Below are 72,089 nucleotides of genomic sequence, written 5' to 3' on the forward strand. Positions count from 1 at the left end.
GAGACTCCTGGGGGAGGAAGAGATGGGATGGAGGGCCTCAGACCAAAAAACCAACAAAAACAAAAAACAACCTTCCAAGTAATTCAGATTTTATCCACCAGGGGGAGGACTTTGACTTTAAGTTGCATGAGTTCAGTTCAGTTCAGTTCAGTCGCTCAGTCGTGTCCGACTCTTTGCGACCCCATGAATCGCAGCACGCCAGGCCTCCCTGTTCATCACCAACTCCCGGAGTTCACACAGACTCATGTCCATCGAGTCAGTGATGCCATCCAGCCATACTCATTCTCTGTCGTCCCCTTCTCCTCCTGCCCCCAATCCCTCCCAGCATCAGAGTCTTTTCCAATGAGTCATCTCTTTGCATGAGGTGGCCAAAGTACTGGAGTTTCAGCTTTAGCATCATTCCTTCCAAAGAAATCCCAGGGCTGATCTCCTTCAGAATGGACTGGTTGGATCTCCTTGCAGTCCAAGGGACTCTCAAGAGTCTTCTCCAACACCACAGTTCAAAAGCATCAATTCTTCGGTGCTCTGCCTTCTTCAGAGTCCAACTCTCACATCCTTACATGACCACTGGAAAAACGATAGCCTTGACTAGACGGACCCTAGTTGGCAAAGTAATGTCTCTACTTTTTAATATGCTGTCTAGGTTGGTCATAACTTTTCCTCCAAGGAGTAAGCATCTTTTAATTTCATGGCTGCAGTCACCATCTGCAGTGATTTTGGAGCCCCCCCAAATAAAGTCTGATACTGTTTCCACTGTTTCCCCATCTATTTCCCATGAAATGATGGGACCAGATGTCATGATCTTCGTTTTCTGAATGTTGAGCTTTAAGCCAACTTTTTCACTCTCCTCTTTCACTTTCATCACGAGGCTTTTTAGTTCCTCTTCACTTTCTGCCATAAGGGTGGTGTCATCTGCATATCTGGGGTTATTGATATTTCTCCCAGCAATCTTGATTCCAGCTTGTGTTTCTTCCAGTCCAGCGTTTCTCATGATATACTCTGCATATAAGTTAAATAAGCAGGGTGACAATATACAGCCTTGACGTACTCCTTTTCCTATTTGGAACCAGTCTGTTGTTCCATGTCCAGTTCTAACTGTTGCTTCCTGACCTGCATACAGATTTCTCAAGAGGCAGGTCAGGTGGTCTGGTATTCCCATCTCTTGAAGAATTTTCCACAGTTTATTGTGATCCACACAGTCAAAGGCTTTGGCATAGTCAATAAAACAGAAATAGATGTTTTTCTGGAACTCTTTTTCCATGATCCAGTGGATGTTGGCAATTTGATCTCTGGTTCCTCTGCCTTTTCTAAAACCAGCTTGAACATCAGGAAGTTCACGGTTCACGTATTGCTAAAGCCTGGCTTGGAGAATTTTGAGCATTACTTTACTAGCATGTGAGATGAGTGCAATTGTGCAATCTCTAGTTTGAGCATTCTTTGGCATTGCCTTTCTTTGGGGTTGGAATGAAAACTGAGCTTTTCCAGTGTTGTGGCCACTGCTCAGTTTTCCAAATTTGCTGGCATATTGAGTGCATCACTTTCACAGCAGCATCTTTCAGGATTTGAAATAGCTCAACTGGAATAGTGATGCTTTCTAAGGCCCACTTGACTTCACATTCCAGAATGTCTGGCTGTAGATGAGTGATCACACCATTGTGATTATCTGGGTCATGAAGATCTTTTTTGTACAGTTCTTCTATGTATTCTTGCCACCTCTTCTTAACATCTTCTGCTTCTGTTAGGTCCATACCATTTCTGTCCTTTATCGAGCCCATCTTTGCATGAAATGTTCCCTTGGTATCTCTAATTTTCTTGAAGAGATCTCTAGTCTTTCCCAGTCTGCTATTTTCCTCTATTTCTTTGCATTGATCGCTGAGGAAGGCTTTCTTATCTCTTCTTGCTATTCTCCGGAACTCTGCATTCAAATGCTTATATCTTTCCTTTTCTCCTTTGCTTTTCTCCTCTCTTCTTTTCACAGCTATTTGTAAAGCTTCCTCAGACAGCCATTTTGCTTTTTTGCATTTCTTTTCCACGGGGATGGTCTTGATCCCTGTCTCCTGTACATTGTCATGAACCTGCATCCATAGTTCATCAGGCACTCTATCTATCAGATCTAGGCCCTTAAATCTATTTCTCACGTCCACTGTATAATCATAAGGGATTTGATTTAGGTCATACCTGAATGGTCTAGCAGTTTTCCCTACTTTCTTCAATTTAAGTCTGAATTTGGTAATAAGGAGTTCATGATCTGAGCCACAGACAGCTCCTGGTCTTGTTTTTGTTGACTGTATAGAGCTTCTCCATCTTTGGCTGCAAAGAATATAATCAATCTGATTTCAGTGTTGACCATCTGGTGATGTCCATGTGTAGAGTCTTCTCTTGTGTTGTTGAGAACTGCAAATTCAAACCACAGTTAAGTGTCACCATTTACCCTCCAGAATGGTTAAAATTAACAATAAAAGACTGTCAGTGCCAAGTTGGCAAAAACGTGGGGTTATGGGTATTCAAATACACTGCTGCAGGGAGTTGTTCTGCATTATCTGAAAAAAAATTGAACAAATGGCTTAATCTGTAGCATAGCAACCTGACTCCTTAGTATATACACAACAAAAATATATGCCCATGTACCCTAAGATGCATACTCATTGTTAACAGCATGAATGAAGCAAAGCTGGAATCAAGATTGCAGGGAGAAATATCAATAACCTCAGATACACAGATGACACAGAAAGCAAAGAAGAGCTAAAGAGCCTCTTGATGAAAGTGAAAGAGGAGAGTGAAAAAGTTGGCTTAAAGCTCAACATGCAAAAACTAAGATCATGGCATCTGGTCCCATCACTTCATGGAAAATAGATGGGGAAACAATGGAAACAGAGACTTTATTTTGGGGCTCCAAAATCACTGCAGATGGTGACTGCAGCCATGAAATTAAAAGACGCTTGCTTCTTGGAAGAAAAGCTATAACCAACGTAGACAGCATATTAAAAAGCAGAGACATTACTTTGCCAACAAAGGTCTGTCTAGTCAAAGCTATGGTTTTTCCGGTAGTCATGTATAGATGTGAGAGTTGTACTATAAAGAAAGCTGAGCGCCGAAGAATTGATGCTTTTATTTTGATTTTTTAAAATATTTTTTTATATTTTTATTTTGAATTGATGCTTTTGAACTGTGGTGTTGGAGAAGAGTCTTGAGAGTCCATTGGACTGCAAGGAGATCTAGTCAGTCCATCCTAAAGGAAATCAGTCCTGAATATTCATTGGAAGGACTGATGCTGAAGCTGAAACTCCAATACTTTGGCCACCTGATGCGAAGAACTGACTCATTTGAAAAGTCCCTGATGCTGGGAAAGATTGAAAGCGGGAGAAGGGGACGACAGAGGATGAGATGGTTGGATGGTATCACCCCCTTGATGGACATGAGTTTGAGCAAGCTCTGGGAGTTGGTGATGGACAGGGAAACCTGGTGTGCTGCCGTCCATGGAGTTGCAAAGAGTCAGACATGACTGAGCGACTGAACTGAACTGAACAGCATAACTGGTAATAGCCAAGAAGTGGAAACAGTTCAAATGTCCGTAAACAAACAACAGGCTAGATAAAAAGAAAAAAACTGTAGTATATTAATGCAATGGAATATCTAACAGCAAAACAAACAAAAGCAAAGCACAGCCCCTTAGCAACAGCTAAGTGAATTTTAGAAATGTAATACTGAAAGAAATTGGACATAAAACAATGCCTACTATGTCATAATGATTGTATAAGTCAAAGAGGCAAGTCATTTTATGGTGTTGGATGTCAGGATGATGGTGTGGAGGATGAAGGCAGAGATCAGGACTGGGCTGGGGCTGATGATGTTTTATTTCTTGACCTGGTGGTTATATGGGTGTGTTCACATTGTGATCATTTATTTTTGATTTGAGCACTTTAAAAATAACACTTTTTAACTGTGTTAATAATTTAACCCTTCATTTATAAAATTAAAAAATAAAAATAGTTAAAGGTGGAAAGGTAGAGTGGGAGTCCTAACCAGGGTAATACAGGCAAAAGTGTGGAAGGAAGGTATCAGAAACTCAGGCTTTTGGCTGCAAAAAAGGTTCCAGGTAATTCAGATTCTTCCCACTAGGAGGTCTGCTTCTCTTTCTTCTCTCAGATTCTTGCCCTAGGTGAACATTTTGTTTGGGTGGGTTTTTTTTTTTTTTTTTTTTTTTAACGCTTGAAGTATTTCCATAGGGGAAATTTTCATGAGTAGAATAATTTGGTTGAAGGGTAATGGCTATTTTAATGTCTTGTTTTATAAACTGTCAGACTGTCCTCCAGAAAGACTGTATTAACCTATAGCAACTCAAGAATGCTCCAAAGTGTGTGTTTCTAAAACAGGGTTTTAAGAGTTTGTGGATTTAACATTGGCAAAATAGTATGGAAGTGGACTAATTTACATTTCCTTAGTTATTTGTGAAACTAAACATTTTCCTTTAAAATGCTTAATAATAATTCCCTCTTATACATACTGGCTGGTCTATGTTTTCTCTGCCTATTTAGGAGTTTGTTTTTTCTATGGATCTATCTTTGATCTTTATATATTTTATTAGCAAATTTGTATCTGTCACAATTATCACAATTCCTCCAGTTCTCATGGTTACTTTTTTCCATCTTAATTTTTATTATTTTCTTTTGTAATACACTGTGGTTATACCTTTCCATTTTTTCATCTATTTTTTAAAAAAGTACTTTAATGGTAATAATATATATGTCACCAGAGGAATGGTGGTTTTCTTGATTATTGTTTTCTCAAGGGAAAGGATTCAGTTCAGGGACATAGAGTTTTAAGTAACAAAATGTTTGTTTATGTACTTGTTTGACTTAAACACCAAATTTATTTTCTCAGAATTTTGGAGGCCAGTAGTTCAAGATCAAGGTGCTAGCAAGATGGTTTTTTTAATTACTTATTTTATTATGGTTAGAACACTTAACATTTAACGTAAGAACTTAAGAACACTTAATAAAATTTTAAGTGTGTAAAATACAATATCATAATCCATAGGCACAATATTGTTCAGCAGATCTCTACATATTATCCATCTTGCATAACTGAAATTTTTCAACTGTGATTATCAACACTCCATTTATCCCTTTCCTCAACCTCTGAAAGCTGCAATTCTGTCGTTTATTTCTATGGGTTTGGCTCTTTTCCATATTTCATATAAGTAACATCACGTGTTTGTCTCCTTGTGGCTGGCTTATTTCACTTAGCATGATAGCCTTCAGGTTCATCCATGTTGTCATGTATGGCAGAGTTTCCTTCTTTTTAAAGGCTGGATGGCAGTCTATTGTATGTATATGCCACACTTGCTTTATTCTTTCATCTGTTTATGGACAGTTATGTTGCTTCCACATTTTGAGTAGCAAGAGTTTTAAAGAAAAGGGAAAGTACCCTCTCAAGAAAGGATGAGATCCGGCTGTCTGGAAACCAGAAGCAGCCCCGCGTGGGGTAGGGCTGGGTGTGTTAAGAGTGGTGGTGCCTCCCCATGTCATTTGACTGGCAAGTTAGCTAGCTTTAGGTTATATAACGTTTCTCCTCATGTGCAGGTGCTTTCACGGGGAAACCCATGGTGGTGATCGTGGGGGTCAAAAACTGCAGTGCTGACTTACTACAAATACAGCACAATGAAGCCCAGGTTACTTTGAGTCACCTTTTAGGTCTTGGTACTTGTGTGCCAATGTGTGCTGGTGGTTTTTTTCTTGCCTGGTCATGATATGCCTAGATACCTAGCAGGGGTCCTTGGCCACAAGAAAGAAGGTCTTTGGCATGTTCTCATCACCAGAGTCCAGGTGGAGGAGAGAAAGATGACCCAGTTCAGGAGAGTGCATGGACCTGCTCATGTCTGACTACCTAACATACGTATGCTGCTGCTGCTGCTAAGTCGCTTCAGTCGTGTCCGACTCTGTGCGACCCCACAGATGGCAGCCCACCAGGCTCCCCCGTCCCTGGGATTCTCCAGGCAAGAACACTGGAGTGGGTAAACATACATATATTTCTTCCTAAATTAAGGTAAAATGTGTATTTCTTCTAAGTAGTGTTTCCCAAATCAGTTTCCTCTTATCTGTTTTAATGTTAATGCATTTTCTGAAGGGGTTCCATGGTCAAAGAATATTGGAGAACAACGAATTAGACAAAAACTAAACAGCTTCCTTTATTACATTACTTATCAGATCATAAATATGGTAGTTTATTCATTGAACAAAATATTTATTGAGCACCAACTATGAGGCACTAGTGAACAAAGAGACAAATGTATATTGTGTATTTCTAGGTGAATGACATGATAGATAAATTTTCTCTAATGTGTTTGAGCAAAAAGTTTTTATATCAGTTGTTAATCTTTTATATGATTCCACAGAATATCCTGATCTGGAATTTTTGCAGCATGATGTGAAAGACATGAATCAGCTTTCATTTTTTCCTAACAGACTCATCCATATTCCTTAGCAGAATTTGTTAAATGTGATTCTTCTTTGTGGGTTTCATTGTCTCCTACTCATTGAATATACATTTTCCATAATTTGGGGATTTGTGGCAGAGTTGTTTGTTTCATTGGTTCATATTTCTGAACTGTGTGTTGATCATGAAGGAATTGTTATTCAGTCACCAAGTCGTGTCCAACTCTTTGTGACCTCATGAATTGCAGCATGCCAGGCTTCCCTGTCCCTCACTATCTCCCGGAGTTTGCCCCAAGTTCATGTCCATTGAATCGGTGATGCCATCCAACCATGTCATCCTCTGTTGCCCTCTTCTTCTTCTGCCTTCAGTCTTAGCCAGCATCAGGTCTTTTCCAATGAAAATAAGGAAATAGTTGTATCCTAAAAGGGACAAGAATTTTCACATTTCCCACCTTTAATTGTTGCTAAGATGAAGTGGTGCCCTTGAGCTGCAGTTTCCCTAGGCATCTGCCAGCAAGAGCTGGGCATCTCTCAGAAGAAGCATGAGAGCAGAGGGTATAATGTCTCTGGAGTCTCCTCAGCCTATTCAGCCACTGGGAGGGCTGGCCCTGGCTGGAGCACGAGTATTTGGAGTCAGAGCAGGAAATTGATAGTTACTGAGTGCTTACCATGTGCAAGCCACATTGCATGTAAGGAATATTTAAGGAGAAAGTAAGGAAGCCAGAAGCAGCAGCAGAGAAATGAAAGGAGAACCAGGAGGGAATACACACAGACTGAAGGAGGTGAGTTCCCAGGATGGGTTGGTCGACAGAGTAAAAACTTACAATCTATTCTTGGTAAAACAACAACAACAACAAAATCAGCCTATAATGCAGGAGACTGGGTTTGATCCCTGGATTGGGAAGATCCCCTGGAGAAGGGAATGGCTACCCATTCCAGTATTCTTGCCTGGAGAATTCTATGGACAGGGTAGCCTTGTGGGCTACAGTCCATGGGGTCCCAAAGAGTTGAACACAACTGAGCAACTAATACTTTTCACTCTTACCATATAATCCAGCAAATCACAATCCTTAGAATCTAACCAAAGGAGCTGAAAACTATGTTCAAACAAAAAACCTGCTCTTGGATGTTTATAGCATTTTTATTCATAATTGTCAAAACGTGGAAGCAATCGAGATGTCCTTGAGTAGGTGAATGGATAAATAAACCGTGGTACATCCAGACAATGGCACATTATTCAGCACTAAAAAGAAAGGAGCTATCAAGTCATGAGAAGACATGGAGGAAAGTTAAATGCATATCACCAAGTGACAGAAGCCAACTTGAAAAGGTTACGTACTATGTGATTCCAACCATATGACATTCTGGAAACATCAAAACAATGGAAACAGTAAAAAAAAAAAAATCAGTGTTTGTCTAGAGTTGGGTCAGAGGAAGGATGAACAGGTAGAGCACAGATTAATGGTGAATACATGCCACTATAAATTTGTCAAAACCCACAGAATGTACGTCAAGAGTGAACCCTAAAGTATGGACTTTGGGTGATAATGATGTGTCAATATAGGTGTTTTTGTCGCTGTTGGATTTCTGTTTTGTTACGTTCTTTTTTTTTTTTTTTTTTGCTACACTGCGTCTTCCTTTTTGGTGTGCGGGCTCTTTGATGTAGTGAGTAGCCTTCTCTAGTTGTGGCACGTACAGGCCTGGTTGCCCTGCAGCATGTGGGATCTTAGTTACTGGACCAGGGATGGAACCCACATCCCCTGCATTGGAAGGCAGATTCTTAGCCACTGGACCACCATAGGAATATAGGTTAATCAGTGACTCAATGGACATGAGTTTGACCAAACTCCAGGAGACAGTGAAGGACAGAGAAGCCTGGCATGCTGCAGTCCATGGGGTTGCAGAGAGTCAGACACGACTTAGTGACTGAACAACAACAAGTAACAAAAAGAACAAAGCATCACTCACAATCTGGTCATGTGGGTTAAGTCATCACTCACTGACAGAATGTCCTGAGGGAGATTCAGGATGGAAAAACAGGGTGACACATTCTGTACTCTGGATACACCAGTCCCTGGTAGTTAAGATGCATATCCAAGGAAGAATTTCAATAATTCCAGATTCTTGCACCTTCTCATATGCAGAAAATCACGAAAATCATTAACCGGGGATGTCTGTTCTTTGTGATTAGCAGTCGTCTTTTACCAAAATGTATGCTGGATGCAGGTATTTCCCAGCCAAAAAATTTACACATATACTGGCTCTTCCCCTAACTCTTTGAAGTAGTCCCTTCAAAGCTAGTAAGAGGCTATTTTCTGGGGTGAGGGGATGTTGACAGTGAGAGAGACTCTGCATGCAGAAAGTAAATGGGAAATCTCTTACCTTCCTCTCAATTTTGCCATAAACCTAAAACTTCTCTAAAAAAATAAAATCTTAAACCTCAACCTTGCAGATCCAGTGAGAACTCAGCAAGACAAAAGAGTTCCAGTTACTGCCATGAAAGATGACTAAGATGATATTCCTAGATGATATGAAACTGAGTCCCCCTAAAACTGAGTACCCTGGCCAAGTTTATGATTAACCTCTCCATCCAAAACTTTATTCTTTTTGTCCCACACTTGTCCCCTCAGGATTGAGGAGTATCAAAGAAAAGGGGAGACCGAAAGCTAGCAGGACCCTGTGAAGCCCTCCCAGATACAGTCCCCTCCATGTGACCCACCCCCTTCCTGTTTGTAGAAAAAGGCTTCAGCCTCCTAGACCTTCTTTAGTTTCAAAGGGCAGATTCAAAGACTTCCTAATTAGGGAAGAGAGGGAATGTAGAAACAGAGGAAAAGCTGTCAAAAAACAATATGTGTGCTTATTCAGTCGTGCCAGATTCTTTGCGACTCCATGGACTGTAGCCCACCAGGCTCCTCTGTCCATGGAATTTTCCAGGCAAGAATACTGGAGCGGCTTGCCGTTTCCCTACTCCAGGGGATCTTTCCGACCCAGGGATCAACCCATGTCTCCTGCATTGGCAGGTGGATTCTTTACCACTTGCCACCTGAGAAGCCCCTCAAGAAGCAATGTGCAGCAATTCAAGAGTCCTGGTTCCTCCTCAAGGGCTGCATGTACCAATCTGATACATAGGCTTGAGTTGTTCTGTAGGAACTAAGGCCCCGACCTTGGGCCTAGTTCACAGAGCTGAATTTGGACTGACTGCAGGCAGGATCAAAGCCCTCTCTTTTCCACTGCACCACGCTGTCTCGCCTTAGTGTCTCACCCACAAAGTGTACGAGAGAAGAGGCACGAAGAGCATAGCCCCTTGGGGTTTTTATTTGCAAAACCTTCTAGAGAGCCTCAGGCAGTCCTGGGAGACGTGGGGCCAGAGATACGGTAACCTGTCCATCCAGTTGGACAATCACTGATGAAGCAGGCACAGTCCTGCTAGGTCCCTCTTCTCCCATGTCCATCCCACCCATGCAGGTGGGTTCTTGCAATGGCCCAGGACAGTGAGCCCAAGCCCTCCTGACCCTCTGAGAGCACCGCACAACATTGCACTTGATAACCCATGTGGCCAGTCACAGCTCTAATCACATCATAAAGGGTAAGAGAGTGGACACTGGAGCCTGATTGCCTGGATTTGAGTCCCAGCTCAAGGTTACTGGCTAACCTTAGGCAAGTTTCTTAACCTCTCCCTGCCTTAGCTTCCTCATCCATAAAAAATGGGATTATAATAACTCATAGATTTGTTTGGTAGGATTCTCAAAAACCTGAAAAGCTTTTAGAACAGTTAACTACCCCAAATGAAAATGAGCATGTCTCTACATGAAATGGATTAAGAAAAAAATAAATACTTGAACCTTTTAGAACAAGGCCTGGTATATACAGTCCTAAGCACTCAATCAGTGTTTTAAAAATAATAATAACATTTATTATCATTATTTTTGGCCATACCATGTAGTGTCTTAGTTCTCAGACCAGGGACCAAACCTGCACCCCTGGTGGTGGAAGCACAGAGTCCCGAACACTGAACTGCCAGGGAAGTCCCTATTATTATTATTCAGATAGCCAGACTGAGGCATAGAAATACAAGAGTAACTTGTCAAATGAAACATGTATAGAAAAGCTGGAACCAGAGCTGGTTCTTGTGCCTTTTAATCCAGTGTACTTTGTATACTTGGTTACATGCTTTAACACTAAGATTACTGATTTAAAATTCATCGATTATCTGAAAGTAGCCTGAGCTGTTCCCCTATGCAGAAAATAATCACCTTATTAATTCATCTTTTTTAAAGTCTTTTATAAAAACAAACTGTCATCAAGAAGACTAGAATTGACAGGAACCAGCTCAGTTCTACCACTGCACTGGACTCCAAGAGGATTATCAGGCTATACAAGTGATAAAAACTGCTGGTTGTTAGCACCAGTTTCAGTTCAGTTCAGTCACTCAGTTGTGTCTGACTCTTTGCGACCCTATGAATTGCAGCACGCCAGGCCTCCCTGTCCATCACCAACTCCTGGAGTTCACTCAAACTCATGTCCATCAAGTCAGTGATGCCATCCAGCCATCTCATCCTTTGTCGTCCCCTTCTCCTCCTGCCCCCAATCCCTCCCAGCATCAGAGTCTTTTCAAATGAGTCAACTCTTCGCATGCAAAGAGCACCAGTTTAGTTGCAATTAATTGCATAACTGTCTTGGGTGTTTCAGAAAAGTGTCTAATTTCTGTTGCAGTCTTAAAAAGATAAAACCATAAATACTTGCATAGCAGTAGTAGAATTACACATACCCTAAGTATCAAAAACCAATCTGGAATATTTTTATAGAAGAGTGGATTTCAGTGGCATTACAGAGAAGAGGTTAAAACATTGACGGTGGGGATTTTCAGGGCGCCTTAAAAAAGTTTCTGGGTATAAATTGATATTTGATGATGGTATAGTTTCCAACCGGGGGAACATTTATGCAGCCCTCTGGTGTCTCTAAACGTTGGAGATTGGAAGAGCAGACCTAGGTCTCACCCAGGGGGCTTGTGGGTAATCAGACAGTGGTGGCTTTGCAGGGTGATGGTGACAGAATGAGGGAGGTGAGCACAGAGGTGTGTGTGTGTGTGTGTGTGTGTGTGTGTGTGTGAGTCGCTCAGTCATGTCTGACTTTGTGTGACCTAATGGACTGTAACCCGCCAGGCTCCTCTGTCCATGGAATTCTCCAGGCAAGAATACTGGAGTGGGTTGCCATTTCCTTGTCAGGGGATCTTCCTGACCCAGAGATCAAACCCAGGTCTCTTGTACTGCAAGCGAATTCTTTATTGTCTGAGCCACCAAAGAAGCCCGGAGAAGGGGCTCCTAATAGGGAAGGCAAGGAAAGCTTCTTGAAAGAGATAATGCCTGAGGAGTCTTTAAGGATGAGTTGATTTTTGTGAGGTAAACAACTTGAGGAAGAGGTCTTCCAGATAAAGAAGGAGACGAAGGAGCAGAGGATAAGAAAGTCTGTCTTGCTCTGGGTTTGCAAGATGCAATGCTCAGCTTTTTTTTTTTTAAGTCTGCATTTGTGAAGAAATTAACCTGCAGTAATTAGGATAGCTGATATTCGAGTTTTGTGTGTTCTTAAGACTTTGATTATATTGGTCATTTAATTCTTGTAAAAGTCACATTAAGTAGAGACACTTATTGTCCCCATTCTGCAGATGGAGAAACTGAGGCACAGAGAAGTTCAGTGATTTTCCCCCATTCTTCTGGAGAACCAGGATGGTAACCTAAACTGTCTGTCAGAGACTTTGCCTTTGTGCGAGCTCACAATGAGAGCATCTGTTTGGTTTGGAGCTACCTAGTAACTAACCCAGATAACAACCAGATTATACCCACTCCCAAGCAAGAGGAGATCAACTTCAGCTGATAATTCCATGACTTGAGGGAAGTTCATTCTCTTCTTGAAAATTTCTATGAATTACCAGAGGCTTGTGTTTTGTTTCCTGTGGGTTCACATTCTCTATGCAGCATTTCTGAGCTGTTTCTTCATCTCTATCCCGTCTTGGTGATGGCCAGTTGGTGGGTATAGCCCCTTCTTAATTTAACCCCTTCCTCCCCCAGCCAAACCATGCATGAATTAAGATTTGGGGGGCTGTTGAGACCAATAGATGCCATGGTATGTTGACTGTAACATGGAGTTCCCTCCCCTTCCCGCTTCACAAGCAAGACCAGCTGTGGGCTGGGAAATGCAGTGTCCTGACTTTAAAGGAGTGGCTGGCTGCAGGCCAGGAGGCGTCCAAGGCCTGTGGCCTGGATCCCAGCCCTTGCCAGTCATGGCCTTGAGGGCTGAGGAATAAGGAAAGGAAGGGCCAGGGAAGGGGATATGCTGGGACCCGATTCAGTGCCATCCTGGTACCTCAATTAACAAATGGTAAACTTTTGGCTGCTTTCTTGCTAATCATGCAAGTAATTATATAAGGTTGAACGTTCCCTAAACTATTATACTTCTCTTACTTTTATACACCTATTATTTAAAACCTGGTTGTGATTGCAACTGCATTAGTTTATATTGCATCCCTTTAGTATTACATGTTTACATGTTTTTGTATTACATGTGTGTAACTATATTTAGGAGTCATCTGTGATTTCTATTCCTGAATTACTGCTCGACCTATGGGACTTTGGGCGAGTCACTGAATTTTTTCTGATCTCGGTTTCTTCACTTGCAAAATGAAGATTATAATTATCTTCAGAGGACCATCATGAGGATTAAATAATACATAAAAAAGTGCATGGTACAGTGTCTGAAGGGCAGTAATGGATCAGTACATGTTAGCAATCATTATTTCTCCCATCAACCAAGAGCTGACTGTAGTTTGGCTGATGTAGGGGAGGTAGGATGGCAGTAAGCAGTCGTTAATTAGAAGGATTTTGTGTTTTTACCCAAAGGATGGATTTCATCCTACAGTTTTTCAAGCCATCTCTAGTGGGAGTGGGATCTATCTGTAGGGGTGACAGTATAACCCAACATACTCTCCAAAAACATAAGAGTTTAATTTCCTGTTTAATTTTAAAAATACATAGGAGTTTCATGCTCTATTCCGTAATGTGTTCAGTGGTACGAAGGTGGCCTTCAAAGAGCAATATTTAGTTGAATGATTATAAAATCAGCATCTGGAAGGAGTCTCAACCTATTCTAGAAAAAGAGAAAATTTCCAACCAACAGAGCCAACTTTTTGAGATGTCCTGATTTCAGTACCATGTCATCTTAAATTCAAGACTGCTTCTAAGATCAAATATATATATCAATGATTAAAACACTCTACATTCTGTAATACTTTGTCTTAGGGATTAAAAAAAAGTATCCTGGGCTTTGGAAAATGTTCTTACACAAGAAAGCAAAGAGAGGATGGAATATGCTTGTGTTCTGAAAATACTGAAACTTTGGTCAAGCTGTAACTGATTAAAAAACCTGTTGGAACTAGGATTTGCCTTAGCCTTCACAGTTGAATATGATAGATTAGTGAATGGAAGTCCAGGAAACTCTTACCTTCACCCCAGTTTTGAAGTTCGAGGCCAAACATTCAATGTAATCACTGTTCAGAGGTAAATATATCTCTGTTACCTTTATGCTGTTAGCAAGTTTCTTTTGGAAAGGACATAGGGGAATGGTGATAGGAGAAGGTGCGGACAGGCTGACTTTCCTCAGTCCTAGGAAAGTCAAGGGAACAGTCTTGCTCTAAGGCTAGCCTTGCTTCATGAAGTCTGTAAAAGTTTCCTATTTAAAAAAATCCCAGCAATTCCAGCAGCGCAGTTTTTGAGGAACGAGCCTACTGTGTTCCTCTTTTGCTTGGCAAAGTAATAAAGCCACTTTCTTTCTCTTTCAAAAACAAGAAAACAACAACAAAAAAATCCTACACTCTTAACAAGAAATACCTCAGTATATTTTGGAGAAAAATCTACCCATACACATCTTCTCCATACTGTCAGCATTTTGTTAAAATGAAAAAAAGTATTAAAAAAAAAAAAACCACCACCACCACAACCCACAAACCAATGTGCAGAAACTGGGAAGTGAGTCACAGACAATAGGAATTTAAAAGTCAAACCAGAACAAGTCTTTGAAAAGTCCAGGCCAGGATACATGGAAGCTATTTGGTAACTTACAAAATATCATCTTCATGTTTGGTAATACCCACAGGCCAAGTTTACAATTTATGTCCTGTGAAAGTCACATGAGAGCCATAAACCAGAATGCTGCTTGAAAATGATGAGCTCATTGGTGATACTTCACTGAACCTTACAATTTTAGGAGGTTTAAACATCTTATCTCCATGATTCACGAAGAGATATTTAGTCATAGGCTTCATACTTTCTATATATGCTTCATTTATTTCACAGCTTATAGCAATTATAGAAGATCATAGTTGGAACTGAAATATAACCCCCAAATATTATTCTAATATATTAAGCAAGGCTGAAAGTTTAGCATAAACAAGTTTATAAGATTGGTACCCCAAATTAAGATTATTTTAATATATGACATAAACCCCAAAAATAAAACATCAAAAAAATAGAAATAGACCAGGGTATGTCACAAAGAGTATGTAACATATAAGTGCTTACTAATATAACATATCTAAAACTGTATTATTATTTTCAAAAATAGTTGTCTTTTATTAGCTGGGTACCTGAAAAACTTTAAAGGACATACTCTTTTAAAAGCCTTATAAGCAATTTTCAATTTACTTAGCAGATAAAATGTTATCTTTTTGTTTGTGAACTCCCAGGTAGCACCAACTACATAAGGTATTCAACATGTATATATTTTTATTTCATTCATTTTGGGGGTCATAACTTATGTGCGAAATTTAAAAATTCAGGTGAATAAGCTTTATGTTGAAAAGTATTCTTAAATGGTGCTGGTGATCATGGTGCTGTAGAAAATGGCTTTGCTGCTGAATATTATGTAGAACACATGGTAATTGAAATCTTGCTACCCTTTTTCTATATTTTGGCCCCAGACTCCAAGGGAGATAAAGAAAAGAAAAATGATAAAGGGAGGAGAAGATCTTTTGGTGACTCAGTTAGGTGTCAGATCAACTAATCACAGGAACTTCTAAGCAGGCTGTTGAGAGCTTGCTGCATCCATTTATGCTGTTATGGTCCTAAAATGGCACAACAGGGCACACCAGAAGCCAGCAAACTTTTTCTATGAAGGGACAAGCAGTAAATATATTTGTCACAACTACTCAATTCTGCCACTGTAGCATGAGTGCAGTTGTGGTGGAATGAGTATGGCTGTGTTCAAGTAACTTTATTTACAGACGCTGAAATACCTTATGTAATTTTCACATCATGAAATATTATTATGATTTTTTAACGTTAAAAAATGAGAAAACCACCCTCAGCAACTTGGGCCATACAAACAGATTGTGGCAGATGGGCCAGTGAGGTGTGGTGTCTGAGCCCTGGTCTGAAACAGTTGGAGGTCCTTGGGGCACTAAGCTCACACTTTCCGATGGGCCTCACCAAACTCACTCCCACAGCAGCTTCTTTCTTTCTTTTCTGCCGTTGTTGCTGGGCTGCAGGGACATCAAAAGGGGCTCATATGGGAATTCCCTGGAGGTCCAGTGGTTAGGGCACCCCACTCCCACTGCAGGGGTCCAGGCTCATCCCTGGTTGGGGAACTAATATCCTGTGTGTAGCATGGCCCCCCAAATTTGTTTAAGAAGTGATGGATATAAAAAGATAAAAGTTATTTCAATCTCTCTTTTATCCTCTCTGAAAGATTTTCTTCAGGTTTATTTCTTAAACATCTAAGAGGCCATTAAATTGGAGATTCTAAAACTAGATAGCTTAAAATCTATTTTCCAATGCTTTTCTTTCTATGATTACATTTTGAGGCCTATTATGATTATTTATTCAATTTTAAATACATAGAAATTTAAGGCACTGTACACTTTCATTTTTTTAATAAACCACATGGCAAAACAATACTTTAATAAATGTATAGGAAATTACAATTTGAAGATTGCAGATTCAGTACATATACATATACTATAGTTTGATTTTAAATTACATGGACAGACTCCAGCTTCAAAATCTTTCTAAAATCAATCTTTATGCAAAATACCTGGTTTCTGAAAGTGTATATGGGAAAGTATATACAATTTCTTCAAGTGTGATATGGCTTACTTATTAACATGTATTTATTTAGAGAAGCATAAGCTTTCCAAATATACATTATCTTTCAGGTGCAAAGCTGACATACTGGCACATTTTAATTTTGTTGCAGTTATTTCAGAATATACTTAATTATAATATTTAAACTGACACTGTCATAGGTTTAACTGGGAAAGTCTTCTTAAGTGTTTTCCAATCTTACCAAAAATTAGAAAATGTTTGTTGGTCATCACAATTTGACTAGAAGAACGGGTTAAATCTTTTCAAAGTGAGAATTCAATGACTGGCTGGCTGGAATGTGTAATGGAGGGGCACACACACAATTTAACACTGAGGACTTCCCACGATGGTTCTTCTCTACAGTTTGTGTGCTCCTACTGGCATCACAAGCAATATCCCTGGCTAGCGATCTATAACATAAATGTGAAGCCCTGTCTGGTGGGATTCACAGGACAGATCTGTAGCTAGGGTTTGCAAATGGTATCATGGTTAGAGAGACATTAGGCATAATCAAAAATTTTGGGGATCAAGCTGGCCTCCCCTCAACAGAGCATACTGCAAAGTGTCACTTTGCATTTGTGACTAATAATACCCAGCTGGCTCCTAAGTGAAGCTTGATTCAAAGACAAACTGAACCTGATGAACTAGTCTTGTGAACACATTCTGTAACTTTAAATTTACTCTATGTAAGGCAGAGGCAACAGCAAAAGTGTCTAAAACCTTATTCCTAAGGGGCTCAAATTCTATATAAGAACACCTTATTTCACTGAACCAACTGAAGAAAACACATTTAGCCAATTGTGCTTGTTTCAGAAGTGAGCGCTTCTCTGTGGTGAGAGTGGTTATTTGAGTCTTAGCAGTGACCCTGTCTTGCGATTGTGCAGCGCATCTACCACACTTACCATAAAGCTCGGTGTGCAGAGAAATTTGGATCAGGAACAATCAGCAGCTTAAACAAAGGTTCTACCCTACCCAGAAACACATTTATAAGTGGTGCTTTGTCTCTGAAGGATGGTTTTTCCTCATATTAAAATGAAAGGGAAGCTCATATATCTGATCCTGCCTGTGTCTATTCTGGGAAAATTCTACTGAAGACAAACATTCAGTGAGGACACCTGAGCTCAAGAGGTAGAACCAGAACACGGAGACTCCTAAGAGCAGGAAACTAGTTTTAGAAAATGGGAACGAAGCACCCAAAGTGGAAAACAGTAAAATAAGAAATCTAGTGATTTGGCAAGCAGTACTGATGGGAGCTCCAAGTTGTAAAAATCCAGGCTCACATTACACAGGGGATAGCTAATGGAAAGTGTATGGAGGAATTCTGTCGCTTCTGGTTCTGCATTTCAAAGCCCTCTGAAGTATGCCTTATGCAACTATAGTCCCCATGTTATATTTTAAAGCAGTATGGTCATTAATGAAACAATAGGCCATGAAAGTCAAAATGCTGCATCTGGCCAGAGCTATGGAACACAGAGTTATACACATAAGTAACTCTGATTATTTGCAAATAATAACCAAAATACACCTCACTGAAGAACTGCCCAGTTTTTATGTTGTGATCTGTTTTCCTTATGCAAAATTAATAATGCTAGGTGTTTATACAAACAGCCACTGCCTTTGCTGGACAATGGAGAGCCCTTTTTGAGAGCTGGCTGAGGAGTATAACTAGGGGCTGTAACTAGGCGGGGGAAGGACAGACCAATTGTGCAATTCCTGGTCATATCTGCTAAGTTCACATCTTTCTCTGTGGGTCTTACGAAGTTACAAGTTAAATCTATCAATTCTCAAATCTTATACTCCCAGTGAAGTACCAGTACAAAGTCTATAGTCCTTGCTACAAAAAGCAAAGCATAGGAAAACTTCATGTGTTTCTCATTTTTAGGAGAACACTGTAAGATTTACAAAAGTTTTTGGTCTTTCTGCGTTTTACAAAAGGATCCTTTCAATCCTCAAATGTATTTCAGACTGTTTCATCGAGTAACTTTCCAAGGAATGGGTTATTTATGAAAAGTCAGACATAGCTATTTAAGATAAAGGAAAATTTATAAGAAACAAACTGGGTAGCTATGAGGAACAATTTGCAAATACGGGGAAATCTATTAGCATAATTAATGCATATTCTTTTTCCTTCTCTTGCTAAGTGCTCAAAGTCTACAAGTGCCCAAATGTCCACTGAAATGCCTCTCATTTATTCTTACTTGCTCTCTGTATTTTAATTTTATATTTATTTTGATTTCAACAGCTTATGTGCTACTGAAATTTTTGAAAAATTCAAATCTTTTTTTAAAATAGATTCACAGTAAGAATCTCATAAAGTTAATATTCAACAAACACGAGGTTTTATTAGGAACCATTAATCCTCATCTACCCTTTTACTGGATACCGTCAACAATAAATTTTGGGGTAAATCCAGGTTTTATCTTAGGTTTATTACATAGTGAGGTATTTGGCAGAAAGATAAAGCATGTGTCCTGTTCATTTATATCAGGAGTCATCTGCATGCCCATCTAGGAGTTCAGTTCACAACTTGCTTGGTACACTGCTGCTCTGCTCTGATTCTGAGGAGTCAAGGGACTGTATCTGTTCTTGGTATACGAAACTGTTCTTCTTGAAAATGGATTTCTAACATGCATAAAGATAATCTCAAAACCAACAGTTGCAAAATGAAACATGAATATTCACAGCTGCCTCTTTAACACAATCGTTACCAATTAGTTGCCTCTGCTCTGAAAACTTTTATGCTTAGCCTCCCCACAACAGATTTAATGTCTATCCCCATTCCCCTGCTTTAAAACACAAGAACACACAAGGTCAAAAACCCTTGAAAATTTTGTCTTCTCAGAGTAATATTTTCCCCCAGGCCCTTTGGGCATTTCTGTTATGATATTATTATTGGAAAAACTTCAAAATTATATCCTAGGATTTCTGGAGTCCGCGGAGAATCCCTAACCCGTACCATTGATCTGAAATTCTTCCTGGAGGAACGTGGTTGGTCTACACATGAGAGGTGGAGGGCACACTGAAACTTAGTTTCCCAGAGTTCTACCCTGAAAGGGCTCCCACAGATTAACTGGTATGGAAGCAGGAAGGAAGGTACCAAGCAACTTCCTGTACAAAAGGCAAGGCAGTTCTTAAAAGGACAGAGGGTCATTGTTTACCTTCTGCAGTCTCTTGCTGTTCTTAAAATAATTCCATGAACAAGTGATTTCAGGAAGATTTAAATCTGAAACCCCACACCCCATTGTCACTCCTAAGTTTTTTTTTCAAAGTATCATAATTTGAGTTTATGATTCACTTCTGCTATTCAGAATAACACAGAAAATATCTCCTAAACAATGTAATATCAGTGGCCACAATATGTAAATATTTGATTCTGATAAGATTACAAATAACCAAAAATGCGAACTTTGAGATACAAAACCCTGTACTATCTGGGAAAAGGTGATTACAAAGTATAACAGTAAGGTTCAAACTTATTTGTGAAATAAAACATTTCTGAAACTCTAGGAATACATGCTTATTCCACTCTCTGGATAATTAGTAGTACTTTGAGAAATTTGGTAAAAAGAGAGCTGGGTGTCAAATTCAAGAAGCTGGGTTCAAGATTACATAATAAAAAAAAAATCAGTTTTCCAGCACTGGCTTGATATAAAAATGGTCTTTAAAAAGGATTTTTAAATGCAAATACTGAATTCTTGATGCTTTCTTTAAGACATGTACTGTCATAATTAGTGAAGTACGGTCTTGGATTGTCTTCTATGAGGTATCTGTAGAGTCATGTCTCATTCTGTAAACAGTGTTTTAGAAACATCTTCACATGAGAATCATGGTGAAGTCTCATTTTACCATTAAACAGAAACTAGCACTGTCAGGCTGGAGTGTCTGTTTTGAGAGACTGGTGCTTGATAGTGACACAGCTGTCAGGGATTCCATTCCTCACTCAGGTGTGCATTTATTGCTCTCACATCTGTGACTGCAGGATATATAAGGCAGCAGTCTCTCATACATACACAGTTAGGAACTGGGACTCTGACAGTTTGCACAAGTTCTTTCCACTTCTTGCCTGTAACTCTGAAGCTGAATAGTACATTTATACATGCCAAACGTGTTCAATAATAAATGCTTTGCTTTGGACTGTACTTCCTCCCATTTAGATGAACTTCCAGGAACTGCAATATCAAGAAAATATCATTACTATTCACTGCACACTGTTACATATTAGTGAACAAGATAAAGGGCAAAAGGACAATCATACTATTCTGTGTACATGTTTTTATTAGTGTGAGTTCTACCCTCTTGAAGCTATTCTGTTAGAGAAGTGTTTCAGTTCACAAAGCCAGAACGACTTCTTCTTATTCCAATTTCTCTGGTCCACTCTTGCATAGAGAAAGAACACTAGGCATCAATTACTAGGCTTTCATCTTTTGTAGTCTTTTTTAAAAAGTCATAAGCGTGTATTATTTTGATAAAAAAGAAAGCATCAATCTGTGAAATGTTTAAATAAAAACATAGAGTCTAGCTTTTTCTATACAGAAAAAACATGGTAAATATACTTTATGCCTTTAATCTGAAGGCAAAAAATCAATCTGTAATATCTCATCAAAGAGAAAATGATTGCTCTGCTATCATTATATTGACTTGCAACTCACCTTTTGAAGAGCTTCACCCTTCCCTTAAAATAAATCTTTCTAGCAGAAAAGTCTTCCTATTTACTCCTACGGACAGTTGTTTAATTCCAAAGATAGAAGTCCACCAACCCCAGCATTTACCGTCAGCAACGTACTTAGCTGTATGTGTACTATGGCAGTAGGTTTTCCTGAAGTGAGAGACCAGATATTTAAATCTTCCACTGAATGTACATCTTCTATTTTCATCAAAGCTTCTTTGATATAGTCTACGTTCAAATGGCTTGGTACACCTATTCAGAATGGATCGTTTATAAATAAAGGCTATTTTAAGAAAAAAGTTATATATTACTAATATGACATTTTTTAAGAAAAGAAACCAAATGGGTTTACCTAATTCAGTTTAAATTAATACTTTAAATTATATTAAAACTTTAAGATAAACTATGCATATATATATAGCAGGATATACACGAGAGGTTAATAAATACTTAAAAAAATGCTCACGAAAAAGAAATGTCAACCAAATCAGAATATTTTAATAAATAAGCTAGGATAGACAAAAAAGAAAAAGGAACATACAATGATGATAAACCTACTTTTGAGAACTCATGGTTACATGCTTATATTTAGTAAGGCAGGAATGTTAGAAATTGGATAGCAAGTTAAATGGGAACTACAGACTTAATACATGAATTACTAAACATAACTACATTAAGAATCATGAGTTGCATTCTTGTCCTGGCTCCACAGTTTATTAGCAGCATGACCTTAATGAAGTTATGTTACCCCACTGTGCCACAGTTTTGTTGTTGGTAAATGGGGATAATAATGTTTGCCTTGCCTACTTTTCTTGGCTATTACAAAGATCAAATGGGTAATAGATGGGAGAGTGCATTGACTCTTGTATGTTTTTTCATGTAAGGTGGTATTATAGACTAATAAGTATTGGTAAAAAGAAAGACATGACTCCTACCCTAGAGAATCCCTCCCGCCAACAGCCCCAATCTGATTTAGGGAAATAATTAACTCACAATGGGGATACCAGACAGCTTACCTTCTAGAATTATCACTACTGTGTCCCATATGATTCGAAAGGTTGTAAAAGCCACAAGTAATGAAAACACATATGTACAGATGGGATCAGCAATCCTGTATTCTGGCTGAAAAGAGACAAATCAAAATTGTGTGATTAAATACAAACAGATATAAAACAAGTCTGAAAAGCAAAACAAGGCATACTCTGTCCCTTCTTTAGCAGGACTGGAGCATATCTTTAAAACTTGGATATTGCCAGTCGAGCAATGTCTACTGTTCTTTGTGAGACCCGTTTCCAGAAGCTTAGCCATTTGTTCCACTGTTTTCCTCTGTGCCTCCTCTAAATCTTTCACCCACAAGCCACAGACCATCAGAATCGAAAGGAGTTTCAGCAGCTATCCATCTGGTCTAAGCCCCTCGTATTAAAGTGGAGAGAACTCAAGTTTAGAGCTGGGGGACTTGCTTAAGATCAAAGCATTACAGCCAGAGCCAACACTAGAACTCAGATCTCTGAATTTTCATTGCGGTATATATTCCAGTACCTAGTAGTTGAGTGTTAAAGCTTAAAATTGAGTTTTTCAGTGAAAGCACTACCAAAACCAATAGATAAGTTATTCCTTGAGGTGATACTATTCTGACTAGTGCTAGTATAAGAGCGATACTGATAGTTCAGGTATGTTTGCATAACGCAAAGTGAATAGGACTGGCATTGGTGTCTAGCATACCGATAAAAGATAATCGTGACTTTTAGTTTAGTTTTGTTTTTTGTTTTGGCCAAGCCGCACAGCATGTGAAATCTTAGTTCCCCAAAAAGGGATTACACCCATGCCCCCTGCATTAGAAGCAGAGTCTTCACCACTGGACTGCCAGGGAAGTTCAGTCATTTTTAATGTTGAAATTAAATAATATTTCAAAATAGAAGAATTAGTGATTATGTTACCTTGAATCGTATGATGTATGCAGCTATTAGCACACCAACACTCTGTACCAGATCCCCCAATGCATGTACAAATGCAGCTCTCACTGCCAGGCTATCCTGCCCTTGGTTGGGTCCACATTTGGGACCTGTGGTAGGAGAATTTGAGGGCAGGGAGTGGGAATGGGCATGATGGTGACCAGATTGGTTCAACAGAAACCCCATTCTGTTAAGAATAAAAGAAAAGATTATTATTCTTTCTAATATTATTGATTAAAATATTTGTTACTAATCAGGTACTAATGAGGCAACATGAAGCTCATTCATTTAATTAATATCTGAACACCTATTATGTATCAGGTACTGTTCTAGGTGTTGGGGTCAAAATAGTGGTAAGGCAGACATATCCCCATGGAACTCATGTTCCAGTAGAGAGGGCAGAGAATTAACAAATAAATACATAATGTACTGGTTGACAATGTGAATGCTTTGAAGAAAAAAGTAAAGCATGGCAAGGAGATGGAGAGTGATGGGGAGTGATGAGAAAAGGCCTCACTAGGATTCCGAGTAGAGACTTCAATGAAGTCAGGAAGCAAGTAGTGGTGGAAGAGTGTTCCAGGCAGAAGGACCACCAGGGCAAAGGCCCTAGGCTGAAAATGTGCTCTTAAAAGTAAGACAGCCACTGTGGCTAGAATAAAGTGACCAAGATGCTAGGAGGTGAGCTGGAGAGGTACACAGGATCTAACAAAATGGCTATGGTAAAATGTTTTGATTTTATTCTAAGTATGAATGGAGGCCATTAGCACAGGGACTGGCAAACTAGGGTCTGTAGACCATAGTTGGCTCACTTCCTGTTTTATACATTTTTTTCTTTTTCTTTTGCAAATAAAGTTTTATTGGAACACAGCCATGCTCATTTGTTTACATACTAAATGTGGGTGCTTCTGTTTTATAGCAGTAGAGCTGAGTATATGTAAAAGAGGCTCTCAAAGACTAACATATTTATTATCTGGTCCTTTTACAGAAAAAGTTTACAGAACCCTGGTCCAAACGATTAAGTAAGTATTAAAGATTTTGTAGTTTTTAGGAAAAAAGTTGGTAGTTAGAAAAACTTATTAAAATAAAAATACTATAAAAGTTATTTTAAAAACTTTGTCCTACTTAAATTCCTGATTGTTAGTCAAACTTCAGTATACCTGAGCAAACCCATGAGAAACTTATATAATTCCACAACAGCATTTTATTAACATTTAGCAGAAAAGTTAATGTACTATAAAACTTCAAAATATATTAAAATATCACTGCACATTATTGAATGCATACACAATAGTCGCTAAGTTCACAGTACTTGAAAATATTAATGTGAACACAATATAGAGTGTGATACTATAATGGTAGATAGTGTCATTATAAATTTGTCCAAACTCATAGAATGAGTTTAACACCAAGAGTGAAACCTCATGTAAACTATGGATTCTGTGCAGTAATGACATGTCAGTGTAGAGCTCATGGCCTGTATTAATAACAAGTGTGCCACTCTGGTGGGGGATGTTGATAATGGGGGAGGCTATGCATGTGCTGGGATAGTGTACATATGAGAAGTGCTTGCAGTGAACCTAATACTGCTTTAAAAAATAAAGTTATTAAAAATTTTAAAAAATACAGCTTACATCACATTAACTGCAACTCCAATAGCTGCAGTAATGAGCATTATATCTCCATTTATTTCATATTTCATGTGGATAGTTCTTTGGACAGCTTCATAGAGGAGGAACCCCATAAGTATATACACCAGCAGCACACTAATCATAGCTGACAGAACCTCTGGAAGGAAAAATAAAATAAATATATTTGTAGAATGGTTATTATACTTCATACATACTAAATACTGTGCAGTCTCTAATTTACATCTTCTTCCCTCTAAGGAGATAAAGGCATTATATTATTTTTGTCATGTTATTTTTCTTATTTAAAAAATTGTTTAGTTGTTTGCTTTGGATCTTCTATTAATTCATTCCCACCACTCCCCACCTCCTTCTTATCTCTTTAGGGTCAAATTATGTATATTTATAAACAAAAGGAAAAAAACTGAGAAAGAATTTGTAACATACTTGATTACAGACTAACTTCTCCATAGATGATATACTTACAAATCAATAAAAAAGCAAACAACCCATAAGAAAAATGGGTAAAGGACACAAATAGTAATATACAGAAAAGAAACAGATATCAAAATCAACCATAATACAAGAAATTCAAATAATTCCTTTTTCCCCTTACTAAGTTGGCAAATGTTAAAAAGTTTAACAGCCATAGTTAGCAAAGATATACTGATAGAAGCATAAAATAAAACTATCTTTTGGAGAGCAGTTAGTAAAACTAATAAAATTTTAAAATGCATATATTCCTTAATTCTAAAAATCTATCCAATAGAAACACATCCATAGATGTATACAAAGACATCTACAAAATTTTCTCCTGTAGCTTAGCCTGTAGTATAAAAAAAGATCTGGAGACATCTTAAATGCCCAGGAACTTAATGGATAAATTATGGTATATACATAATGGGAAGCCATAGTCATATATATAGGTATTTTTAATTGAAGTATAATTGATTTACAATATCATGTTAGTTTCAGTTGTTCAGTACAGTGTGTATATATATATATCTTCTTCAGATTTTCTTCTCTTATGCTCAGTCACTTTAGTTGTGTCCAACACTTCAGTTGTGTCTAACTCTTTGTGACCATAACCTGCCAGATTCTTCTGTCTACGGGATTCTCCTGGCAAGAATACTGGAGTGGGTTGCCATGCCCTCCTCCAGGGGATCTTCCGACCCAGAGATCAAACCTCTGTCTCCTGCACTGCAGGCAGACCCTCTACCTCTGAGCCACTGGGGAAGCCCCAGCATAAGAAAATACTGAGTGCAGTTCCCTGTGCTATACAGTAGGTCCTTGTTGGTTTATTTATATTTTTTTAAAAAGGGGAAAAAAAGGGACTACTCTGGTGATCCAGTGGTTAAGAATCCACCTTGCAATCCAGGGGGACATGGATTCGATCTCTAGATGGGGAACTAAGACCGCACATGCCTTGGAGCAACTAACTCTACACACAACTACTGAGCCCACGCACCACAACTACTGAGACCACACGCCACAGCTACTTAACTCACGCGCCACAACTACTGAGCCCACGCACCACAACTACTGAGACCACACGCCACAACTACTTAGCCCATGCACCACAACTACTTAGCCCACATGCCACAACTACTGAGCCCATGCACCACAACTAGAGAGTTTGTGTGCCACAGTGAGAGATTCTGCATGTAACAACAAAGACTTGACTCAGCCAAATAAATAAATATTTAAACAAATAAATAAAAAGAAAAAAAATCAGGCAAATTGATAATCACAAGAAAAGATTGACAAGCTGCACATGTACAAAATGAGGTATGTTAAGAATCTATTTATCAAATATTACATATAATAGCAAACAAGTGAAAACAATAAAAGAAGTGATTAGTAGGAGCCTTATAGCATGGAATATTATGCAGCTGAAAAAAAGCATTGAGCTCTTAATGTTTTAATAAGGAATCATCTATGTGAAAAAAGAAAAGTACACAACAGTATACATGATATGTTAGCATTTGTGCCAAAAGAAAGAGAATATATAATAATGATCTGTACATGCAAACTCTGGAAGACTATACAAAATACTGATAAAAACAGATTGTGAAGGAAATGGGTGGCTAGGAGACAGGGATAATGTTCCACTATATATGCTTTCCACCATGTGAGTAAGAAGTAGAAATCATTTTATATCTTCTTAAAATTATTAAAATAGGGCAATGTAAAGTACATTTAAAAATAATTATTATATAAAACTAGTGTTGACACTCAGAACAATAACAGAAAGAAAATATATAAAATTTTTCTTAAGAAATCAAATATTAAACCTTTAAGTGTTATAAGTTAAAACAACCTGGAAAATTGTTATCTGGGTCAACTTATTGCTCAAAGGTCCCAGGCAGTTCCAGTATATTGGACTTTGATACACTTTTATTCCACCTCATAAACTGCAACACAGAAAACTATCTAGCAGTAAAATAAGCTGTTTCCCCAAAGACATCTCATTAATGTAGCCAAAACTCTGAAATTCTGTGGATCAACAGATGTTAGAATAAGACAAAAAACATAACAACCCCTATTTAAAACTATGATTTACCTATTCCTGACATACTAATTATCATACTTTAAAGGAGACACTGCAATAAGAAAGATAGAGAAAAAACCAACTGAAATACACAAAGATAGGGAGAGACTACTATATCAAGTCTAGGCTCTAAGCCCCTTAAGGATATGACTACTTTACATTCCAGGTCACATTTACTGTAGCACTCAGCAGAAAGGCTGGCATGTAGTATGTACTCACGTATTTATGGATGGATCTGTAGAATGAAGTTAGTTAGGCTGAGTAAGGAAAGATAAAAGTGTATATATACAATTAAGAAGGTTAAGCTAAATATGAACAATAGGTTATTTACTAAATCCCGAAAAACAAGAATAGGTTAAAAGAAAAGAATTAAGCCAAGTATAAGACTGAAAACATATAGAATTTCTTGTTAAATTATAATCACTGATGGCAAAATATATATATATAAAGAAAGAAAGAATAAAAAATTTTGAACTGTAAAATCTCAGGTACTAGTGGTTGGCTCCTCATTTTACTCATGAAGAAATAGAACTTTAACCCTCTTTAATATTGGTATTTAAAAAATACCAATCCTTCTCAAGCTCTTCCAGGAAAAAAAAAAAAAAAAGAACTTTAATCATGTGTCCAGATTGAAGCTAGCTAACAGTTAGGATACCATAGTTTTAAGGGTACCCAAATCAAATTTTTAACATGAAATTATAAAGCAGTACATTTTGTAAAGATTAACAGTTATACAAGTTAATGACATAGAGAGGTGATTGCTTATGAAGATCTAAAATCAGTAATTAAAAATTCTTTCAAAACACCTTGCAATTAGGTTGGCCATACTTTCCTGTTTTCCCAGATAGCCCCAATTTATGCCTGTTATCCTGTCATAATTACTAACAGTGTCCCATTTCACTCTCAAAAGTGTCTTTGTCTTTTGGATGATAAGATATATTGTGACCCTAGGAGGTCTTCCAGATAAAATACTGGATGCCCAGTTAAATCTGCATTTCAGATAAACAACCAATTTTTGCATATAAGTATGTCCCATGCAATATTTCAGACACTGTTATCTGGAGAGAGCAAGAGAGCTTGCAAGCAAGTTAAAATGTGGCAATACCCACATCTCAGTGATCATTTTCCTAAACACTGAGAATTACCGTTTGTGAACTTTCAGACAAGGCAAAACCATATTCAAAATAAAGTAAAATGAAAGTCAAACTAAAGCATAATGTTCTTGAGAAGGAGGATTCCCACCTGAGAAGGCCCGAGGCCCTTGCATCCGAAAACTCAGTTTTCCACCACACAGCTTTCACCCACATGAGCAGCACAAAGGACCCTAATGCCTGCCCATAGTTAAGAGTAATGGAATTCAGCTGATTCCTAGAAATTCCCAAAATGACATATATAGGATACTGTTACCAAAGATGTGGCTTATTCAGTAATTAATAGGAATGTGCCTCATATTTAGTTTCCCTGGTGAAAAGGAAAGAATTCATCTGTTATTTTTTTATTCTAATGATCTGTCAAAATGTTTTCTAAACAGAGCACTGATAAATGCAAAAAAGAAACTAAATTTTGAGTATATTTTTCGGGCTGAGATTTATAATTGAGAAGTATAAGGCACAGGAAACATATATAACTGAAATTTCTAATAGTAGACGTATGATCATTCTGATAAAATGAACAAAAAGTTCTTTCACTGTGAATAAATTAAACTTTGGTGAAATATCATGAATAGACCTAATTATTAAAATTTTTTCATAGTATTTTAAATACGATGGAATGCAGATAAATGCAGGCAAGATATTGTTTTCTCCCACATTTGAGAGAGAAGGAAGCTTTCAATCAACAACCAAATTATGACTTGCTCCAATCTTCTCATTCTTGCTCTGTTGCCCTGGGTTGGTATTTGGTCACATAACATACATTAAAGTTTTCCAAGATGAAAGGAGTATACAACATATGGATTTTTCATTTTCTAAAGGAGACTCAGGAACTTTCACAATTGAAACCCTAGTTTTTGTGAAAGTTACTATCCTATTCATCTTAGATAAACTTGACAAAATGGAAATTTAGCATAAGTAAACTCTTGAAAGAGATTTTTATGGAAATTCTAGAAAACCTATTTTACAGTAGTTCTAACATAATTTGCTACTTTATTCTACACACAAATAGTTGTATCACTCTACTTGGCTGAATGGTAGCATTGGAGGATGGAGTAAGATGAATGAATATGTATTTTGTAACACTCTCTTGGGTCATTTCATTCAGCTGAAACACAAATGCTTATTATGATCAATGATCTAACAAAGACCAAAATATACCCTAAATTTCACATACAGAGGATAAACAGTTTTGATTCAAAAAGCTAATAAATAGTAAGAGCAAAAATTAAATGGAACAAAATACAGATGATTATCAAGTTTTGATAGTAATAATAAATTAAAAATGTTTATTGTACATTTTAACACATCTGTAAATTGCCAAAGGGTTTCCCTGTTGGTACAGTGGTAACAAACCCATCTGCCAATGTAGGAGATACAAGAGATGCAGGTTGATCCCTGGGTCAGGAAGATCCCCTGGAGTAGGAAATGGCAACCCACTCCAGTATTCTTGCTTGGAAAATTCCATGAACAGAGGAGCCTTGCTGGTCGCAGTCCACGGAGTCTCAAAAGAGTTGGATACAACTGGGTGACTGACAGCACATGCAAATAAATTGCCAAAACTAGAGGTTTTCAAGATTCATATGAAAAATACTGAGTCCTTCTCTGATATCCTCAGTTATTCTCCATCATACTACCTTATTCTTTCTCTTTACAACATTTAATACAATTTATGATTATGTTGTGCTTGTGTATATATTTATTGTGTTTCCCCACCCTATAATATTACTCATTCAACAGGAACTTTTGAGCACCTATTCAGTGAATGAGTAACAATCTTCTTCAACTATGTAAACCACACTCAACCCAAGCATATTTGCTTTTTTATGAGTGCTGCCCAGATGTACTGGCCTGTCATAACCGTTATCTTTGCTATGATGCCAATAATGTATATTTCCCTTCAGGCATACATATTGTCTCTCTACTGACTCAAACTTAAATAGCAAACATCTGAAGTTCAGGTTTCAGAGGCCTATAAAAAAGAATAGGGAAGGAGAGTGGAGATACAGTCTCTTCCATTTCGTTGTATGCTATTTTTCTTTTCTACGTTCTTCTAAAAGCAGATAGGAAGGAAAAAGAAGGAAAAGCAGTGGGCTGTACTGGATTTGCCTAGGACTTCCAAACTAGTATTTTTATTTCATCTCATCCGCAGGTGAGGATGAACTCAGGACAAAGACATCACATAGGATTTCAGGGGCCCACAGTTGCCACCAGGAAAGCTAAACTGCAAAGTCTGTATCTTTGGATCCTCTCACTTCCTACTCTAAATCACCTCCTGTTTTCTGCCTTCGTACCACTCCCTCTCCCCGACACCCACAGTGCCCAGTGCTCGCAAGTCGACTTTTGGCTATCCAGTGTTGACTGATGTCTTATACCTGTCTCCGTAAAAACTCCCATTTTTAGCATGTACCTATACTTTCCCCTAATATGTTCGTGTGATATAAATTAGCGCTTAAGATGTGAACATGACAAATAGGCATAACTCTTGTCAGGGGTGGGAGGAAGTAGTTGAAATGAATCACCAGGGAGAAGAGATGGGTTTCTTTTCTTTTTTTTTTGGCTGCATGTATAGGGGAAGAAATTTTTTTAGCTGAATACTTTCTGTTCCTTTAGTAAGTATCAGGGGAAAAATAAACTATGTAGAATTAGCATTATAAGCATATACCTACCTCAGGACAACCATCATCTAGTTAGGTCTGCAAGGTCTCTGCTCAGTAGAATGGCACACTGCTACAAAAGACTCCTGCACTGTCACTTCACAGTTAACCTAGGCTGAGATCTGCATTACCAAAGTTAATCTTGCTTTTCATTCCAAATACAGACAACTCTGCTTATTACAGTCCTTCCACATGGTCACTATCTTTATCTAATTCTTGCAGACTCTTCAGCCCAAGAACTGGAAGAAAAGCCAAATAAATAAAGTCAACTACATTCATAATCCACAGAGAAGGATAAAAGCAGAAAGCTCCCCCACTACTTTGGAATAGCATGTCCCCTGAGACATAATGCTATTCCTCTTAAGGATTTGTGGGATTTCTTCTACAGCGTGGCTTCATGAAGTTCTAAGTTTTATTAACATCCAGAATAAGATGGCATATCCACAGTCAAATAAATCCAGGCATTTAAAAATAACTCACATATCTTCTCACAAAAGAGCTGCCATTGTAACTCACTGAAATGTAAGAAAGAAAGAAAAAAAAGAAAAAGGAAAAGAAAAACCTGAATGATTTTATACAGTCTGTGAGTTCACATGAAGGAAAGAAAGCACCAACAGAATGGAACTGACTCCTGCAACAGCCAGTTGGGCTTACCCCTCAGATCAGAAACTACCTCTCTGGCCTTGACTGAGAACGATTTTTGCTAAAAGAAACTTTGTTATACTGCCCCAAATGTTACTAAAGACCTAAGTTACAAAGCACATCTTTAAAAACTGTTAATCATGAGGGTGAATCATGTTACTTTTCTCCTACTACCTGGCTGAGATAGTTTTGCTAAGAAAATAAGAATTTTGATTGCGGTGGGGGGAAGCAGGCGGTTTTGAAGCATGGAGCATTTTGAGAGATAAGAAAAGTCTGGATAAGATGATAAACTGGCAGAAGAAGGAAGGAAAAGAAGGCTGACACTAACTTTTAGTGAGAATTTACTCTGTGCCAGGTATCATGTTAGGAACTTATACTACCTTAACTATGTCTTTTTTTTTTTTTTTTACAATTCTGCAATAAAAGTACTATCATCTCTATTTTACAGTAGAAACCCATAGTTAAGTCATTCTCCCAAAGGTCATACAGCTAGTGAAAGAGCAGATCTCAGATGTGGGATCAGCCCCTGACTAAGATAAGGAGAAGAAATTCCCTTCTGACTAGTTTCTTAATTAGTCTGAAGGACCTATAAGCCAGGCTACACAACTCAGCTATGTTACTTACCAAATAAATTTTTAGAGTTTGTGAGTATAAACCGATTCAGAATTATAGATAAATGCTTTCAAGTCCCAAACAGTTTTGTCCCAAAATTTAAAAAATTCTCCTACTCTCAGTTTGGAAGTCGGTTTAACTTTGAAAACAAATGATTTAAGGATCACTAGATTATCTGTTTCAGTTTTCATATCCATATTTACTCAGCTTTGACTATGTAACAATCTGATTAATGATACCTTATACAGCACTTATTAGAGCCAGAGCCATAGACTTTCGTATTTTATGTTCTTGTCCCTACTTAATTCATGGTCTAGAAGGAGACACTGTCTCATAAAAATATCTATAAAAATGTGATAAATGCTATTAGACATGTATAAAGTGTTACGAGAAAACAAAAAGAAATAAATTTAGGGTATGATACTAATATCTAACCCTTCTCCATAGACATACACCTCCAGTATGCTGCCTTTGCATAAGAAAGGGTCATGAGGAGATACATATGAACATACATACATATTTTTTTTTTCTTATACTTTCAAAAGGAAATGCTAGAAGGTCGGACAGAAAGTAATTAAAATGGTTGCTAATTAGGAGTAGGGCAGAAGGATGGGTTGGAGGGGACAGGATGAAAGCAAGGCTTCTCTGAGTAAATCTTTTCTTTTAAAAATTAATTTTTTACTTCTGTGACAGTTTTACATATATACAAAGTAAAACAACAAAGAAAAATCCAACTCCTATCACCCCTGCCATCAAAGCAAAACAAAATTCAACAGCACAGTAACCAACCAGAAGTTTCTCAGGGGGAACTCCTTCCGAACCGTTCTTTAGGACCTGAATCCCCAAGTCTTGGTAGTTGAGAGGTTATTAAGAGGCATGCTCTCTAAACGCGTCCAACGTAAACATACCCTCCCCTAGAGAACTTAGATTACTTGTGAAGCTGTGTAATTTTATAGCACGTGAGGACAGCCACTGCTTCAGTTTATAGCTTTGTTCAGTTCTACATACCTTTGTCGCCTTTTTAATCCTCCTCAGATCATCATAAGTTTTTCTTTCATTACTTCAAAGAGCAGAATAAGTGAAATGAGTTCTTATCTATATATATCCTTGTAAGATTTTGGAATACAAAGAAGAAAAAGATCTCAAGAGGCCCTTCCAGTGTGAGGGTGTGATTCCCCCCTTAGCTCTGGAAAATACTCACCTATCTGTATCACAACAATCCTCTTCCTTAAATTTAGATAAAATTCAAATAACAAAATTTACCACTTTAACAATTTTGAAGTGGACAATTCAGTGGGTTTTCGTATATGCACAGGTTGTGCAACAAGTACCATTAATTCCAGAACATGCTCATCAGCCCCAAAAAGAAACTCTATAATCCTGAAGCAGTCACTCCTTTTTATTTTTTAAGTCTCTTTTTCTGAGGTTTTTAATAGTATACTTCAGACTTTCCAGATCATTCTTTTATAGTTTTAAACTTCTTCCTGTTTTTATTTTTGTTCTGTATTCTGGGAGACTTTTTTTCTTTTTTACTATTGTTTAAAATTTTTACTGTAGTTGATTTACAATGTTTGTAAATTTCTTCTGCAAAGTGACTCAATTATATATATTCTTGTTAATATTCTTTTCTATTATAGTTTCTCATAGGATATTGAGTGTCATTCCCTGTGCTATAGAGTAGAATCTTGTTTATTCACCCTATTATATAATAGTTTGCCTTTGCTAATCCCAAACTCCCATTCTGTCTCTCCCCTACCCACCCCCGACTCCCTCATCCCCTTTGGCAACTACAAATCTGTTCTCTATATCTGTGAGTCTGTTTGTTTCATAGATGGGTTGATTTATATCATATTTTAGCTCTCATCTATAAATATTATCATATGGCATTTGTCTTTATGGAGGACTGTCTTGATTATATTTTCTAGTCCTATTGAAAACATTTTTTGTAATATTTCAATTTCAGAGAGCTTTTTCTATATTTTTTTTCAAAATATTTTACTGTTTTACTATACTGAGTATTAATAAGGTAATTTAAAACATTTTCCTCTGTTTCTTAAGTCACCTCTTTTTCAGGTAGGACAAATTTTTATTAGTTTTGTTTTTTTTTTTAAAACTTTCTTTCATGCTGCTGGTTTTTCTCACTTCCTAAAAGATTCTTGGTCTGTTCACATTTTGGGTAGAAGGACAGGACTATGCAAAAAGTAAATGCTGGAAGGATAATATATAACTATTTTAAATAGGTATGAATAAGGGGTATAGAGCAGGGCAGACTAAGACAAGTGTATTACTTTTAGCGTGAGTATGTGGGGACCCAAACTCTAAGGCTGCAGAACCCTGAATTCTAGGATGAAAAATATTTATTTTGGAGCATCAACATTCACACTAAAAGCCTCGGCTTTCTCCAAACATTTGGCTCAGTTTCTTTCTGGAAGAACTATTTGGTGTTCACACGGAGAGAAATGCAGACTGCCTGAGGGGAGGTGGGGATGGGCAGAAAGTAGGGACATAGTGGACTGACTAGTAGCAGCAGTTTCCCATTTATAGCCATTCAGTTAGTCTTGTTTAAGCCCTCTTTCTCACTTCTGCCATTTCTGTCCCTGAGTCTTCTTTGGAGTTCCATTAGGCTGATCCAGTTCCTGCCCAAACGTACTCTAGGCTGCTGTTCCTTGGCTTGTTTCTTTCTTCAACCTACTCCCATCTACTTTCTGACTTCCAGAAATTTCCTGTTTATTGATTACCCAACCATTTGCTTTTCTTTGTTGTTTTGGTACTCTGCATTTCCTGTTGAAATGTATTTCCCGTCTCAAATGCTGATTTCTAGTCCACCATCTTGAACTAGTACTTTTAAGTAAAGGGAAAAATTTGACTTTCTATAGAAATATACAGAAATACAATAGAACCAGTCAGTTCTTTTTTCTTTCATCTTTCCATAGTGCTTGTAATCTACAACCAAATAAATAATAAATACTTCTTTGACATTTAACAGAATTTCCATGATTATGTGTTCTTAATTTATCATTTGTAGAACCTTCTATGTTACTGCATGTTTCTAGAGGAGAATTCCACTGTTTTCATTAGAATTGCAAGGGATCTACAATCTAAAATGAATATATTCTCTTTAGAAAATAAAAATCCCCATTCCATGATGCTGTGTTTGAGTTCTGATCTTAAATTGCAAGAGTTTACATCACACAAAGATTAAAGTTTGAGAATAATTTTAAAGCTGTTTACAAACCCCAAGGCAATCAGTAAACAAATGGATGTATAATGTGTCAGTTAGCAGTGGGAGTTTTTTTAGGAACACATCCAAATGCATTATGTGTTATGCATTGGCTTAACAAATAACAGAAAGACCTCATTCAGGGCTTTACCTCTCTTGTACAGCAGCCAAGGATGCTGAGATACGGGGATGCCAGATAATTTCCCTAAGTTATGACCTGGATAGCTACTTGGAATACAGCCATTCATGTACAACGTCAAGTTTTACACCAGAAGACTCAACTATTCAATTATATGAGACCTACATGTTAAGATTAAGCTAAAAAGTAACAAAGAAGGGGAGATACTGATTAATATATTAGCCCAAAGTGTCAATGTCTCTACAAAAGATGTTAATTCTGGTTCTTTAAGACCAGTTTTGCTGAAGCTACTTAAATGTCAATTTTTAGGTTCTAAGCAAATGCAAAAATTGGTCATATGGCACTTCACATTCAACTGACTGTTCTATATGTATTTTAAAAATAAGTAAAAATTTAAAAAAACAAGCAAGAAGAAGAGTTGTGTGGATAACAATATATGATTTTAACTTCTTTTAATTGAATATTTATTCAAAATAGGAAAATAAAATATGTGTGCATTGTTAAAGAAGAAAATTCAATGACACTTGTTAAACCATAGTAAAGAAGACTTTATTAAAGAAGACTTTATTAAAGACTTTATTAAAGATTGGTATAGGAAGTCTTATTGAAAACCAGGGCGATGAGACATCACCTGGGGATAACCCATCGAATATTGAGAATGGGGTTTCTGTTAAATTGGCTTGGCAAGGTTCTTGCTAAAACTAGAGTTTACAAGAAAGAACACATATGGGCTTGGGAGATGATTCAGGAGGTTTGGTCAAGCAGAGAATCTTTGCTGTATTTACAGTTAATGGCCACAGTGAAGGTCAGCAATACAGTATGTTATACAAATTACAGTAGTGCCCCAAACCTGGACGACAGTAGCTTTGATTAGAAAGCCTGAGGTGAAAGAAAGAAGTTAACACTCATTGATGAATTAAATACATATATATAGTTCTGCTTGGTTCAGTAAACTGAAGGTAAACTTTTTTTCTGTTAACATCTTCAGGACACAGGGAACAACATTTGAAGATTAATGATCATCATATAATTTTTTTCTTTTGGCTGTGCCATGGCATGCAGGTCAGTTCCCTGACCAGGGATCAAACCTGTGCCCCCTGCAGTGGAAGCACAGAGTTCGAACCACTGGACTGCCAGCGAAGTACCTGATTATCATGTAATTTTACATGTGTAAGCTATTTAGCTGAATGAACTGAATGTACCCTGGAAGATATATATCTGAATGTACCCTGGAAGATATATATCTGAATAGCTTTATTTCCTAAGCCAATGCATAACACATAATGCATTTGGAGGTGTTCCTATTTTTCTATTTTCATTTGCTTTGTTCTAACAGGCTATCACCAGAAAGACTTTAGTTAATCAAAGGTTATATAGTTCATTGTGATTTTACTATAAAATGTTATAAAGAAAGAAATGCCCAACTACTTACCTAAGCGATGAAATCCAAAAGTGAACCTTTTGGTTGGTGATTTTGAAGACAGCCACAAAGCAAGCAGGGTCAATATGATGGCACTTAGGTCAGTTAACATATGAAGTGCATCAGTCATGATTGCTAGGCTATTTGCAATGTATCCACCTTAGAGTAAGGGTGATAGGAAAGAAGGAATAAGTTAATTAAAATAACAAACATAAGCAATCAAACCCCAAATATACAATATTCCACAAAACATGAACTTAAAACTAAAGTTAACTAAATACTTATCCTATTACAATTAAGTCAAAGTATCCTGAAATTTTATGTAAAACATTAACTGTGCATATATGTTTTTCTGGTGAGACTGTCCATTTCTAGAAACAGATTCTCTGAGGAATCAATGACCTTAAAAAAGTTAAGAGGCACTAAAGGGGGGCTAACACAAGATAAGTTTTATGTTTTAGCACTTCAGCTTTTACTCAACCTACTAATTCTGCTGCTGCCACTTAGTTGCTTCAGTTGATTCCAACTCTGTGCGACCCTATCGACTGCAGCCTGCCAGGCTTTTCTGTCCATTGGATTCTCTAGGCAAGAGTCCTAGGGTGGGTTGCCATGTCCTGCTTCAGGGGATCTTCATGACCCAGGGATCACACCTGGGTCATATTCTTTACTGCTAAGTGTGTTAGTGAACTTAATAACCACCATATCCAAATATTATAATAAAGCTGAACAAAAGGTAGGAATTCACTAATTTGGGAGGGTTTGAACATAAACTAAAGAAATTCATAAGATATTCAATAGTTCAAAACAAAAGATAAAAAATAACTAATTCTCTTAGATATAAATAGCAGTGTCTCCTAATAGAGGGATAAAAGATGTCATTTAGAATACAATTCTTCTGTACTGGTTTTCCAGTAAATAATAATAATGTATATATTTCATATATTTGGGTGTGTATGTCTGTGTCTGTATATAAAAATATATTTATTATATATATATATACATAATATATGCACACTATTTATTATTATTATTTAGTTCCATTATGGTCAACCAATTTTCCTATCACCATTCAGAGAATAAATTTTTATTATACAGAGTTTTCAACCTTGTATGTATATCACAGTTACCTGGAAGGTTTGTTAAACTACAGACTTCTTGACCCCACTCCCAGAATTTCTAATTTAGTAGATCTGGATGAGGCCTGAGAATTTACATTTCTAACATGTTCAACTTAATTTGCAATCAAACTCTTTTAGAATAAATAACAAGAAGTACCATTTTCAACTAATATTAGGAAGCCTTTTAAAATATTCATGCCCACTTCTTGGGAAGTTTCTGTAAGAAGGTCTTTGTGGTGAGGCTAACTTGGGTCAGAAAGATATTTCTGAAAAGTGTTTGAATAATTTAGGTCAGGAATATTTTTTAGAAACGTGTGCATTTTATCTATTACTTCTACAAGTCAATGCTAAGGGATCAAGCAGAAATGTGGCTAAATTTTGTGCATTTGGATTTCAATTATAATGTTATTTATTGTTTTTAAAAAATGTAAAAATCTCCTAATTATCAATACCCTGGTAATAGTTTGAAAAGCTTTAATATTTTCATCCCCAAATATTTTAGCATTAAAAATAATGTTCTTAAAATCTGAGTTCTGTTTGCATTCAAGGAAGAAATCTTGCCACCAGGGATTTATTTCAAAATTCATTGTGAAAATTCACTTCTGGCAGACCGAATTTCATCTCTCAGGGAGGCTTTTCTTAATTTTGGCTAATCAATAAAAGATTCTCATACTTTGGCAGTTTTTCTCTACCTGCTTTTTTGCGAGTAGTTCAGTTCAGTTCAGTCGCTCAGTCGTGTCCAACTCTTTGTGACCCCATGAATCGCAGCACGCCAGGCCTCCCTGTCCATCACCAACTCCTGGAGTTCACTCAGACTCACATCCATCGAGTCCGTGATGCCATCCAGCCATCTCATCCTCTGTCATCCCCTTCTCCTCCTGCCCTCAGTCCCTCCCAGCATCAGAGTCTTTTCCAATGAGTCAACTCTTTGCATGAGGTGGCTAAAATACTGGAGTTTCAGCTTTAGCATCATTCCTTCCAAAGAAATCCCAGGGTTGATCTCCTTCAGAATGGACTGGTTGGATCTCGCTCAGCCTTCTTCACAGTCCAACTCTCACATCCATACACAGAAGAACTGTACAAAAAAGATCTTCACAGCCCAGATAATCACGATGGTGTGATCACTCATCTAGAGCCAGACATCCTGGAATGTGAAGTCAAGTGGGCCTTAGAAAGCATCACTATGAACAAAGCTAGTGGAGATGATAGAATTCCAGTTGAACTATTTCAAATCCTGAACGATGATGTTGTGAAAATGCTGTACTCAATATGCCAGCAAATTTGGAAAACTCAGCAGTGGCCACAGGATTGGAAAAGGTCAGTTTTCATTCCAATCCCAAAGAAAGGCAATGCCAAAGAATGCTCAAACTACTGCACAATTGCACTCATCTCACATGCTAGTAAAGTAATGCTCAAAATTCTCCAAGCCAGGCTTCAGCAATACATGAACCGTGAACTCCCTGATGTTCAAGCTGGTTTTAGAAAAGGCAGAGGAACCAGAGATCAAATTGCCAACAACCGCTGGATCATGGAAAAAGCAAGAGAGTTCCAGAAAAACATCTATTTCTGCTTTATTGACTATGCCAAAGCCTTTGACTGTGTGGACCACAATAAACTGTGGAAAATTCTGAAAGAGATGGGAATACCAGACCACCTGACCTGCCTCTTGAGAAATCTGTATGCAGTCAGGAAGCAACAGTTAGAACTGGACATGGAACAACAGACTGGTTTCAAATAGGAAAAGGAGTACATCAAGGCTGTATATTGTCACCCTTCTTATTTAACTTCTATGCAGAGTACTTCATGAGAAATGCTGGACTGGAAGAAACACAAACTGGAATCAAGATTGCTGGGAGAACTATCAATAACCTCACATATGCAGATGACACCACCCTTATGGCAGAAAGTGAAGAGGAACTAAAAAGCCTCTTGATGAAAGTGAAAGTGGAGAGTGAAAAAGTTGGCTTAGAGCTCAACATTCAGAAAACGAAGATCATGGCATCCAGTCCCATCACTTCATGGGAAACAGATGGGGAAACAGTGGAAACAGTGTCAGACTTTATTTTTGGGGGCTCCAAAATCACTGCAGATGGTGATTGCAGCCATGAAATTAAAAGACGCTTACTCCTTGGAAGAAAAGTTATGACCAACCTAGATAGCATATTGAAAAACATATTGAAAAACAGAGACATTACTTTGCCGACTAAGGTCCGTCTAGTCAAGGCTATGGTTTTTCCTGTGGTCATGTATGGATGTGAGAGTTGGACTGTGAAGAAGGCTGAGCACTGAAGAATTGATGCTTTTGAACTGTGGTGTTGGAGAAGACTCTTGAGAGTCCCTTGAACTGCAAGGAGATCCAACCAGTCTATTCTGAAGGCGATCAACTCTGGGATTTCTTTGGAAGGCATGATGCTAAAGCTGAAACTCCAGTACTTTGGCAACCTCATGTGCAGAGTTGACTCATTGGAAAAGACTCTGATGCTGGGAGGGATTGGGGGCAGGAGGAAAAGGGGACGACCGAGGATGAGATGGCTGGATGGCATCACTGACTTGATGGACGTGAATCTGAGTGAACTCTGGGAGATGGTGATGGACAGGGAGGCCTGGCGTGCTGCAATTCATGGGGTGGGAAAGAGTTGGACACAACTGAGTGACTGAAATGAACTGAACATGTTCCTAGGTCGCCATTGATGCTTCTGGTTTTGAAACCACACTATGAGAATTACTGTTATAGTGTACTGCAGAACTTCATGATCAGGATGTTGTGACACTTAAAATGTGCTGAGCTGTTGATTCCCCTTTCTTGAGATGGGTGTGCAGAGCCAAGAGCAGCAGAAGTGGGGCTGATGATCTTATAGACACATCCATTTATCCCAGTGTTGTCTATACAAATACCATTTTTATATGTTTTCCCTGACATGAAAAAGCTGGAAATCACTGAGAGAAAATATTGCTTGGTGGTTAATACCATCAGTTTAGTTCAGTTGCTGGGTTGTGTCCAACTCTTTGCAACCCCATGGACTGCAACATGCCAGGCTTCCAGGACTTTGAAATCTGAGACTTTGAGCAAGTTACTTACTCATTTTTGAGCTTCAATTTACTCATCTATAAAACGAGGATAATACTTTAAAGCCACACTGTCCAATAAAACTGAGATAATGGAAATATTTTATCAGCGCTGGCCAGTGGAGTAGCCGCTAGTCACATGTGGCTTTTGAGCATTTGAAATATGGCTAGAGCAACTAAGGGACTGAATTTATTTTAGTTAGCCTAAAGAGCCACATGTGGTGATCACCACCAAAGAAAGCAGAGTAAGGACCTCTGAAAATCATCTCCTCCATACAAGGCATGGAACACGGGCAAAAATGGTTCAAACCAGCTTTCTGAAAACTATGCACATTAATTAAACAAAGGCTGATAAAGGTAGCATTTATTCAAGGAAAAGGCTCAACCTTGATAAGAATCTCAGTAGCTCTGTGGCATTTTAACTTGTTTATACCCAGTCTCTCCCTCTTCAATTCCATGGTAGCCTTGGAAACTAACAAGCAGTGAGCACAGTGAAAACCTCAGCCTGGCAGCCACTGTAGGGAACAGGATGGAGTTGAAAGTGAAAGTGCTGGTCCCTCAGTTGTGTCTCATCCTTTGTGACTCCATGAACTGTAGCCAGCCAGGCTCCTCTGTCCATGGGATTCTCCAGGGAAGAATACTGGAGTGGGTTGCCATTTTCTTCTCCTGGGGATTGAACCTGGGTCTCCTGCATTGCAGGCAGATTCTTTACCATCTGAGACACCAGAGACATCCTGGATGGAGTTAGAGGTCATTAAAAGCCCCACCGCCAGGAAATTGTCATTATTTGACCTGTTTGGTGATTCCCTCAGAGACTATACTTGTAAGGTTCTTTTTATTTGACTTGACTTGGAACTTGGCCCTGGTGCAAACCACAGTGAATGTTTGTCGAAAACAATCAGAGACAGTTGTTGAACACACCAGTTGCCTGAAGCAATAAATAAGTCTGAAATTTTACAGTGACGTACCTCGGTGTGGTATTATTTTCATCCAATTTGGGCTTTTATTGACTCTGTCTGTAATTATATACCCGTCAGTTCTTGGGAAATTTCTTAAACTATGTTGCTGATGATTTCTTTCTTATGCTTTCTCTATTCCCCAAGCCCCTATTATTTGGAACTTGAACTCATATACTAGTTTTCTTGCCTTTCTTCCCCCATGATCTTCTATCTCTCTGCTCTATTCTGTAAGAGACTATCTTAATTCACCATCTAATTTGTTTGGAGTTAAAAAATATTTTAATGTTTTTATTATTCAAAATATTTTTTTCTACTCTGAATTTCTTTTTAAGAATAGCCTATTCTTGTTTCATAGATTCATGATCTCATTTTATCTCTATGGATACTTATTCTATTATTATACTATTATATCTGACTGGCTCTTAAACACATTTTCATAAACTTTCCTTATTTTAGCCTTCCTCTTTACCCACTTAGAGGGGTACCTGATGCAACCAATTCTAGTCCTGCTTAGTATTCTCTAGTGCAGTTCTCAATTGTAGTACTCAGGATCAGCAGCATCAGCATCTCCTGGGAACTTGTTAGAAAATTCTACCCCGAAACTACTTAATTAGGAACTCTGGTCCAGCAATTTGTGTTTTAACAAGTTATCTAGGTGTTTCTGATGCACTAGCATAAACTGGATTGGGTCTTGGTTTTCCCCACTGCTTGTTTAGGAATTGGCTTTCTTGGGCCTATTAATATAGTTACGTCTTTTACATGATTCCGTTCTAGTCTGTGTTGCTATTGTCTCCTTTCCAGTTTTCCCCATCTGTGTGGAAATAATATATATATATATATTCCATATATGTATTAGGATATATGTATATATATGTGTGTGTGTATATATATATATATCCACATATATCTTTTTCACTCCCATGCAGCTGTTAGAGCAGTCAGTAACTGTTACTAAATTCAAAGCATATTTTAGTTCTCATCTCGTTGGGCCTCTCAGCAGCTTTAACTTATTTATTTCCAATTTGAAATACTCTTTTCTTCAGTTCTGGAATACTTGTTTGCCTTCTGCCTGACTTCTAAAGTTGTAGTTCCTCAAGACTTGGGTTCTCAAGATAATTTTTCCTGTTCCTATGGCATCTACCTTGACCTCCCTTCTGAATGACAGACTTAACATATAATAGGTCACTAGACATTTTTACATGGCTATTTCACATACATGTAATACTTAACATGTCTAAAACCCTTGAGCCCATGCTTAAATCCTCTTCTGTATTTTCTCCCTTCCCTGCTTCATAAATGATACACATTTCCATATACTCAGCAGGTTAGGTACAAAATTTCACAATCATTCCTGATATTGCTCTCCCATCAACTCTCACGTTCAACTCATTAGCCATTTTGCCACAGTTACCTCTAGAATGTTTCTCAATCAGTGTATTTTTCTCCATCCACTCTATTTCAAGTCATAATCACTTCCTACTGGGACTTCTGTGAAAATATACTTGCTTCTGCTCTTGTACCAGCCAATCCACTCTCCAAATAAGAGTCAGAGTTATCTTTTAAAAAAGTAAATCCTATCATGTCAGTCTCTACTCAGAAGCCATCACTGGCTCCCCATTGTACTTAGAATTAAAGAACAGACTCATTTAAAATGGTCTGTCAGAGCAAAAAAGACACAGATGTGTATAGCGGACTTTTGGACTCAGAGGGAGAGGGAGAGGGTGGGATGATTTGGGAGAATGGCATTGAAACATGTATACTATCATGTAAGAATCGAATCGCCAGTCTATGTCCGATGCAGGATACAGCATGCTTGGGGCTGGTGCACGGGGATGACCCAGAGGGATGTTGTGGGGAGGGAGATGGGAGGGGGGTTCATGTTTGGGATCGCATGTACACCCGTGGTGGATTCATGTCAATGTATGGCAAAACCAATACAGTATTGTAAAGTAAAGTAAAAATTAAAAAAAATTTTAAAAAAATAAATAAAATGGTCTGTCAGGACCTACTTGATCTGGGCCCCTACCTCTTTCCCTCTCACTATATTCTGGCCAACTGGTCTTTTTAGGTCCTCGTAAAGAACTGATGGTTTTAGGACTTTTGAACTTGCTGTTCTCTTTGCTTGCAAAAAAGGTCCTCCTCCATTCCTTTTTCTTAAATAACTCCTAATATTCTTTTTTTGGTTTAACTGTATCTGGCTAATACATAAACCATGTCCTACTGATTACTATGTCCTATAGTATCTTGTTCTTTTTCTTCACAGTACTTAAAAACCACTTGCATTTTAAATTTACTTGCATGTTTAACATCTGTGTCCTCCATTACAGGAGGACATAATGTCCTCCAAACATTAGATTAAGTGTTTTAGATAGTAGGGATCATAATAGTTTTGTTCTCCATTGTATATCTGGAACACCACAGCACACTGCCTGGTACATAGTAAGTATACCAAGAAATACTTGCTGAATGGAAAGAACTGACCTTTCCTAACATCTCAGGGCAAACCCAAGATTCAAAATCAAGTCTCCTCTTTCAGATTTTTAAATTATTTCATTTTAAAAATTACTCCATACTTTCTACATAAGATGTTTTATTTCTAAGTGCTTTTGACACATTGTAATAAATGCTCTACTGTTTACAATTTCATTCTGTGTAACATTCTGAATAATATTGTTAATGTCTGTTCTAAGTACTAGCACCTCTACAGTGTTTGACAAGATTTTCATACTTCAAAATCAAGTTAGTATTTGAAAAGAAATGCTTATTGTAGCTTTCGCAAAACATCATTTACCAAGTAAGAGACTTAAAAAATGTCAGGGCAATTATATCCTAGTAATTTTTAATAGGTGTAAACTCTAATTTTAAGGGGGAAATTTTGATTAAATGTGATTTAACTTCAAATATTAAATATTAACTGAATGACTCCATATTCCTGTGAATTTGGGCATCATTGACTCAGTCTGAGAGCATACCTTATCTGATCTCAGCTTCTACTCCTTTCTTTACAGTGTAAACATTTATAATTCTCAAACAGTAATTATTAATTAAACAAAAATTTATTGAATGTATACTCTTTGCTAGTCATTGTGCTGTGTGCTGGTAACTGAGCTTATATTTCAGTGGACACTGATACTAAACAAGTGAATATACAAGCAAGACAGTCTGAGGGCTTTTAAAGTGGGGGAAGGAACAGGGGAGAAAGGACCTACAGGCAGTCAGAAAGGTCTCTAAGAGGTATCTTTTGAGATGAGACATAATTACAAGAAGTCATCCTAGAATGTTTTGGGAAAAGGCGGTCCATACAAAGTTGTGTTTTTCAAATTGTGGGCTGTGACCCATTCATAGACCATGAAATCAATTATAGGCTGGACCATAATTGAAAAAACACAACACATCACATGACATGCAACTTTTGTTTTAATTATACATATATTTATACATATGTGTATGTGTCTGAACATACTTACATATGTATGCATGCATGCCTACATAGGTCACTATGTTAAGCGTGTATCTTACTACAGTGAGATCAAAAAAGTTTGAAAGCCACTGGTGTAGAGGGGCCAGTCAGTTTGAAGGTGTTATGGGCAGGAAAAGAGCTTTGTGAGTCAAAGGGAGAAAGAAGGTTAGCATGGGTGAAGTGAGCACTGGGGAGGAGTGGTATGAAACGACTTAGGAAATGTACATAATTTTTCTGCACATAACCCCCAGCCAGCATCTTAAATCCAGATGGCTTTCTCTGTTCTCATCATGGTTCTTCATTAAGAGAACACAGGAGGGAATTCCCTGGCAGTCCAGTGGTTTGGATTACCTCAGAAGTTCAGTCCCTGGTCCAGGAACTAAGATCCCAGAAGCCCCAGGGTGTGGAAAAATATAAAAAAGGAGAACACAAGAGAATAATCTCCTTTCTTTAATGTCACTTTATCAACGATCACTTAGAGAAGTTAGCAGTTATACTTATGTGACTCTGAAATTAATCTCTAAATGGAGAATGTATTTTATAGTAAAACTGCATTACTTGAATAATTAAAAAGTGAAAAAGCCAAATTCATAAAATCTGGGGAAGACGTCTGACTTTCAGATCCTCCTTAAAATGAAAAACTTTGAGGTTAGTTAGTAGTATTTACCTATGCAAATTTCCTGGATATAAATACAGAAGAAAATAGTAAACAACCACTAAATTCAATGCAGAGGGAAAAAAAATCAAGACAATGGGATGGTAGATCTTCACTTACTTAAGTGTCCTCATAATCTATTTAACCTCTGTGCCCTCAGAACTCTTAAAAAAGGTGGAGCAGGTGTTCAGTAAGGTCCCTTCACATAGTAAAATGTTATTTTTCTAAGTAATTTTAGAATAATTTACTATTTTAAACGTTGCAAAAATTAACCTAGTGTTTTATCAGATTTTTTTTTCTGAAACAGGAAGTTACATGATATATAATGAAGAAAATGTCCTTAACTTTTCAGTAGATGACATGGTGTTCAGAGAACTAGAAAATGTCAAAAGTTAGCTTTGGAAAGTCACCAAATGCACCCATGCCTGCAAAGATAACTTTTGTACCTAGGCTGATCTGCAGTTTGTGAGGCCTCGGCACATCACCAGATCAGTATCTTGATAAATAACAAGCTTCCTAAAAAGCAAGTTTAAACCCCAAAGCAGTAGGCAAGGTAAGTGGGAAGTGAGTTGGCAACACAACTCACCTACAAGCTCTCCAATCATGAAAAGCAAGTAAAGAACGGCAGCAATGGTCAATCTGGTTTTCACCTTTCTCTGCTTCAACAACTCTCTCTGCTTGCTGCAGTTGTCACAGGGGTCCGCCTTCAAACTCAGCTGACTGTTGGCCAAAGGTAAGTCCTGGTCCAGCAAGGAGTCATCGTCGGCCTGGAGGGCCGAGTGCGCCCCGTTAGCAGGCCTTTCCGGGGCTTCGGAACCATCGTCGGCCACCACAACTCGAAGTTTGTTAAACCGAGAAAGCCCCTCGTCGACCACCTCGTCCGAGAAGTCAAAGGCGCTGGTGTCATTTAAGAACAGCGGCGCATCATCCTTCCTCAGCATTGATTTGAGGCGCTTCCACGCGCCGGATCCGGCCATAGCACTGGCTGAGCGGCCGCGGCGCCGAGCGGCTGGGTGCAGGCGGACGGCCGGCGACTCCTACTTCACTCGAAAGCCAGTTCCCAGTGGCACTGCGGCGCGTCCCTCCTCATTCTGTGGGAAACGAAGCACATTATAAATTAAAGGGAGCCCGACAGAGCCCACAAGTTCCGAAGCCCGGGGCGGCGGGGGGCGCCGGAGCTCCGAAAGGGGGCAGCGCTCTACCTGGGGTGCCGCTGCCGGGCCGCCGCTCATCTCCCCGCCCCGGCCGGCTCCGCGGGGCCGGCTCGCGCATCTCGGCCCGGGGCCGCGAAGGAGCGGGGCGGTCCTCGAGCCTGCAGCGCCCGCAGCTCCAGGCCGGGTTCCCGAGTCTGACAGGTTCGGGGCCGGGCGCCCGCGGCCGCCGCCTCTCCCCGCCCTGCGCGAAGCCGCGCGCGTGCGCTGGAGCGGCCGCGGACGAGCCGCGCCAGGGAGGGGTGGGCGCGAGGACACGCAGGCCTGGCGCGCCGGGCAGAGGCTCACACGAGGGGCGGGGCAGGGCAGGGGCGCGCGCCGCGTCGCCCGCCCCTCACCCGGCTCTCCACTTCCCGAGGCCGCGAGGCCGGGTCGGAGGGAGCTGGAATCCTCGGGCTAAGTGGGTAGATTTCTACGGTCCCGCCCACCCGAGGTTGGGCGTTGCTGCAGGGAGTTCGCTCCGCTGAAGGACGGCCTAGAGAATCTTTGATTGAGATCTGGGTATCGGATGCTTGGCGACAGGAAAATGTAACCCTTTCTTGCTAAATTGAGCAGCTTTTCTGCCATTAGAGTTGTTGCCTCTCTGGCAGGTTAGCAAAGTTTGCTGCACAGTCAGATCAGCTTGGAGAGGGCAAGGCTTGTGGTCGTAAGCAGTTCAGTGTCCTGCTTTGTATTTACTGTTGTTTATCAGCAAATATGTATTATCTGTGTGCTCCCCATCAGGTTCCTTTTGCCGCCAAGGTATTTACAGTATGGACTAAACCCAAGCACAGGAACTATATATAGTGCGGTGAGTCCCCTACATACCAACCTTCAAGTTGTGACCGGTCAAAGATGTGAACTTTTAAAGATGTGAACATGCTTTCCATGCTTTCCCGCCGTCTAATCACATAGGTTAGTTCACGTGTCTGGCATACATTATCATATATGTGCATGCTCTAGAAGTGGTTGTGCTTCTGTGTGCTTTACTGTGCAATACTATATATAGTGCTACAGTATCTTTATTTTAAGCTCAAGATGTCTGGAAGCAAGTTTAAAAGCAGCCATGATGTAGCTGGTATATAGTACTACCCAGACATCACTGGATTTTTTTTTTTTTTTCAAGAATGTAGATAGACTTGAATCCAGCAAGGAATCAGAACCTGTGCCATTAATGTCAGGTGTGAGTGAAATTTGCCCTCCATCTCCCGTTGCTGACAATCCTTCAGCACTATCAGCTCCCACCTCCTCTCCCTCCAGTCCGTAACTCTTCTTGCCAACTCCTCACTCAGTGCCAACCCCTGTATGCCAGTTGTTGTACTGTACTACTGTACTTTTTAAGGTACTATACGATTAAAAATGTTTATTTTTGTTTGTTTTTATGCATTAGTTGTGTAAAAAGTATTATGAAGTACTATAAACCTATTACAGTACAGTACTATAGAGCCCATTGTGTTAGGTACCTAGGCTAACTTTGTTGGAACAAATTGGACTTGCAAACATGCTCCCAGAATGGAATTCGTTTGTAAGTGGCAAAACACTGTAAAAGAATCTGTACTGGCTGTTGATTCTATTTAACAACATGGTTTAAAAAGAATTAAGTTTTTATTAGTAGCTTCTAATTTAGATCTAATTTTAATGACAAAATGAAATGACAATAAGCCCCACCTTCTGCTTCTCTGGCGATTCTCCAGGTAAGTCTTAGGGGATTTGGAGGCCTTAAAACTACATGCAAAATTTTGTGGGTATATGTATTTTCTTAAGTAAGTCTGTTAGCCTTCATCATATTCTCAAATGAGTTTCAGACTAAAATAAGATTAAAACAACAGCACTGTTAGGAGAACTCACAGATCAAGACCCTAGCTTCTACTTGGACTTGAATTGTAATGCAAACTCCCATTAATCCAGTGTTTATAAATGTATTTTAACAACAATCTATATGAATTACCACATTTTAAGTTACAGAAAATACAATAAAAAGTCATATAAACATCATTTTCCTCTGAAGATCCAGATGACATTTTAGAATCTTGCATGTCTCAGGTGCAACTCACCTTTGAATGCCCACGATATTCCTATAGAACTACAGTCATGGGAGTCAGGTTAGGAAAACTGGATTAGCGATCCCGTAGTTCCCTAGACCCAGAGTATTTAATAACCAGGGGACCTCGGTTGTTATGAACAGAAGGAAGAAATTTTCCTGAAGGTTGCTCCCTTAATTCTAATATTAATCCATCCAGATTGCGAGTAGTTTATTTGTTGTTAGTACTTTTAGTTTGTTATATTGCCTGAAATCTTACTAATGAGAAATAACAAATGAATAAAATATTTCAGGAATGTGATCACTCTTTAATAAAAATTTTGCAAATGAGATTCCATTAAGGAATGGAGATAGACGTTTTTAAAAACAAGATGAGGGAAGAGCATGTGTTTTGTTTGTTTTTGATATTTGCAGTAAACTTTGTTGGGAAGAGCTAAAATATGGAAAGTTTTGGGGTAAGTTGTTACACAGCAACAGATGACTAATATAGTCGATATCAACTTTCCTCTGTTCCAGAAAAGACACCTTTCTTATTCTTTTATCACATGGACTCTTGTTCCTAGGCCTGCCTTGAGTTAGTGGCATGATTTCTATCATTGAACTTTAAAGTAGGCTATATAAATAGATTTCTGTGAATAGTCTTGGAAGGTAACTACAATTTTCAACCTTATATCTACATATTCAGAGTTTATAACAATAGATAAGTCAGCTTTTGAAACACAACTCATTTATAAGCGGAGCGCTTCCTGCAAGTATTCTAGCTCTTGGTCAGTATGCCATTCTTTTATATGAGACTTAATACTTCTTAATACTTTGCCCGGGCAAATGGAAAAAGTTGTCAACCATTTAGCCTGTCTCTTAACCAGGTAACCTATAACATACAGATGGTTTAGAAAATAGCAGAGGCCAGTCAATTCAATTTCAGGACACATATCTCAGGGCAGTTAACTGGAATAGATGCAAAATATCCTATGTTAAAACCTGTTTTCTGGCCCAAATATCTCTTGGAACAAATGGCAGTGCTAAAAATAATACTACAGCTAACATTTAATTAAGGCTTGTTTATGTGTCAGGCACTAGGCAAAGGATCTGATTTACCTTAATTTATTTAATACTTACAGCATCATTAGGATACAATCACTAGTGATACAAAGCATGGATGTGGGAGTCAGACTGCTTGTGTTTGCATCCTGGTTTCACCACTTAGAGTCATATAATCTCTGGTGAACTGTTTAACCTCTTCGTGCTTCAATTTTCTTACCTATGAAGTGGGAGTGATAATCATACCTGCTTCACAGGGCTTAATAAGGATTAATGCATATAGAGCATGTAAAACTTAGCATACTTAGTTCCTAGCACATAGTAAGTATTCTATCAATGCCAGTGATTACTATTTTTTAAGTAGATGAAGACATAGAATCTCAGGGAGATTAGGTAACTTGGCCAGAGTCATGCTGCAAACAGAGCAGGAACTCAATTCCAGATCAGTTTGGTTTCAGAGCTCAAGCTCTTAACTATCACTCTACACTGTCCTTCTTGGTTTCTTTCTGCACAAAAATGGAAAAATCTGCAGAAAAATATCTAGAATTCATGGGATATGTTAGGATAGATCTCTGTTTCATACATCAAAGATTTCCCAACAATTTAAGACCTCTGCATTGTCCTGTGAAATCCTGTTTGGGAATGGAAGGGTTTTTTTTTTTTTTTTAATTGAAATGTAGAAAAGGTGCTTCATCTACTTAGTTGACAGGTGCAAATGCTGCATATCCTCATCCTGAGAACTCTTTTGTCTGTTGGAGTATGTGGCTGTAGGAAGTTCCTATAGGATGTTTTTGGAATGTGTTCCCTTACCTTTTTTAGGAGGGGATGAAAGCTGTTGGATAGGTATGAACAAGAGTTAGTGATGTGATACACAACTCTGGTGAAGATAATGCTTTCGTCTTTCCATGGATTACTCAGTAACACAGTGGCTGGAGATTCAGTTTAACCTCTCCTCCAGGGAGAAGAAATACCAGAAATAGATTACCTGGGGACAGGCAGTTGCCTTCTTGGCCAGGGAAGAGATTAGATCTCTGGCTCTAGAGACCATCTACCATTTCACCAACCTATGAGCCAAACCTACTTTCAAACAAGTTCATAGTTTTTATATCTTTGATGAATGGACAAGAAAGCTGTGGTACATATATAAAATGGAGTATTACTCAGCCATTAAAAAGAATACATTTGAATCAGTTCTAATGAGGTGGATGAAACTGGAGCCGATTATACAGAGTGAAGTAAGCCAGAAAGAAAAACACCAATACAGTATACTAACACATATATATGGAATTTAGAAAGATGATAACGATAACCCTGTATGCGAGACAGCAAAAGAGACACAGATGTATAGAACAGTCTTTTGGACTCTGTGGGAGAGGGAGAGGGGGATGATTTGGGATAATGGCATTGAAACATGTGTAATATCATGTAAGAAACGAATCACCAGTCTAGGTTCGATGCAGAATACAGGATGCCTGGGGCTGGTGCGCTGGGATGACCCAGAGAGACGGCATGGGGAGGGAGGTGGGAGGGGGGATCAGGATTGGGAACTCACGTACACCCGTGGCGGATTCATGTTGATGTATGGCAGAACCAATACAGTATTGTAAAGTAGAATAAAGTAAAAAAAATAATAAAAAATTTTTAAATTAAATATTTCTATGGATTTCTCTAATCATGTCTGGCTGAAATAAAAGGGAATAGGAGGTCCCAGCTGGGACAGTAATTCAAGAACTAAGCATAGGATTTCCCTCTAGTTCAGTAGTTGAGACTCACCACTCTGCCCTTCCACTGCAAGAGGGCTCAGGTTTGACCCCTGGTTGGGGAACTAAGAGCCTGCATGCTGCTTTGCCAAAAAAAAAAAAAAAAAAATTCTTGAACTGAATAAAAATAAAAATACAACATACCAACTTAAAAAAAAGTATATATGTAGAAAGAACTAAGCGCATCAGTCCTGGAGTTTGGAGGTTATGGCTGGGCTGGGGGAACTTGAAGATGAGGGTGGAATTTGGAAAACTTAGTTTCAGCTTCTAATTTTGCCATCTATTCACTGTGATCTCTAGCAGCATACTACTGCTAAGCTCATTTTCTTGTGTGTTAATAGTGGAAAATAAAACTTGTCCTACCTGTTTCATAGCGACACTGTAAGAATCCAATGAGATTTTGAATGTGAAACATCCACTTAACCTATTTTGCTAGTGAGAACTATTAAAGACCACGCCATCTAAATCAAATTGCAAACCAAGGGTACAGGCGAATGCTGGTCATCCGATATCCTTCTTAGGATTGCTACACTCCATTTTTGGTTTATTAAATGTGTTTTGACTCACTTAGACCTCTTGATTACTACCACATATATTTCACTGTTACAATTACTTTATTTCTCTCCTAGGCTCTGTGTGCCCTTAGTAGCTGACATCATACTCAGAGCGGAAACACTGTAAATACATGGGATTAATAGATGAAAATATTTTTGTTATAGAGAGTTCATCCATGACTTAAAATTCCTTTCTAACAATATTTCTATGTCGTTAAGCTAATGTGTAAAGTCATTTGTAAGAAATTCTTACCAGGGAGGTCAATATGTCTCATAATGACTAGAGATTATTAATATGCTAGTAGTTTGTATTTATACTAGACTCATTTCAAAGAATGTTATAACATTTATGAATTAAACTGGGACAAAGAAGCAATGACAGACAAAGGGACTCTTTTGTGGCCTCTGACAACTGGTGGTTTTAAACAAAGAAAGCCATTGTGTAAGAACTCCCTCCTGGGGTTATTGTGAGGATTGATTAGATTAAAATCTACAAAGTGCTTTGACTTTTTCCCAGAATTCTTTTACAAATAAAGATGGCGTTTAATTTTTTTTTTAAGTATCTTTATATTGGTCCTCGCTGACTCAAATGAAGCAAGTTCACCTACTATTTCACTCTCTGTATTCCCTGAAGCAAAAAAAAAACAGACTAAGCCAGCCTAAATTACTTTAAATGGTTTTAAGCTGGCCACCAGTGCACACATGACTGAGCAGAATTTAGTACCCTAATCACAAAGATCTTTGTGTATGATTTACATGACACAGTAATGCCTCATAATCACTAAGCTACATGGTCATTAGATATAAATTACTATAATTATTACAACTGTTTTATACTGACCAACAAAGTTATATATTCCCCTTTGTTATTTATATTTTAATAACTCACATTCTGCTTACTCAACAAAGAATGTTTCAGGCAGTCTTCCCTTTGGTAGTTCTTCCCTATCTTCAAACATTGTAAATGTTGAAGGTTTGCCCTGATACCAAGTACTGTTTCATCCTCATTGTTTACACAGAAACACATAGAGACATCAGATAAAAAATGAGAGTCTTAGATCCAAGTTTCCAATAGTTGAGGTTCCTCGGAATCCTCTCTTCCTTGGCCTGTTGGTCTCTTCTATTCCCAGTGACCCGACTGTCCCATGCTGTCCCTTCCCTGATCTAGAAGGAGCCACTCTGCACATTCTAGGGGGCAGCAGTTTCTCTGGAGCAGGCCCACATGTAGTCTGGGAACAGTGGAACAAGAAGCCTGTTGGGTAGGCCACCCCAAAAATATGCCTCGATGGCATATTATTTACTTTGAATCAAAGTTATGGCCAATTGAAGAAGAGGCACTATGAACCTTCTGTCTTCCTGAAAGCCGGAAATAAATCTCTTCTTGTGAAAAGTACACTCCCTACATCTGCAGATACAAGGACACCTTATCACCAAAGATAGGGAATTGGAACTGAGAAGCCTGTGTAAACAAACCTTCACTACTTCTTTAGCTTACTACCCCAAGCCAAAACTCTGTTTTGATTCTTCACGAATTGGGCACCCAGAACCTAAGTTTCTTTGTCCTGTCAATTCCTCACAAAAAGTTTGTCTAAAAAGTACAAAATATGGACTTCCCTGGTTTTTGTTGTTGTTGTTCAGTTGCTAAGTCATGTCCAACTCTTTGTAACCCCATGAACTGCAGCACACCAGGCTTCCCAGTCCTCCACTATCTCTTGGAGTTTGCTCAAACTCGGATGGTAAAGAATCTGCCTGCAGTGCAGGAGACGTGGGTTCAGGAAGATCCCCTGGAGAAGGAAATGGCAACCCACTCCAGTATTCTTACCTGGAGAATTCTGTGGACAGAGGAGCCTGGCAGGCTATAGTCCATGGGGTTGCAAAGAGTCAGACATGACTAAGCTACTAACATGAGCACACACACACACACACACACACACACACACACGTCCACTGAGTCAGGGATGCCATCCAACCATCTCATCCTTTGTCACCCGCTTCTCCTTTTGCTTTCAGTATTTCCAAGCATCATGGTCTTTTCCAATGAGTCTGTTCTTTGCATCAGGTGCCCAAAGTATTGAAGCTTCAGCTTCAGCACCAGTCCTTCCAGTGGTGGTCCAATGATTAAGAATCCACCTGCCAGTGCAGGGGACATGGTTTTGATCCCTGGTCCAGGAAGATTCCACATGCTGTGGGGCAAATAAGCCTGTGTGCCACAGCTACTGAGCCCACACTCTCGAGCTCATGAGCCATATATGGTGTGAGCCTGTGTGCTGCAACTCCTGAAGCACGTGCCCCTGGAGCCTGTGCTCCCCAACAAGAGAAGCTACTGCAATGAGAAGGCTGCACAAAGCAAGGGAAAGTAGCCCCTGCCACTGCAGTTAGAGGGGCTTCCCAGGTGGCTGAGCAGTAAAGAATCTGCCTGCCAAGCAGGAGACACAGGTTTGATCCTTGGGTGGGGAAGATCCTTCTACAGAAGAAAGTGGCAGTCCACTCCAAAATTCTTGCCTGGGAATTCTCATGGACAGAGGAACCTGGTGGGTTTCTGTCCATGGGGTTGCAAAGAGGTGGACATGGCTTAGCGACCGCAGCTAGAAAAAGTCTGGGTACAGCAACGAAGACCCAGTGTAGCCAAAGAGAAAACAGTATAAAGTCTGCCTACTTTGGCTACTTCTTTGGTCTCATTCTATGGATCTTCCATGGGCATGAATTTAAATTTGTTTCTTTTTTTCCATTAATTTTAAGTCCAGCCACATGAATTTAAGAGGGACCGAGGGAAATTTCCTCCTCCCCAACCAGCCCAGTGTATTAAATGAGGAATCCATCTGGCAGGTGACCAACTGTCCTGGTTGGCTTGGAACAGAGGGGATTCCCAGGGCCTAGGACTTTCACATTACTAGGATGGGTTTCCCTCGCAGCGAGAATAGATTCCAGAACCCTGAACATTTGGATTCTGGAGCCCTGGCTGAGTGCTTGTCGGGCAGGCAGAGTATCTTACCTGAGAAAGGCACCTTGTTCCTTTCGGGCCTGCAGCACACGGGGATGGGTGTTCTCAGGGAACTCTCCAGATGTGAATCCTGTTACATTGAAATGGAAGAGGTCAGAGGTGTCCAAGAGGGAGGTGGCCACACGAGGTAGGGCCCTGGATGACCCTGCTAGAGCCGCCAAGGTCCCAGGTCAATTCTGTCAGCTTTGCAGGTGTGGAAACTACCCCTGAGGATCAGGCTGAAGAAATCAGTGTATGCCCTACTGCCTGGAGAGCCTGAGGAACTTACTGTGTGGCTGATACCTTAATTATCCTGGAGGACACACCTCTCCTGTGGCCCTGGCCCCTTCACAGGGCCGGTGGTAGGAGAAACCAAGTTACCTTGGAGATAGAGCAAAGGTGACAGGGAGCTTTATTGTGATATATATTTCCAGGCCTCATTGTCTCTCCTGGCCTCTTATGCTTCTGTTTTTCCACTGGGATGTTCTTCCCCATTCTTGGAGGGTGTCCAACTCCTGTTCAGCCTTCAAATTCTATAGGTTCTATCCAGTTTCCCTCCTTCTTCCCCTCCTTCATCCTCTCTCTCTTCCTCTGCTTCCCTCCTTCCTTCTCATCTTTCTTTTTTCCTTCCTTCTCTCCTTTATTCAACAAATATTATTTGAACGCTTATCATATGCCACTCGTTGAACTAGGGACTGGGGCTATAAAGTTAAACAAAACAAAGTCTTGATGATAACCCATCCCCCAGTAACCCAGTAGTAATACCACACACTCTAAAATCTTTATCACTAATTTCTTCTGGAGATTATATGCAGACTGTCATTATCTATGTCTGTATATAACTTTTAAGTGAAAGTGCAAAATAATATGGCCTTTCTTCTAGGTTGAATTTTAGCTTAGTTGTCCTGAAATCATTCCCCAGGCCTCTACCAGGGATGTCATCAGACAGCCAACCTCACCCATTGTGTACTGATTCTTATAGTCTGGGGCAGGAAATTCACACACTGTTACTCTAGCCGCCTTCAGTCTTTGCCATTGTGCTTAGTTCTGAGCTGTGACCTCATAGCTCAGAGCCTTGTCTTCATTTTATAAATAGTTTGTATATTTTTATCCCAATGTGCATTACTTTGCACTTGTTCCCACTAAAGCTCATTTGTCAGTTGTCTGACCACAAGCTCAGATTTATAGGCCCTTCTGACTAGCCCAAGAATGGGCTACCTTGTTCTATAAGGGGCCAGATAGTAAATAATTTTAGCTTCATAGCACTACTCTAGTGCTGGTGGCAGTTATTGGCTCTGCTGCTGTATCGTGAAAGCAGCCATGGATGATAGCAAACAAATGAGCATGATTGTTTTCCCCTGAAACTTTATATATAGACACTGAAATGTGAATTTCATGTAATTTTCACCTGGCACAAAATAGTCATCTTCTTTTGATTTTTTTTCAGCCATTTAAAAATGTGAAAAGTATTTTTAACTTGTGGGCTGCCCAGAAATGGGTGCTGGCTGGATTTGGCTCTTGGGTTGTAGTTTGCTGACCCTGATCTAGACCCATCGCTAGTTAGAAGTTAGGGATTTTACTGCATTCTCCCTCTGCTTGATCACGTACACATGTCACTGAGCCTCTTCCTAGCACAGATGCTGGAGGATTCAGTCTCTTAGGTCCATCAGTCCCTGCTTCCCAATGTTCTGTTAAGGCAGCCTACCTGTCCTTGTATAGATGGAGTGCAACTGGGGTCTGAGAACCCACAGAGTGCTCTGCTTGTGGCTGCCCCAGCCTCCCAGGGGTCCTGTTAAAATGCATTGGACTTTTCAGAATAGAAATCTGACTGAGTCTCCACCCTCCCCTCCACCCCTAGCTCAGGCACTCTAACAGGAAGCCACACTGAACTTGCATTGTTTGAGACTTTGATCACAGCCTTTGTAAGCACAGGTGCCTTATTTGGAATGGTTTTCCTCACCATTCCTTTACCTAATTAATTCTAGGTAGACTCTGGAGTCACTCTCCCCCATGGCACTCATAGCACCCCAAGTTTAGATGAGTCCATCTGTTACATGTGCTAATGTCTCACTATGTAACTTTATTTTCATTAGTGACCTTATTTGATTAAGAGCTGCCTCCAACTGCCTTATTAGACTCTCTGCTCCACAAGAATGGGGGACTGCCTTTGTTTGCTTACCGCTATGTCTCCCGCACCTGGCCCTTTGCCTGGCACATAGTAGGTATTCGAAAAGCATTTGCTGAACAGAGGCACCAGTGCCACAGCAGACCTCAGCCTGTTGTCTGGGGCACTGCTGTCATATATAAGTCTCCCAACTAGAAAATGGTGGAGTCAGAATTTGTCCAAGTCAAGTGCCCATCATCTTTCCATTCTGACATTTTCCTCCTTTCTATGCTTGCTGGTTGGTGATGGTGGTGGGGAAGGTGTGTATGTAACATTCTCACTTTTATAATCTTTTGGGTGATTAGCCTCTTGTTATGACTGGTTACTCATTTTGGTGAATGGTCTTTCCATGTCATATTAGAGTTCCATCAAAACTCACATAGGTCTTGAAGTATTACCCTTTCATTTAAACCACTCATCATCCATCTACCCAACCCATACTTCTTAGCAGGTTATTTTAGTCTGTTTGGACTATTATAACAAAATACCACAAATCAAATGGCATATAAACAACAGAAATGTATTTCTCACATTTCTGGAAGCTTTAAAGTCCAACATCAACAGCATGGTTGTGTTCTGGTGAGGACCCTCTTTCTGGTTCCTAGCTGGCTCTTCCTCACTGTGTTCTCACATGATAGAAGAGGCTAGGAAGCTCAGCAGGCTATCCTTTATAAGACCACTAATCCTGTTTATCCACTCTCATGACCTAATCACTATCCAAAGGCCCCACCTTCTAACACCATCACATCAGCGGGCATTAGGATTCCAACAGGTGAATTTGTTGTAAACCAGACACACTGAATATGTGCTATGTGCTGAATATGCTTTAGGCCAAAGAAGTATGTTCTTAAAGTTAAAACTTTGGGGAGTTAGTGGAAGAGGCATTTGTGGGGGAGGTGTGGAAGTAAGGAAGATGGAAAGGAAGGATGGGAAAGAGGACTTCCTATGAAGTTTCTACCCTAGGGACCCACAAGTCCGGAGGAGGCTACTGGCTGTGATGGGGAAGGCAAGGGGAGGTTAATGACAGTCTTATACACCAGGATAGAAGGGATGAGGTGGAATCAGCAGAACTTCGTCCTGGAATGAAATACTGCTTCTCTTGGTAGGGGCTTGTGGTTTTCAGTTCCCTTCCCAACAAGCCGGTACTTTCCTAGCTCTCTGATGTTCTCATTTACCCGTCCCAAGCCAGCATAGATTTTGTGTTCTTTGTATAGGTAGCATCCCTACTTATCTTGATAGCCTACCAGTATTGCTGCAGTGACCAGTTACTATACTGTGTAGAAGAGGTCACTTCATTTTCCCCTTAGTCATGTGTGTGTGCATTGTTTGTGCATGTGTACACAAGTGTGAATAGACTTGTGCATGTTAGAGGTGAGGGACCCTGGTTGTTGTAGTCCAGTCATTAAAATCACGTTCAGACAGAGGGGTTCTGGTGACTGCTGAAAGAGACATTTACGTAAGGCATTTTACCTTAGTGAGTTCACTGTGCATCAGATTCAGAAACTTGATTTTCCTAGGACATCCTAAGAAAGCATTAATTTCTCATTAACCTAAATTATGGAAACTAAAAAATACAAACCAGAATATTGTGGATATGCAAGAAAGTGTATATAATGTTTTTGAGGTACATACTGAAGTAAGTGGGGATGAAATGACTTGGGTCTAGCATTTGTTTAAAATATTTTAGTTTGTTTTTAAAAGTGCAGGAATGTGAAGCAAATATATGATTTGATAATGCTTTAGCTTGGTTAATGAGTATTCTACAGGACCACCAGGAACAAACCTGTGGTCTGACAAAATCAGTCTCACAGCAAGGGGATATCTGTAGAACTGTGATATGCTGCCCTCCTCAAAGGACCTCTAGCAACTGTATTCTTTTTTTTCCCCCTCACTGTAGCATTATTTTCATTCTATTTTTTTTATAGGATGAAAGATTATTTACATTCTATTGTGCTTTACATTTTTCAAAAGTTTCACAACACATGGTATCATAGAACCCCATAATATACTTTTTTCCTATCTCTTACCCTTATATTGCCCCTCCTCCCTTCCCTGTCCTCCCTGGTAACCACTAGTTTGTTCTCTATAGCTGTGAGTTAGCGGTATTTTTATGGAATGTCTCAATTAATTACAGAATGTACTTTCCTCACATGTCTATAAGTGAATTAGCACCAGAGATCATTTTTACAGAATGACAGCTGGTTTCAAAAGCATAGAGTGAGGGCTCTGGGTCTGAGCTCTCCCATATGACTCCCAAACTCAGGGACTGTGTTGGTTGCTCAGGCAGTAACATTGACCTGTCTGCAGCCAGGAGCTCCTCTGTCTCCTGCTCTTCTGTCCCAGGGTCAGTTCTAGGGACTGTCTCAAGACTTGAGACATCTGATATCTACACACATCCCACTCCCCATCCCCATATCAAGCACTTAAATCCTGTTCTAGGCTGAAGGAGTGGGCACACCTATCGCTATACTAATGCACCAGGAATCTATTTCTCTTGCTTCCAGCTTCTGGTTTAGCTTTAAGACTTTTTATCTTTGGGATACAAAACAGATCCTGCTAACCCAGTTGGTGCTTCAACTTCTGTTCCCACCGGCACCTCCTTGCCATCAGATGTCTTAGGGGCTGAAACCTGAGAAGCCGAAGGGCAAGGTGAGGATTCCTGGCCTTGCAACCTGACCTGTCTGCCTCACTCTCAGCCTTGTTTGCCCTTCACCAGCTCCAGGAATGACAGAGGTGGCTAAAGAGGTGCTAATGATAACTCCCTGGTTTGCAAGGCATTTTCAAAGGCATGATTTAATTTGACCTTGCAGACCTGGAAGATACAGTTTTTCCTATTGGAAGAGATAAGAAACTAGGGCACCACAAGGTTACATAATATGTTTACAGTCACAAAGTTAATCGGCAGCAGGGCCATGAAATGAGAACTGAGGTATTCTTTCTCCTGGGGCAGTTTATCTAAGTCCAATTTATTACTAAACCACTATATTTCTATAATTAAAATGTTATTTGTAGCCACCGAGTTGTATTACCACAGAAGATGAATCATTATTAGCAGCAGGCTGAGGTTGTTCAGTGGGCTTCCTTCATAGCTCAGTTGGTAAAGAATCCACCTGCAATGTGGGGGAGATTGTTCAATAGCCAAATGCTGTGTTTCATTTCCATCCATGTGTGAATGTACTATTTTTCCTATTTTTTCATCACGAGGAGTCAGTAGATAGTATATAGTTGATAAATCAAGAAAAAGAGGCATAAATATATTACATGCAGTTTTCAAATGGTAATCACAGTAGAACTTAGAAACTGTTAGTTAAACATCTGAGTAATGGGTGTGGGAGTGGTGGGGCTGGTGGTGGGAGATTTCTGTTTCTCATTTTAGGTACTTTCTGCACAGTCTGAATTTTTAGAACAAGTAATGTGCATTGCTTTTAAATAAAAATTTAAAAAAATTGAAACAAGAATGGAAATAAAATAAAAAGTATTCCCTCAGTGAGTGATTACTTAGTCATATGTAATACTAGGCAGTCATTAGAAAAACTAAGGTCCATGTATACAAATTTTAAGTAAGGAAAACAAGTTGCAGAATGGTGTGGTTAGGATAACACCATTTATTTCAAATATTGTGTATATACATGTGCATGTGAGTGTGTGTGCACACCACACTGGGAAGGTACATATTAAAGTGATAGCAAAGTATAGGGATACATAGCAAAGTGGGGAAGAAAGACTTTATAATATTCTACACTTTATATACTGTTGTCCCACTGTTTTTTTTTTAATTTTTATTTTATATTGGAGTGTAGTTGATTTACCATGTTGTACTGTTTGTTTTTTCAAGGAGCATGCATTGAATATGAACGTATGGAATGTTCTGCAGATTCAAAACTAAAGTGATTCTGAGTGTTTCCCTTCCCTTTTTTGCTATGAAAAGGGCCAAGTGTGATTGCACTGTGTTAGGTATAAGGGTCAGGATATTACACTGACTTATAGGGAGGAAATTCACTGGTTCTCCACTCATGAGTATTGTTCCCAAAGGGAAGTTTGTGAATTGTATCAGTCCGCTGTCATGCCTTAATGTCACCATAGAGCTGACCAAAAATCTGATTCATGTTTCTTTTTATAGTTCCATTTCCTTCTTCTGCTTAGTTTTGAGCAAGAGTGTGTGGAATTTAAATCCCCAAGCCTAGTATCTGATGACTGTGGCAAGGTGTCTGTCCCACACTTGAGAGTTCTGGACTTGGGGTCTTGACTAACCCTGATATTAGTTAGAATTCTTTGGCAATTGAATTACTTTTGTATTTTATTTTATTGTGGAAAGAACACTTAACATGAGATTTACCCTCTTAACAGATTTTTGCATGCATGTTCAGTCCCTCAGTCGTGTCATACTCTTCACAATCCTATGGACTGTAGCCTGCCAGGCTCCTCTGTCCGTAGGATTTCTTGGTCAAGAATACTGGAGTGGGTTGCCATTTCCTTCTCCAGGGGATTTTCCCAACCCAGGGATCAAACTCTATCTCCTGCATTGTCAGGAGGATTCTTTACTACTAAGCCACCTGGGAATCCCAGCAAATTTTTAAGTGTTTGATATATTATTGTTGACTTCAGGTACAATAGTCATACAGCAGATTTCTAGAACTTACTCATATTTTTAATTTTTTTGGTTCCAGTTTTACTGAGATAAAATTGACATACAGCACTGTATAAATTTAAGGTGTATGGCATAATTATTTGACTCACATACATCATGAAATGATTACCATGGTAAGGTTAGCAAACATCCATTATCTCATATAGTTTAAAGAAATAGAAAAAAATTTTTTTCTTATGATGAGAACTCTCTGGATTTACTGTCTTAACAACTTTCATATATAACATACAAGTGTTAATTATGTTTCTCATGTGGTACATTTCATCCCTAGTACTTATTTATCTTATAACTGAATGTCTGTACCTTTTGACAGCCTTCATCCAATCCCCCCTTCTCCCACCCTGCCTCTGGTAATCACATTTCTGATCTCTTTCTCCATAAGTTTGCTTTTGAAGTATAATTGGCCTATAACACTATGTTAGTTCCTATTATTATTAACAACATAGTGATTGTATATTGCTATACATTTCAAAGTTATCACCACAATAAGTCTAATTACTGTCTGTCACCATTCAAAAATATTACATAATTATTGATTATATTCTCCACACTGTACATTTCATGCCATGAGTCATTTATTTTGCATCTAGAACTCTGTACCTCTTAATCTCCCTCACCTATTTCTATCTTCTGCCCACCCCCTTCCCTCTGGCAACCACCCTTTTGTTCTCTGTATCTATAACTCTGTTTCTATTTGGTTATGTTTGTTCATGTGTTTTGTTTCTTAGATTCCACATGTAAATGAAATAATATAGTATTTGTCTTTCTCTTGTGTGACTTATTTCACTTAGCATAATATCTTCTAGGTCCATCCAGATTTTTGAAAATGGCACGATTTCATTCTTTTTTTATGGCTGAGTAGTATTCCACTTCATAGGTAGGGCTGAATCTTTGCCTGGTAGTTGTTTGATCCAGTACTGATGCCAACAGTCTGGTGGGTGGGTCTAGTCCTGGTACTAATAAGCTAGAGGGAGGATTCCAAAATGGCACTTGCCAGCACAACGTCCTCATGGTGGATGATTCCCCAGAGTGGATGCTGCCAATGTCCCTGTCCCTGTGGTGAGCTCCAGTTGCCTCCTAACTTTCCAGGAAGCTTTCCAATAGCAGTTGGTGGGACTGACCCAGGCTTCTTTTGAATTACTATTTCTGTCCTGAGTTCCGGTATATATGAGCTTTTGTGTTCTCCCTTTAAAAGTGGACTCTATTTCAAACAACCCTGTGGGTCTCCGGAAAGTAAGCCCCATTGGCCTTCAGCGTCAGACATTCTGGTGACTCCTCTTCCTGATGTAGAACCCTCAGGCTGGGGAGCTTGATGTGGGATTCAGACCCTGTGTTCCTTGGGGTGAGCCTCTGCAATTGTAATTGTCTTCTCATTTGTGGGTTGCCCACCCCAGGGCTATGAATCCTGGCTAGACCATGTCTCTGCCCCTCCTACCCTCTCACTATGGTTCCTTCTTTATATCTTTAGTTGTAAGAGATCATTTCTGCTAGTCCCCAGGTCTTTCTCATTAATAGTTTCTCTGTAAGTAGTTATAATTTTGGTGTGCCTGTGGAAGAGGGTGAACTCAGGGTTCTCCTACTCCACCGTCTTGACCATACTCCCTCATTTTTCTTTTAAATAAAAGAAGTTAAATTTACAAACACTTTAAGATAACTTGGGAAATAAGCAGTAAAAATAGAATGAATCCTTCAATTTACAAAGATTTCACTAGTATGAAAACTGCCAGTTCCTCTAAATTTGGCATATCCAACCTACTTAACTGATTTGTTGTTGTTCAGTCTCACTAAGTCATGTCCACCTCTTTGTGACCCCGTGGACTGCAGCATGCCAGGCTTCCCTGCCCTTCACTATCTCCCTGAGTTTTCTCAAACTCATATCCAATGAGTCAGTGATGACATCCAACCATCTCATCCTCTGTTTCCCCCTTCTCCTCCTGCCCTCAATCTTTCCCAGCATTAGGATATTTTTCAATGAGTTGGTTCTTCACATCAGGTAGCCAGAGTATTGGGGCTTCAGCTTCAGCATCAGTCCTTACAATGAATATTCAGGGTTGAAATCCTTTAAGTAGTAATTTTTCTAACAGAGTTTAGTTGGAGAATGAGTAATGTATTTATGCCTTTGACAAAGAAAACACGTATGGTATTGCTGTGCTTGAGAACAGAGAATATGCTGCTGCTGCTGCTAAGTCGCTTCAGTTTTGCCTAACTCTGTGCGACCCCATAGACGGCAGCCCACCAGGCTCCCCCATCCCTGGGATTCTCCAGGCAAGAACACTGGAGTGGGTTGCCATTTCCTTCTCCAATGCATGAAAGTGAAAAGTGAAAGTGAAGTTGCTCAGTCGTGTCCAACTCTTAGCGACCCCATGGACTGCAGCCTACCAGGCTCCTCCACCCATGGGATTTTCCAGGCAAGAGTACTGGAGTGGGGTGCCATTGCCTTCTCTGACAGAGAATATAAATCTTGGCTAATTTTATTGTTCTGGCCCAGCAAAACTCAAAGAACATGTGAGGTTCTGCCTGTCCAGTGAGGATAGGCAAATATAATAGCAGGTGTGCTAGGTGGGCACATGTTTTTATCTTACAGATCTTACGGTTGTTCCTCTTCATCTCCATTTGGAAAGTACATAGGGAGTAATAAATTTTATTTTATTTTATTTATTTTTTAAAATAAATTTTAATAGTAATCTTTATCTGTGATCAGTTTAGAATCTCTGAGCATCTCTAAGCAATTTTTATGTCCAGGTACAGAGCCATTTACATAGTTTATATTGTGTTTTCAGTCCATATGCTGTCCTATCTGTGCTTTCCATACGTCCAGGCATTTTAGTTCCAGGCTGACTCTGGCAACATCACTGGTTGAAATTGTTCTAGGACTTCTGTGGATTTTTGTTTGACCATGAGTAGTAGTGAAGTGAAGTGAAGTGAAGTGAAGTGAATTTACTCAGTCATGTCCGACTCTTTGCGACCCTGTGGACTGTAGCTTACCAGGCTCCTCTGTCCATGGAGTTTTCTAAGCAAGTGTACTGGAGGGGGTTGCCATTCTGGCCTTTAAATCCCCATGTTTTCATGATGCCTCAAAAACCTTCACCAATATGATTTTTGTTGTGACATTCATATACTGTCTGGGAGAAAATGAGCAGCATAACAAGGAATGCCTGGTTTAATGACAGTGTTTTCTGTTATTATGAAAGGTTTTTAACTTTGCATACTGGCAGCAAGTCAAGTTTCCAGTAAATTTCCAATATAGATGTAGATTTACAGAAATGCGATACAGTGAAGAAGGCAGAGTGCCAAAGAATTGATGCTTTTGAACTATGGTGTTGGAGAAGACTCTTGAGAGTTCCTTGGACTGCAAGGAGATCCAACCAGTCCACTCTGAAGGAGATCAGCCCTGGGATTTCTTTGGAGGGAATGATGCTGGAGCTGAAACTCCAGTACTTTGGCCACCTCATGCAAAGAGTTGACTCATTGGAAAAGACTTTGATGCTGGGAGGGATTGGGGGCAGGAGGAGAAGGGGACGACCGAGGATGAGATGGCTGGATGGCGTCTCCAACTTGATGGACATGAGTTTGAGTGAACTCCGGGAGTTGGTGATGAACAGGGAGGCCTGGCATGCTGCGATTCATGGGATCGCAAAGAGTCGGACACCACTGAGTGACTGAACTGAACAGAACTGAACTGAATGGTAGTTCTATTTCTTATTTTTTAAGGAAACTCCATGATTGAGCGTGTGGAGCAGAGCCCAATAACCTGATGACTTCCATAGGCTGTATGGTGAAGAGGGAACATTTATTTACTTGAGACTTAAGAGACTTTAGGGTGCATCTGTTACCTTAGCTTGTATGGGTATTTTTAAATGCCTCTGCTATAATTGTTTACCCAGCTGGTAGAATCATTAGTATTGACTCCTTCAAGTAATTACTACATTTTTGTTTCATTTTCAGTAAGTTAATTTTAGGGGTCCTGCTGGCATTTTAGAATTTTGAAAGAAAAATTTCACTGGCTTGTCAAAGCTAAAACTTTATAGTGTCTATATATAAAGAAAACAAAGCTTTGAATTATAACATATCTTAAAAATAGGGCTGTTAGCAATTACTGCAGCTGTTATATTTTGGGGAGTGCCTGTACATATGTACACAGGTATGTGTTTTTAATTGAACTATTCCTTGCTTCTGATAATAAGAAAGCCTAAGTGAAAAGGCTTTGTTATATGTAATAAGTGGTATTTCAAACAAGTTAAATGTGGCTTTGTTTATTGCTCCATTAAAAGTGATAACTTCAAAAAAATAGGGCTTTTAGTGTTGGTGTAGAGTAGATATTAGTGTGTTCTCCAGGGTAAGACAGTCAAGTCTTCCATCATTTAGCACGATCTATATAATCATTATAAAAATTATTTACTCAATATGTGCTTGTTGTTCAGTCGCTTAGTTGTGTCAGACTCTTTGGGACTCCATGGACTGGAGCATGCCAGGCTTCCCTGTCCTTCACCACGTCCCAGAGCTCAGATTCATATCCATTGAGTCAGTGATGCCATTCATTCAATATGTGCTTAGACATTGGGAACCCAAGGATAAATGAGACAGACTTACTTCTTTTAACCATGGCATTTATAATCACATATTTACCTGGCTGACTATGGGCAAGCTACTAATATCTGTGAACTTTAGGTATTCCATTTGTAAAATAAAAGCAATATTACTGTTACATTCCTTCTAGGATTCTGGTGGAGCCTTGTTGTTGTTCACTTGCCAAGTTGTGTCAGACTCCTGGCAAGCCCATGGACTGCAGCACACCAGGCTTTCCTGTCCTTCACTAGCTCCCTGAGTTTGCTTAAACTCATGTCCACTGAGTCAGTGATGCCATCCAACCATCTCATCCTCTGTTGTCCCCTTCTCCTCCTGCCTTCAATCTTTCCCAGCATCAGGGTCTTTTCTAAGGAGAAATAGATGGGAAATAGATGGGGAAACAGTGGAAACAGTGTCAGACTTTATTTTTTTGGTCTCCAGAATCACTGCAGATGGTGACTGCAGCCATGAAATTAAAAGACGCTTACTCCTTGGAAGAAAAGTTATGATCAACCTAAATAGCTTTGACTAGACAGACCTTTGTTGGCAAAGTAATGTCTCTGCTTTTTAATATGCTGTCTAGGTTGGTTATAGCTTTTCTTCTGAGGAGCAAGCGTCTTTTAATTTCATGGCTGCAGTCACCATCTGCAGTGATTTTGGAGCCCCAAAATAAAGTCTCTGTTTCCGTTGTTTCTCCATCTATTTCCCATGAAGTGATGGGACCAGATGCCATGATCTTAGTTTTCTGAATGTTGAGTTTTAAGCCAGCTTTTTCACTGTCCTCTTTCACCTTCATCCAGAAGCTCTTTAGTTTCTCTTTACTTTCTGCCACTGAAGTGGGATCATCTGCTTATCGAGGTTATTGATATTTCTCCCAGTAATCTTGATTCCAGCTTGTGCTTCATCCAGCCCAGCATTTTGCATGATATACTCTGCATATAAATTAAATAATCAAGGTGACAATATACAGCCTTGTCATACTCCTTTCCCAATTTTGAACCAGTCCACTGTTACATGTCCAGTTCTAACTGTTGCTTCTTGACCTGCATACAGGTTTCTCAGAAGGCAGGTAACGTGGTCTGGTATTCCCATCTCTTTAAGATATTCCACAGTTTGTTGTAATCCACATAGTCAAAGGTTTTAGTGTAGTCAATAAAGCAGAAGTAGATGATTTTTTGGAATTCCTTTGCTTTTTCTGTGACCCAGCATATGTTAGCAATTTGATATCTGGTTCCTCTGCCTTTTCTAAGTCCAGCTTGTTCATTTGGAAGTCTTGTTTCACGTACTGCTGAAGCCTAGCTTGAAGGATTTTGAGCATAATCTTGCTGGCATGTGAAATGAGCACAAAAGGAGATTAAACATGTAACACAGTGCCTGTTGTATACTAAGTACTCAGTAAATATCAGTTTGTCTTTTTTAAAAGATTTACTAATCATTCGTGGTAGTTGGTAGTTAAAGATTTCCAAAGAACAATTCTTAGCTCTAACTCTGCCTCTGAATCAACTACAGTCCGTGGAGTCACAAAGAGTCAGATACAACTGAGTGACTAACACACGCACTTTCACACTGAATCAGCAGCACCAGAACTTTACGTCATCTTGGTGAGGAATTTCCTTACACTGGAGCTACTGAGTCAACACTGTTTTCCACAAAAAGAATTTTATAAAAATATTCATTTGTTGTTGTTGTTTAGTTGGTAAGTTGTGTTTGACTCTTTTGCAATTTTGACTAATTCCAATTTGCTTTTCTTTGTTTTTGGCTTGTGTTTTGGTGTCATATCTAGAAATCCCCTTGCCTAATCCAAAGTCATAAATATTTATACCCTTGTTTCTGTTTTGTAGCTTTAGCTCTTACATACAGGTCTATAATCCACTTTGAATTAATTTTTGTGTATGGTATGAGATAAGGGTCCAAAGTGATTCTTTTGTACATGAATATTCAGATGTCCAAGCATTGTTTGTTGAAAATTATTCTTGGCATTGAACTCTCTTGATCGTGTTGTGGAAAAGCAGTTGAACACAAATCAGTTTTCACTCCAATCCCAAAGAAAGGCAATGCCAAAGAATGTTCAAACTACAGCACAATTACACTCATCTCACATGCTAGCAAAGAAATGCTCAAAATTCTCCAAGTGAGGCTTCAACAGTATGTGAACTGAGAAATTCCAGATGTTCAAGCTGGTTTTAGAAAAGGCAGAGGAACCAGAAATCAAATTGCCAACATCCATTGGATCATAGAAAAGGCAAAGAGAATTCCAGAAAAACATCTACATCTACTTCACTGAATATGCTAAAGCCTTTGACTGTGTGGATCACACAAACTGTGGAAAATTCTTAAAGAAATGAGAATATCAGACCATCTCAGCTGCCTCCTGAGAAATCTGTATGCAGGTCAAGAAGCAACAGTTAGAATTGGACATGGAACAGAGGAGTGGTTCCAAACTGGGAAAGAAGTATGTCAAGGTTGTATATTGTCACCTTGCTTATTTAACTTATATGCAGAGTACATCATGCAAAATGCTGGGCTAGATGAAGCACAAGCTGGAATGGGAGAACTATAAATAACCTCAGATAACACCACCCTTACGGCAGAAAGCAAAAAGGAACTAAAGAGCCTCCTGATGAAAGAGGAGAGTGAAAAAGCTGGCTTAAAGGTCAACATTCAGGAAACTAAGCATGGCATCCATTCCCATCACTTCATGGCAAATAGATGGGGAGACAATGGAATCAGTGAGAGACTCTATTTTGGGGGGCTTCAAAATCACTGCAGATGGTGACTTCAGCCATGAAATTAAAAGACGCTTGCTCCTTGGAAGAAAAGCTATGGCAAACCTAGACAGCATATTTAAAAGCAGAGACATTACTTTACCGACAAAGGCCTGTCTAGTCAAAGCTGTGGTTTTTGGATGTGAGAGTTGGACCATAAAGAAAGCTGAACATTGAAGAATTGATGCTTTCAAACTGTAGTGCTGGAGAAGACTCTTGAGAGTCCCTTGGATTGCAAGGAGATCAAACCAGTCAATCCTAAAGGAAACCAGTCAATCCTAAAGGAAACCAGTCCTGACTATTCACTGGAAAGACTGATACTGAAGCTGAAGCTCCAATATTTTGTCCACCTGATGTGAAGAACTGACTCCTTCGAAAAGACCCTGATGCTGGGAGAGATTGAAGGCAGGAAGAGAAGGGGACAACAGAGGACAAGATGGTTGGATGGCATCACCAACTCGATGGACCTCAGTTTGAGCAAGCTTCGGGAGATGATGAAGGACAGGGAAGCCTGGAGAGGTGCTGTCCATGGGTCGCAAAGAGCTGGACATGACCAAACGACTGAACAACAAACAAAACATATGGGTTTATTTCTAGACTCTCAATTCTATTCATCAATCTATACACCTGTCCTTCTGCATAGTTTTCAGTGTAGTTCTAGCTTGCATTTGTGTTTTCCTGGTGACTAATAATTGCCCTAGAAGTTCTTTTCTGCCCTTTCCCATCAATCCCTTTCCTTACTGCTTAGAACTGACCACTGTTTTGATTAGTTTGTTTGTTTTTTTTTTTTACCATACATCAGTCTTTGCTGTTCTAGAACTTTACATAAAAGGAACCACACAGTATGCACCCATTTAGTAGAGGCTTCTTTTACTCAACATAATGCTTTTGAGATTCACCTTTTGGGGCCAGTGTGAGGAAATCAGGACAGACTCCATCTTGAAGCCTGTCATCCATCTTAAAGACAGGATGTGAACTGGGCCTGAATACCTGCCCAAGAGTGAGGAAACTGTTGCTAGTGAAAACCAGGTCTCCTGGAGACTTCCTTCCCCTACTGATGACAACCGGAGACTGTAGTTGAGGTCAGGCCGCCCCTGATTGGATTAACCATGGAGACATTCCCCCTTGAAGTATAATCATTGTTCTCTGCCTTTAACCTTAATTGTTTGTTCTCCTAGCACCTACTTGTAAAACTCAACCATATATAACGAAGAGGTTGCTAACATGTAACCAGGCATGTAGTGGGGGTTATAAAACTGGGCCTCTCAGAAACATCAGGGTCCTTGTTGGGAACTGATTCCCCTTGGACCCGCTGGCATAAGAAACTGTACTCCACTGTCTTGAGTGTCCTTTGTGACGCTCAAGTGTGTTTTGCGACTGCGGTTTCCACAACATTTCTGGCGCACTGGCTGGGAAGCCCTTGGCGAGACAGGCCCATTGAGCCTCTGCCTGTAACTTGTTGGGACGAGAGCCTCTGGGAGAGGAAGATGACTCCCCCTCCAGATTGGCTCTTGTTTTAGCGACTCGTCCTTCCAGGTGGACTTCACGAGACTATGGACGACAGAAGGGAAGCTCGCAGGTAGTTCTCACTGTAATAGGGGAAAAAGGGGCCTGATCAACGTCTTGGGGCTGGATGAGTCTACGGTGGCTGTGTCCTCATAGGCTCAGTGGGAAATTGTTCATTGAAAAAACTGGTACTCTGTTAACCAGGCCTGTACTGATTGTCAACGTATCTTTTGGTTTCCAAGGGACTGTCCCCTTTGCCATGACACTCTCCCGTTCTCCTTAGGGACTCAGGGACCTCCTGAGCATTGCTTGGGGTCAGATTGGGAACTGTGGCTTTGGACACATGTTTGCCTACATCATCCAGTGATGAGATCGTCTTGGATTTCGGAAGGATCAGACTTGTACAGAGAAGAGTAC

The 72,089-nt window shown here is 39.2% G+C and overlaps 1 protein-coding gene across 1 annotated transcript; it reads right to left on the minus strand.

The window, feature by feature from the left end:
- Nucleotides 1-20,578: 20,578 nt before the first annotated feature.
- Nucleotides 20,579-47,434, minus strand: SLC30A4 (solute carrier family 30 member 4). Its single transcript, XM_068966110.1, has 7 exons — nucleotides 47,044-47,434; nucleotides 37,212-37,358; nucleotides 24,814-24,967; nucleotides 23,168-23,369; nucleotides 22,247-22,352; nucleotides 21,348-21,482; nucleotides 20,579-20,733 (listed from the first exon to the last, which is right to left on the minus strand). Exons 1-7 carry the CDS (start codon nucleotides 47,432-47,434, stop codon nucleotides 20,579-20,581), a joined length of 1,290 nt encoding a protein of 429 aa, XP_068822211.1.
- Between the last annotated feature and the right edge of the window lie 24,655 nt (nucleotides 47,435-72,089).

Source organism: Capricornis sumatraensis, chromosome 2, assembly GCF_032405125.1.
Source record: "Capricornis sumatraensis isolate serow.1 chromosome 2, serow.2, whole genome shotgun sequence".
Taxonomy (NCBI): Eukaryota; Metazoa; Chordata; class Mammalia; order Artiodactyla; family Bovidae; genus Capricornis; species Capricornis sumatraensis.

Bases quoted from the DNA above. Each gene is read 5' to 3' on its own strand.
- SLC30A4 (XM_068966110.1), bottom strand. From the start codon at position 47,434: ATGGCCGGATCCGGCGCGTGGAAGCGCCTCAAATCAATGCTGAGGAAG. The intron at 37,359-47,043 runs GTGAGTTGTGTT...CCTTACTCTAAG, and splicing joins CATGATTGGAGAGCTTGTAG to GTGGATACATTGCAAATAGC. The intron at 20,734-21,347 runs GTACGTTGCTGA...TTGATATTGCAG, and splicing joins CATAGTACACATACAGCTAA to TTCCTGGAAGTTCATCTAAA.